This window comes from Bubalus kerabau, chromosome 5 (assembly GCF_029407905.1).
Source record: "Bubalus kerabau isolate K-KA32 ecotype Philippines breed swamp buffalo chromosome 5, PCC_UOA_SB_1v2, whole genome shotgun sequence".
In the NCBI taxonomy this organism is placed as follows: Eukaryota; Metazoa; Chordata; class Mammalia; order Artiodactyla; family Bovidae; genus Bubalus; species Bubalus kerabau.
In genome coordinates, this window is record NC_073628.1 from 76,611,701 (window position 1) to 76,683,789 (window position 72,089).

Sequence of the window (72,089 nt, forward strand, 5' to 3'; positions counted from 1 at the left end):
AAGACATTTCATTTGCAGTATGTTTTTATGTTTTCTGGAAGTTTGTTTTAAGACAAGGAATATATTTATTGATAGTTCAGTCTTTTCTCTGGTCTAACGAATGGCTTAAAGACAATGATGAGATTTGAGTCTGTGTGTGTGTGTGTTGAAGGAAACTCGGAATTTACTTTCTCTAGCTCCATTCTACCAAGTTTTCCCTGAATAAGCAACAAATTGGTGGTAGCTATTACCCCAAGTGGTTTCCAGATGTTAACCATGTGACTGAGCAGAAATGTTCTCTGACTAGAGAGGTAAGTGATGGGAATTGTTAGTATATGTGATGATTTTCATAACCATGAAGCACACTTTTTTGTCTATCAACTCCACCTGCATGATGTAAAAAACTTACATAAATGGGATACTTTTCGTGGAGAAGAGGAAGATTTAAATCTATATAGCATATGTGAATCTTTTTTAAAAACAGGAAATAAACTAACAGTGAAAGCTGGTTATTCCTTATCTTTTAAACTTTTTTAGATTTAAAATTTTATGTTTGTGCTCTATAGAAAGGGATATACATTCTTACAGTCTATGTTATGACAAGCCTTTTTGATGTCTTACATAGTCTAGTTAAAATTTGCTGCTAAATTGTTTTCAGCTAACGTTGAACACTGATGTGCTTTATATTTTTTTGTTAAGAAAAATAAATAATTCACACTTTTGCAAGTGGAAGGTATGTACTTTTTTCTGGCTTTCATGAAATTATATTATTATTAAAAGCAAGTGCCAGCTAACTTTATGGGTGGCATTTCTCACAGAGAAGGAAGACATGAATCAATATTTTTATTAGAGTCAACCCACTTGTGTTCATAAACAAAATATTATTAATGTTTTTCCATTTAGACTTCCATGCTAGTAAGAAGAATATACAAATTGTTAGAAGAAAGAAATAAACTACCCGGATAAACAGTTTTTCAAAGACCATCACTGTTGCAAATTGAAGCAAGAAGTTGTGATTTTTGCCAGTGAAAGTTCCAAAAGCTAGTGTTTAGTGTTTTTAAAAATGGAAATTATTAAGTAGATTGCTTATTTCTCTCTTGTGCTTTTCCTAATGACACAGCTGTAGTGAATGATATTTGTGAACATCCTTTGTCTATTACACATTCTATAATAATTGCGTAAATATAAAGTAATGGGGAGAATGGGAGAAAAACTTAAACAACAGTTCTATCTCCACATGTGCGGATGCGTGTGCACATGCCCACACACACACACACACACACAAATACACAACTGCAGCCTGCCTTCAAGTGAGAGAATCATTGCACAGGTTTTAGCACAGTGGCAACATTAAATGGAAGCTCTTTATTTTTTGACTTAAAAATTACAGCCATTTATTAAGTCAGAAGTCTAGGCACAGCATGGCTCAGCTAGCCCTTTGCTCTATGATTCAAAAATCAAGGTTTTCTCAAGGTTCTGAGGATAAACCTGCTTTGAAGCTCATTCAGGCTGTGGGGCAGAGTTCAGTTCCACGTGGTTTTAAGACTGAGTTTCCCAGTTTCTTGTCAGCTATTTTCACATTCTGGCGGCTGCCTGCATTCTCTGGCTTACAGTCCCCTGCCTCCAGCTTGAAAGCCAGCAACGGGGAGTCAAGTCATTCTTAAGGTTTGCATCATCCCTTCTGCATCATCCATCCACCGGGTCTTTTGCCTTCCTCGTCTGCTTTCGAAGGCTCCGGTGATCACACAGCAACCAGGCTAGACAAGATCTTTATTTTAAGTGGGAGACAGGAAAGTAAACGGTCGAACGTGCAAATGCGGGGTTTGTGGTGGCCGTGCGTATCAGAGGAGCAGGTAGGTGGGGGCATTTGGGCTCCATAAGGATCAGACAAAGGAAGAGAAGATAGATTTGAGATTTGAAGAATGAATGAGGAGGGGAGAGATATCCCTGGCTGAGAGATTAGAAGGCGAAAAGGGAAAGGGGCCCAGCGTGGGCACAGCACATCAGGAGAACTCTTGCTGTTCAATACGATGAAAAGAGTAGGACAGACTGGTTGTCTCCAGGAATAAACAGGGAAATAAATAGAGGGTGTTCCTGAAGAGTGTTTTGAAAACTTCTTTTGTAAAAGCAAACTTTATATTAGATGCAAAAGCACCTTTGAAAGAAAGAATTGTGAGGAATCTTTTTACTATCGAGGCACTGGGAAGAGAAAGATGGAAAAAACCCAATGTGTCTTCCAAAAGGTCAAAGAAATAGACACTCATTGAAATACAAATTATACCATATTTAATTTGTCTGATATATATAGACGTGAAGATGTATATCATGCTTTCTTAAAATGAAGCATTCCCATAAAAATGACCTCATTTCCTTGTTCTTGCTACGCTCAGATATGCAAGTATCATCTTCCAGAAAAAGAGTTTTCTAAATTGGGTAACTTGATCTCAAGAGTTTACAGGATAGTCCTTTGGATTGCAGAAAGAAGATATTAAAATTGTTTATATCTTATTTTTATCCCAAACTTTCAGATTTCTACTTTTATTTATGTTGCATATGCATATACTGAATTACTAAATAATATATTATATAACATACATAAATATAAGAGATATGCTAAAATCTTTTTAGTGATAGAGTACATATAATGAAAAAATTCTGGAGACAGTCTCTATAGAAGTTAACCATGTTTCTCCTACCAATGAAGCTGGATGATATGGTAGCTAGCGCAAGGTGGACAGTGCTAAGGTTTAGCTGAGGATTTAAGCAGAGGTTTCTCATAAGCCCTGCTTGTTGGGAACAGGATGGATATTGTCAACATTAATCTCATAATTAAACACAGAAGAGTATGGAGCACCTGAGGTCCACACTTTTCTAGAGAGTCGTTTGGTGGATTCAGAAAACCCCCAAAGTGCACTAGGGTGTGTTTGTCTCCCTTTCACTTGAGGTGGCCCATAACTTTAAGCTGAATCACAATCTCTTAAAGGAGACCATGACCATCCCCTCTCCAACATGACCATCAATTTAACAGCCTTGTCACAGGACAACGTCCTATCTTCACAGGCTGGTTGACCTGTACACTCCAATCACATATGCCACATTTTAAGCAACCACCATTCCTGGATTATGGCTCATTCTTTTCCTTGTCCTTATGACCTAGTTCTTCTTTTCACTCAGGTTCATATCTTAGGTTTGCTTTATTCCCACTACAGAATTTCTTGACAAGGCATTTTGTAATTTTTCAAAACATTCTGCTTTCCAAGTGAAGCTGACCGGTCTTAATATTGTGATCCTGGCTTTGGCCTTGTCTGGTTGTCCACATTTCTGGCTCTTCCTGGCTACCGCCAACATGACCAACGTCAGGTATATTTCTACTGGGTTGTAGAGTTTTACCCCTCCTTCATACTTTTTCTTCAAAATATAACTCAATTAAAAGTATAATTCAATTCCAACAAGTAATATTTAGGATTCCATTCTAGGCATCTCAGGAAGATGAGTAATATAGGTCTTGCAAGTAAAATGGGTCTTGCACCTAAGGAAATTATGGTTTAGTAGGTATAAGGGCTGAGAGGAAAAGTATTTAAATTTAGGTTTTGTACCTCAAACCAAATGCACCTTTCACCACACAACACTGACAATTTGGTCTAAATTAGTTGAAATTGTGTGTAGGTTTGTAGATTTTCAACACTGTTTAATAAAAATGTATCTTTTCACATATATTCTTATATTCTCTTAAACTCTGTGAAAGCAAATGAAACAAAATGCATACAAATGAAAATACGTAATGAGTGCCAAATTAACTTTCTGAATAATTACTGCCTTAAACTCCTGTTTCGTCCCTTGCATCTATTTACCTAAATAATGACAGTAGCACATAACACAAAATTTACCTTCTTAACCATTTTTAAGCGTACAGTTCAGAAGTGCTAAGTACAGTCACACTGCTGTGAGATAAATCTTCAGAGCTTTCTCATCTTTTAAATGTGAAATTCTATACACATTAAGGGTTCCCACGTGGCGCTACTGGTAAAGAAGCTGCCTGCCAATGCAGGAGACATAAGAACTGCAAGTTCCATCCCTGGGTTGGGAAGATCCCCTGGAGAAGGAAACGGCACCCCACACCAATAATCTTGCCTGGAGAATTCCATGGTCAGAGAAGCCTGGCAGGCTATGTCCATGGGGTCACAAAGAGTGGGACATGACCAAAGCGACTTAGCACAGCACAGCACGCTTAAACAGCAATGCTTCTTTTCTCACTTGCCCTGGCCCCTGGTAACCATCATTATAATCTCTGTTTCTATGAATTTGGCCACTCTAGGTACTTCATACGTGAAATCACAGAGTACGTGTCCCCTCGTACTGGCTTATTTCACTCACCGTAATGTCCTCAAGGTTCTCTCATGTTATAGCATGTAACAGGATTTCTTTCCTTTTTAAGGCTGAAAAATATTCTATTGTACTATATACATTACTTTGTCTTCACTCATCTCTTGATGGACATTTGGGCTGCTTCCATTTCTTGACCATTTTGAATGCTGCTGCTGCTGCTGCTAAGTCGCTTCAGTTGTGTCCAACTCTGTGTGACCCCATAGACGGCAGGCCACCAGGCTCCTCTGTCCAGGGAATTCTCCAGGCAAGAACACTGGAGTGGGTTGCCATTTCCTTCTCCAATGCATGAAAGAGAAAAGTGAAAGTGAAGTCGCTCAGTCGTGTCCAGCTCTTAGCGACCACATGGATTGCAGCCTACCAGGCTCCTCCGTCCATGGGATTTTCCAGGCAAGAGTACTGGAGTGGGGTGCCATTGCCTTCTCCATGACCATTTTGAATATTACTACTATAAACATAGGAGTACAACTATCTCTCCAAGACCCTGCTTTCAGTTATTTTTAATATATCTACTTGTATCCATTTTTAACTTATACAAAGAAAAATTTTCCCTTAAAGGCTCACATTTTGCCAGCGTTTTGTTAAAAAATTCTCTGAAAGTATAATTAGACAAAGGAATGGTATTTGCCTTTAGAATATGAATTGAAGAGGATTCTACAGTTTCTGTATATTCTAATAAAATATAGATATGACAATAGAAAATCCATTGTCATACTTTTACATAAATATTTTCCATTGATCAGTGATAGAGATAGATAACTAGAAGTTCACTTCAGAATAAATTACACTTACTTTATAAATTGCAAAGATGGATTGGTATGATCTGATTGTTTTTTTAAAAGATCCTTTAAACCCTTTTTCCTGGTTTTTAGAAACCATCAGGAAGAAAGTAGAGACTAAAGGTACTAAAATCAGCCATACAAGGAAGAAGGAAAATTATATTTGCTGATATTTCTGATATTACTAAACAAAAGTGTGTGCAGTATAATAAAGAGTTTCGAGCCATAATATTAAAAGAATAATTAAATTAATTTATAGAAGTGGCATGTGTCACAAATTTAAATTCCTTCATGATCGTAGAATCACAGAACTTGAGAGTTTACCAAGCCCTACTCCTTGATTTCATAGTTGGAAAAACTGGTCCAAAGAGACTAAATGGCCTGTATAATGTTATATAGCTTGTTACTCCTGAAGTTGGAATATCACTTCAATACTCTGCTCATTGCATGCTATTATGATTACATCTATATTTCATCTGTTCTTAAATGAATGTGGCAGGATATAAACATTCAGACTGTATTAATAGGGAAATTGCTCTTTTTATTTTCCTTTTTTTTTTTTTCTGAAAAAATGTACATGTATGGCATGCATCATCTTCCCCCCAGCCCATGGGACAGTCTGAAGACTGAGCCTTCCCTGCCCTCAAGGGAGTAGGATCTGGTTAGGTGTTGCTAATAACTCTTTCTCTGAAACTGAAGAGCCATCAGGATCTGTCATGCAAGAGTAAAGAATGGATGGGAGAGTCCACAGACATTATGAAGATCAATAGAGGGATTCCCAAGAGGAGTATAAGGACTTAGAGGAAGTTGACTAGGAGGTGTCTCCAGAAAGTAGCCTAGAAATATAGAAACTCATCACAGAAAGTGCTCAAAAGGGAGATGATCCCTTTCCTAAAGAAGAGTCATATGGCAATGCAGAGAACACCATTCCAGTGTCCAGTCACATAGACTGACACCTAGCCTATGGTTGAGGCAGAAACTTCCACTGTCCTCGCCCAAGGCCTAGACACTGCTTTGATGTGAATCACTCTGACTGTCAATAATACAGCAGGAGTGATAAGTGCTCATACTTCAGGACTGTATTTAGTCCACATTTGAGTAAGGCATGTATCATCCCCACCATGCTGCCTCAGCCTAGCAGACAATGCCCCTGCTGACCTCCTGGTCTGCAAAGACCCCATGTATGTATGCCATGTATATCTAGCAGGAATAGTGGGGTAAAGTAGGAGGACTCCTCACATCTGTATCCAGAAGCACTGAACTGAAAAAATTTAAGGTCCCTAGAATTGAGAAGATAACTATACTAAAGTTTATAATCTCATATAGCCATTCATTTCTAAAAAGTTCAATTTTATTGTTTAATAAGAATTCAGGACCTTTAAGTGTTTTCTAGTTTTTCTTTCATAAAACATAAGGAGAAAGTATAAAGGAATTTACTTTGCTAACTTACAAAATTTACAAAGTTACCTAATGCTGAGACATTCTGTCCACTATGTATCAGTTATATATGTGTGTGTGCCTGCATGTGTTTCTCTGTCCCTTGGAATAATGCAACAGATAAAAACCAATCAATGGAGAGGGTAAGATTTGATGCTCTAGAATGATGAAAGCAAATATAAAAACTGTCTTGTCTTCATGACTAAAGTGATTCCATTTAACTGTCATCATTTGAAACTACCAAATACACTACTCTAAATGGCTAATATTTCAATTTTTTTTAAACTAATAAATATGTTCTTAAGGATTTCTAAATATATAGCAGCAAACTAAATTCCAACACTACCATTTATATCTTTAGATCCAAATGGGGCTTAAAACCCTGCAAAAAGGGAGGGTTGGTTATTGGTTTTTTGTTTTTACTTTGTTTTTGCTTTTATTTACCTGTTCTTCTGAGTTTAAACAATGAAGTTACCAAAAGGGTATCAGCAAAAGACATATAGATTAGCTGAGAGGAAATGAGTAACAACAACAACAAAAAGAAGAGATACGCAAAGAGTAAAAGAGTGTATGAACAAAAATCTCCCAAGGATAACTCTTCCCCCAAATTCAAAAGGGCAAAAGATCCACCATAAAAAGAAGCAAACAACCATCCTGAAACTTAATTACATTTCAAAGTAATGGATGAAAAGACCATGAAAGTTACAAAACAAAGTTACATGAAAGGAACAAAACATTTTTTTTTCAATAGTTGCCTACCAGATGGCATTTTTAAATACAGTAATCTAAAACCTTCTGTTTGTTCTATAAATAAAGATGAAAGGAATAGCAACAATAGCTAAGCATTGAAATCACTGGAAACAAAGGGGTATTTTGATTAGGTCTGGAAAAATCTGGCTTATTCCAATAATGATCCTAAATCTGGGAAGGCTCAAGTTTTAGGTGAAACTCAGAATCCCAGCATTCAGGTACCTGCTTAAACTAATGCTCCTTCAAGATGAACTGATGCTCAGTCAAGGTATATGAGCAAATCAGGAATTAAAACCAGGACATTTGGGGATATCTGAAGAAATACAGGAACTCCTAATCGATTAAGACTCTGAAGAGCTATTGTTAAAATCCCAGAAGCACTTTTTTTTTTTTTTTCTAAAATATAATAGTTGGAACATACTCTAATTTTTGTGAACTCATGTATAAAATGTATGTAACAGTTAAAGTCCTGGACTTTGGAGTCAGGTCGGGAAGATCTTCTGGAGAAGGAAATGGCAACCCACTCCGGTATTCTCGCCTGGAGAATCCCATGGACAGAGGAGCCTGCTGGGCTACAGTCCATGGGGTCGCAAAGAGTTGGACACGACTGAGCGATTTCACTTATCTATCTAGAACCAATATATGAATCCAGGCTCTACAAATGACTAGCAGTATGACCTTGAGCCAAGTTCTTTAGCCCTCTGAGCCTCACTGGCCAAAACAGATAGTAATAGTACGCAGTTTTGTTACCAACCAGGTTTTGTGGGCTCCTTAATCAATAGGAACTGATAAGAGGCTGGACAAAAAATTCAGACAAGACTTTATTGGAGTCCCTGCTGCAGCAGAGGGGAGGAAGAACAAGCAACAGGTTTCCTTACTCCCTTGCTCACCTGGGGGTAGGGGGAGGGTCAGTGGTGGTGAACTAGCTCTTTATATATGGAGAGGGTAGGGGTGTGCCCAGGGGTTGGGCTGGAGGCGTGGCTTAACTGGTTTGCCTACTGCTTTGATAGTGCTATGTGCAGGAAGCATATGCAGTCCCCTGCTTTAGCTCCTAGCTCTTCATAAGTGGCAGTTGGTCTTTCGGTATCTTGTTTTCCATAATTTTCCCCAACTGCACATGCACACAGTTATTTTTAGTCCCTTATAGTTTCTTTGTATTAATATTTTGCTGCTGGAGGAGGTATCTATCCAGGTGCAAACACTGCAGCAAAGGGTCCCAGGCCCCAGGTTCCAGCTTGTCTCAGTTTTACAGGAATTTACTTATTGTCATAAGTGCTTCACACTTAGTAAGTCCCAATGAATTTCAGGAGTTTATTACTATTATTAGTAACAATAATCATCATAATTATGTTTCTGATTTTTCTTGTCATTTCAAAAGCATAGGGGTAGGGCACAGCAAAGTTTTTCAGGCAGTAAATGGAGTTCTAAGAGTAGAACTCAAAGCCTTACCTGGCATATATCCAGTGGTCTCTTCTATAACACCACCCTTTTCTCACCTGGCTCTTGAAAGTTATTCAGAATTCAAGTGGGGAAAGCAGTTCTAGAGACAGAAGCAATTTCTGAGAATTGGCTATCAGAGCTCTGTCTATCCCAGCCTGTCCTCCTTAATTACTTTGTTCTCAGTATTCTCTGCTGAAGATCTAGAGACTTGAGAAATGACTCAGCTTCTTTTTGATCTGCTTAACTAATGGCATTTACGGCCATTCCCATGGACAGCATTGGTATAACACTGTGATAGCTTAGAGCTTATCTTGGCATCTGATCCATGAAGACAAGCAGTTTAGTCAACTGAGAGTAACAAAATTACCTTGAGCAAATAAAAGTGGCAATTGCTTAAATATGGTGCAGTCTACAGTGAATGGAAGGCTAGTGTTTAAGGGCACTTAAAAGTTCTACAGTTTCTTGTTGAATTTTACAGGAGGCAGGAGCCACCTGCAGGGGCTGCATACGCGCCTACTCAGTCATGTTTGTGTGGGTCCTGGACCGTAGGCCGCCAGGATCCTCTGTCCATGGGATTTCCCAGGCAAGAATACTGGAGTGGGTTGCCATTTCCTACTTCAGGGGATCTTCCCGACACAGGGATTGAACCTATGTCTCTTGAGTCTCCTGCTTTGCAGGCAGATTCTTTACCCCTGGCACCTCCTGGGAAGCCCCTACTGGGGCTGTAGCCATCAGTATTAAAAGATCTCTACTGTTAGGCCTTGATATAGAAAGCTTTTAAGCTTTTTTTTTTTTTTTTTTTTTGGTATTTTAAAAACTGTAATAAAATCTACACAACAAAATATTTACCATTTTTAAGTGATAAGTTTCAGTGTCATTAGATACAATACATTCACCATGTAGTATAACCATCACCACTATTTCCAGAAATTTTTCATCATTCCAAACAAAAACTCTGTACCCATTAAACAATATCTTCTCATTCCCTGCTCCCCTGAGCCCTTGGTAACCACTACTCTACTGGTCTTGATGAATCTGGCTATTTCAGATACTCACATAGGGCTTCCCAGGTGGCCCAGTGGTAAATCATAACACCTATATGTCTCCAAATGAAAAAGCAACCTTGAATTTTAGGACTGCAGTTGAAAAATCCTACAGCAAATAAGTATATCCATTAGCCTTACCAAAGGAGTCACCTGTATGACACCAGTCTTAGCAAATCCAAACCCTCAGTACAGCCTAACTGGCCTCAGAATTCACCCAGAGGCAGGGCTGCGCAACCCCGCTGCGCAAGCGCGTCTCCAGGCGCGCCCCTTGCGCGCCTACGTGCGCGTGCCCGCAGGACGGCGTAGGGGCGGGGCCCGCGCAGCTCTGGTCCAGGCGGCAGTCATGGCGGCCCCGTCGGGCTCAGCACGCCTGCGACGCTGCATGGTTTCGCCGGCTGGGAGGCACAGCGCCTCGCTGATCTTTCTGCATGGCTCAGGTGGATTACAGTTTTCCGTCCAGGTTACTGCAGCATGGGGAATGCCCCCTTCTTCGGTTCCCCCAGTGTTGCCCTCGTGGAGGCACGCGTGACTTTGCCTCCTTGCTAACCCCCGCGGATGTGGACCCAGGGGCTGGTAACCTGTCCACAGCCGTATCCGCTTGTCTTCCTTTTTCTTGTCTTGCGGCCACTGCCCCGCGGTCCTCGCTTCTGGCCTTTGTGCCCCGTCATTTGGCCAGCCGTCTGTTCAGATTCTCCATTGCAGCCCTTGGCCACGCACATCCTTACCTGTCACCCCCGCCCCTTCCCTTCCCCCAAGTTTAAACAGAGCAAGTTAGATACGTTTTCTCCTAGAGACAGATACATTATCTAGTACTTTTCAGTCAGCTATTAGTGATTTGAGTTTTAGCCGCAGTGGATTAGTACTCCCTTCTGTGAGGCACTGTGCCACTGCTTAAATGCACCCCCCCCCCCCCCGCCCCCATTTCGCCTTCCCCTTCCTTCCTTCTCCTCTTTACCCCTCTTGTCATTCAGTCCCCAAAATAAAGCGGAGCCCCAGGGGCAGGTTCTCCTTCCACTGCCTGCCTTTCATAAAGGTACTCAAATTCTGTATAGCGTTTCTTACTCTCACCGGTAGTTACTCCTGTCTTCCCCGCTTCCCTTCTTTCTCTTTCTCAAGAGATTGAAACTCTTGTTTGAATTTTTGCATCCCTAGTGCGGCTTCGGGTAAGTTTTTGGGGAATGTTTTTTAAAGAAATGAAACGCAGCCTGTGTCCTCAGGGGGCCCCACCGAAAGGTAAAAACAATTCATTTAGTTTGACTCAGCAGTGGGAGAGCCCAAGATGGCATGATTTACTGCCAAGTGAATTTTAAGGGGGGAAAAAAAAATGGTTAGGCGTTATCAAAACTTTTGGAAGATGAAGAGCTTGTTAGGTTTGACAGAGGAATGGTCTTTGAGCCAAGACTTGTGTAGGCTTAAAGAGGACAGTGATTGGAGGTGGAGGGGATTGCAAAGGTACAGGATGGAAACCTGGAAATACTCTCATTTTAAAAATGAGTCTTGGTAGATTGAATAGTTTGTCCAAGGTTACTTGGCTATTACTATCAGTGGTGGTAGAATTGGAATTTGAACCCAGATCTCTGAGTCCAAAATCAGTGCTCTGGAGAAGTAAAGTGAAAAAATTGTGATCTAGTGTATATCATTTTGGAAATAGAGAAGAAAAGGGCCAAAGATATTTAAAGGAAAACACTTGGCTGATGAAATATACTTAGAAGATGAGAGGCCTAAGATGACAGCGATGCCTGTAACTCAGAGACTAATACTATGTGGGGCTGCAAGGGTGTTTATAAACACCCAGAAATTCCCCAGTGCTACAGTCCTTTTAACAAATAAATTATTTCACAATATCTTTAGGAAAAACTCTTGAGACTTTTCTTTGTTTCCACCTGGACCACTGTGCTTAATGTTACTTTCCTTACTCCTTTCAGGTTCAAATTACTGACCTTTTTAAATTTGTGACTGTAGGTATCTGAAACCCAGACTTATACCTGCAATTTTTTTTCCCCTTTGTTCTTTCAACAAAGAGTTTATCCAAAGAATCCTGCCACTTATGCAAGTATAATGCAATTCCTATGTATTTGGTGCTCCAAGTTACTGGGAATATGATTTTACATTAGACAATGATAAATGTGGTTGTGTTACAGTGTATGCTTGACTTCTGTTTGATACAAATGTGGCAAACCAGTTTTAACAATTTCTATACTCTTAGAATCAGGTGCTGGCTTTTTAAGGATTGGCCTTTGTGAATGGATGGATCCATGCTCTTTTGTAGCATTTAGTTTTGCTTTTCAAGGTAGAAAAGTATTTAGAGGCAGATTTTTTTTTTTAATCTTAAAAACTTGAGGTTCTCTTATAGGATATGACAACCATAGAACATCATGTGGGAATGTGTTATATATAGCCAACTTAATTTGAGCATTTCCAGTTACTACAATACCAATACCTTCTTTTAAGATGATGAAAGCATGATAACTTAATTAGCTTTATTCACTTCTCAGGTTAGATTAATTCACACTGTTATATGCTTCACCTAATTTAATGTCTGTAGGCCCAAACCCTATATGACTTGCTTTCTCCCCGTATAGTAAGTCTTAGTGAAGTGACTGAGTTGGCTCTTACTGAAGTCACCAGTAACCTCTGTGTTGCTAAATATAATGGGGATTTTTCAAGTCATCCTTTTATTTAAACTGTCAGCAGCATTCAGCTTTCTTCTTGAAACCCTCCTGGTTCTTTCTGCTGCTGTTTGCTCTTTGTGGCTTATTTTGCACGTTCATTTTCCTCTCCCTGGCCATTGATGTTGACTTCCTCAAAATTCAGTCCTCGCTCCTCTTCTGTTATTCCCTCTACATTTTTCTCCCCAGGCTAAATTCCATGCAAGCCCACAGATTCTATTTTTATCTCCATTCATGTGAAACAAATATGCGTCTTCATTTTAGATCTCCTTTGAGCTCTAGACCTGTTTATCCAATTGCCTAATAGTCATGCATGCATGAGTTCATTCACTGAAGAAATACCTATTATGTGGTCACTGTGCAAAGCACTGTTCCTGACTCTGGGCATACAACAATGAACAAAACAACAGAAACCCTTGCTCTCAAGGGCCTTTCATTCTACTGGAAGAAGTATTAATGGTAAACAATAGTACATTCTTCGGAAAGAAAGAAACCAAGATTAGGAGAATAAAATGTATGATGGGATTACAGTTTAAGTAAGGTGATCAGAGTAGATTTCACCGTATAGAAGATATTTTAGCTGCTAGACTTCAGTGAATCATGTGAATATTGGGTTAGACTGTACAGACAAGGGAAAGACCAGGAACAGTCAAGGAATGGCAGTAAGGCTAGGATGCCTAGAGTGATAGGAGCAGGAAAAGATACCTGAGGAGGATTCTGGCGGCAGATAGAGTGGGGCAGTGATCAGCAGATTTATGTAAAGGGTCAGGTAGTAACCATTTTAAGTTTTGTAGGTTGCACAAATTCTCCTTCACATATTTTTCTTTTTCTCTTCTGTTTTCTCCATTTTCTTTCTTTCTTTCTTTTTTTTAAAAATTCTTTAAAAAGCCTTAGCTCTCAGCCCTTAGGGACCTGGGTTTTGTCCTCCAGCTGGCTGTAGTTTGCTCAGCCCTTGGTACCTCATACTCGGCATCTACAGACCTGCTGCTTCCTGTGTTTCCTCTCTGGCCAAACACTTTTGCTGTCCCCCTCGAAACCTGTCACGATTGACCCCTCGTAACTAATCTGTTTCCAGTTTCTGTTAATTTCACCGACTTCCCTGGTGGCTCAGTGGTAAAATCCACCTGCCAGTGCAGGAGATGTTAATTCCATCTCCTTATTATGTCTAGTATCTATTTACTCCATAGTCTAAGCAACTGTCATCTGAACAGCAGCCACCTGACTGATCCTTCCACATGTCTGTCCTCCTTCAGGCCTGTCTTCACACAGCTTGCAGAATAAGGATTCCAGAATAATCCTTAGAAGTGTGCCTCCTTTCTGCAAAAAATTACCTTCTTGGCTTCTCCATGTTCTCACTGCTCTTCCTCTCATTTTCTGCCTTTCAGTTCTTCGATGCCATACTGCTCCTCCTTGTACAGGGTTTCAGCATCTGCCTTATGCTGTCTGAGCTGCTTTTCCTTCTGCACTTAACTCTTCACCATCCCATAGATCTCAGTTCCAACCATTCCACAACTATCTACTGGATGCCTAGTTTGTATCAGTCCTGTTCTAGGCATCAGATGAACAAATAACTCACAGGCTAAACACAAAATGAACCTTTCCTTGTGGAGCTTATAGTCTAGTGAAGTTATCTCTGAATCTTGTTGGGGGTAATTCTGAATATAAGAAATCCTTGAAGCACCAAGTGTTTTTCTTTTGCAGTGGTTACATTTTCAGCCACTTTCTTTCACATTTCTGTATATGGTTATTTGACTGATGTCTGTTTCTCACAATAAACTATACACTCTGTGAGCACAGGAACTCTTTTTTCCCCATCACCTTTCTGTCACTGCCCCTCTAGCAGTAAGCATAGTGTCTCACACATTAATAGGTATTCAGTAGATACTTTTTAAATTGCTGTCTTAATGAATTGATAGATTACAATCTAAGAGTTGTTAACTTGAGATTTTTCTCTTTAAGACTACACAAAATGAACCTATAGTTTAATTTTTTTATGGAAATACATGTATATCCATTCTTGCATGAGGCTTGGTTATTTTTCATCCATGGGATGTACGATCATTATTTTAGATTATGTAAACATATTATCAAAATTAAATTTTCATTTCTTCAAGTTCAAAAATAAAAGTATGCTGAATATGTCTTTTGAAGAAATTTATTGTTTTAATGAAGAAAATTGTTTTAGACTGTTCCAATTACAAAAGTTTATAAGCACTTTAGGAATTTACTATTTTTAAGAATAAAATAAGAAATGATAGTATTTAAAATCAGATATGTAATTTTTTTTTGAAAAATCAATTTAATTTATTTATTCCTATTATATCCTGTAAACAGACAGGGAAACTTAAAAACTCAAGCTTAAAGAGGGCTTTAAAGTGATCAATGGGTGGAGTCAGGAGTAAAATAATCAGAATTATTTCTAACTATTGATGCTTGGTCAGTTAGTCCACATTGATAAATTGGTTTCTGTACAGTTTATTTATGAAGAGTTTTTTTATTTCTTGTTCCAGCTTATGTGACCTGAAAGTTATAGACTGCTTTTAAATACACTGTTCTGTCAAAACACTGTGCTGGCAAAATGTTTTAACTTAATCTCGATTTTGTGATTCATCAGGTGATTCTGGACAAGGATTGAGAACGTGGATCAAGCAAGTTTTAAACCAAGATTTAACATTCCAGCACATAAAAGTTATCTATCCAACAGCTCCTCCCAGGTATGCAGTCATTTAAATCATTACTCAGTATAACTCTGTGGCATTATACACACACACACACACACACACACACACACACACACACAGAGCAGCTGGATGTTTTTTCAGCTTAATTCTGTATTTATAATATTTTAAATTGAGGTCCTCTTTTTCCAGAACAATTTTTTAATTCATTCTTTATCTGAAATTAAAATGTAATTGGTGTCCTATATTTTATCTACAATTCCACCTACTTGTTACCCCCAGGGTTTGACTCAATTAATTTGGGATGTGGCCACAACAGAAAGACTTTTTTATATTTTAAAAGCTTCATTCTAGTATGAGTTTTAGTACACAGCCAAAAGTGAGATGGGATAGTCTAGCCATCATGAAAGCCTCATCCAGGACATTTGTGAAAATGTAAGACATGCAGTCAATTCAGTGTAGATACATAGAGCAGGTACTGGGAGAAACTGAAAATTAGGGGGAATGGGAAGGTGGTGATGTTGAGACAGGAAACCTAAAAGAAGATTGTCCATGCAGTGATTTATTATGCAGTGTTTTATATGAGGCATTTTTAATTTAGCACACTGGCAGGATGTTTATGAAGTAGCATCAATTAGAAGGACTTTACAGAATTTGATATAGTTAAGGATACTGTTCTAGGAATCTGTAACTATGGATATTTATATCAGTACAGATATTTTCACTGTGTAATGACTTAACTGCTGACATGAGTTTTTTAAAAGTATGTTTTGTTGTGGTAAATGATGTAAGAACTGTAGTTCCTAAGAGTTTTCAGTTGTTCATTCTAGGACCTGACCAGTAATAGGATTAATCTAGAGTGAGCATGAGGTCAGTGACTTGCTGTCTGTAAAGCATCATGGACCACTTTTCACCAACAAGTCCCAAATTGAGGAAGCCTATAGTGCCACTAAGTTTGTAGTTTTTAGTTTGGATTCCACACCTTAGAAGGCTGTTTGACTGTATGTTATTAGAAGAATCTGACGTTTATAGTGTACTCTGCTGTTTCAAGGTCTCTGACTGATACTCCAAACAGTCTACTCTGTTTAGGCAGGGAGTTTGGGCACAAATTTATTGACCTTGCTTTTGTAGCATAATATGGCTTCATTTGGTAACACAAAGTAGCTGCTGCTTTACATCTATTGTAACACTTTTCTTGCGCTGCCCATAGAAAGTCCTGTGTCATCTCCTTTGTTTACTATCTTTTCAAATAGCATCAGGAGGCAGTGGTAGATGGATGCCTTTCTTAACTCTCTTTTTTAATGTAATTTGTACTTGGTGAAAGTTAATTTTAGTAAACTTTAAAACTGCAGCGAATTTTCATGCTTTGACATTTTCCTTCACACTTTCTGACATTGTCCAAATTTTATAGTATTTATTTACTCTCCTGTTTTGCCTTCCATCACCTGCAAACCTGTAAGTTTTTCTCTACTGTAGTATTTTGTTGACTAAGTTATTCTTACCAGAGTATGCTGAAAATATGATCTGGCTTTTTAAATCTTTCCATTGATGCCACCTAATTGGTATGTGGGGTTAAATGACCTGTTCACCACAGTTTTGTCCTAGAATGGATCTAGTCTCCCACCTTTGAAATGATGCTTCCTGTTATGTAACTTCACCCAAGCTAGATATTTATGGAAATGAGTAAGAATGAAATGTTGAAGCAGGTTTAGCTATGTTGGCTCTGGTTCGGAATGCCAAACATATTTCCACAGAGGTTAGAGCAGTTTACACTGTTACCAGCAAAGCTTGACAGTCCCATTCATTTCACATCCACATAAACAATTTCCACTGTCAGGCTTTTTAACTTTAGCCAGTCTAGTAGCTGTGTAGTAGTATCTTCTGCTTTTCATTTGTAGTTCTCTAATGCTAATGCTACTGAGTATTATTTCTTAATTTATTGAGCATTTGTATATCCTCAAAAGAAACATCCACTCATATTGTTTGCCCATGTTTTTGTTTGTCTTTTATTTATTAATTTATTAAAGGTTTTATTTTTTTTAAACACAGATTCAAACATCTTGTCCTTGTCTGGTTTGCGTTTTTACTCTCTTAAGACCAGAAGTCCTAGTATGTTTTTTACAAGTAAAATTTACAGTGAAATGCAAATGCCTTAAGCATATAGGTCGATCAGTTTTTATGAATATATGCTCTTGTTTAATTGCTTCAATTACAAGAACGTTTCCATCACCCCAGCAAGTTTTCTTGTGCCTCCTTCCAATCCATTCCTAGTGCGCATAGGTTACCATTGTTCCAATTTCTATCACTGTAGGATAGTTTTGCCAGTTGTTGAATTTCAACTAAATGGGATAATTTAACCTTCTGTGTCTGTCTTCTTTCACTCAGCATAGTGTTTATGTGCCTATCAGTAGTTCATTTAAAAATTTTTGAGTAGATGTTATGTGTGAATATACCATACATTTATTTATGCATTCTACTGTTGATAGACATTTGGATTATTTCCAGTTTTTAAAAACAATGATTATCATTGCTATAAGCTCTTTTGTGTAACATTTTGTGAACATATTTTAATGACTTCTTATCTAGAGTGTTCTGTTTCATTGGTCTGTTTATCTAGTTTTAATGCCAATGCAAAACTGTTTTGATTACTACAGCTTTATAGCAAATGTTGAAATCAAGTGATATAAGTTCATTTTCAGCATTCTTTCATTCTAGGTTCTTTGCATTTATATGTAAATTTTAGAATCCACTTACCAATTTTACAGAAAACCTGTTTGGATTTTTATTAGAATTGCATGTAATCCATAGCAGGTTTATTTACAGGAAATTAACATGGTATGTCACCATTTTAGATCTTTGTTCATTTCTATCAGCAGTGATATAGAATTTTCAGTAGAGAGATCTTTTGCTAAGTTTAGTCACAAATATTTCATGTTTTCTTATTGTATTGTAAATAGAATTTTTAGAAAGTTTAGACTTCTAATTTGATTGTTACAAGTACATAGAAACACCTTTTAAATTTTCTCTTATTAAAGTATAGTTGATTTACAGCGCTGTAACAGTCTCTGCTGTACAGCATGGTGACTCAGTTATATACATAAATACATTCTTTTTCTATAATTTTTTCCATTCTGGTTTATCACATGATACTGAATACAGTTCTGTGTACTCTACATAAGAAACACATTTTTGGATCTTACTCTTATATCTTGCTGCCTTCCTAAATTCACTTATTTCTAGTAGTTATCTAGTAGATTCTTTATGTTTTTTGTGTAAACGATAATACTGTCTGTAAATAAAGGCAGTGTTCCTTTTTCCTTCCCAATCTTCCTTTTACTTTATTGTCTTGCTTTATTGTGCTTATTTGAACGTCTGATAAAGTGTTTAATAGAATCAAGGAATGCCTTCTTGTATAATCTTAGAAGGGAAGAATTCAGTATTTCACCGTTAAGTATGATGTTGTTACAGGTTTTTTTCTGCACACCTTTTATTAAGGAAATTTATTTCTTTGCCTAATTAGCTGAGTTTTTTTTCTTAATTGGTTAAATCATTTTTCTGTATTTTTTGAGATAATCATGGTTTTTATCTTTCGTTATATTGGTGGACATTCAAATGTTAAACCAACCTTTCATTCCTGGCTTAAACCCCACTTGGTTATAATGTATTATTTGTTTTATTTATAGCTGAATTTGATTTGCTAGGATTTTGTTGAGAAATTTTAATCTGCATTCATGAGGGCTGTTGATCTGTAGTTTTCTCTTATAAAGTTTTTTTTAATTAGATTATACTGTCTCTTTTTATTTTATTTATTTTTTGGCCATGCCGTATAACTTGCAGGATCTTAGTTTCCCAACCAGAAATTGAACCCAGGCTCTCGACAGTGAAAGCACTGAGTCCTAACCGCTGGACAACCAGGGAATTCCCTGCTGCTGCTGCTGCTGCTAAGTCGCTTCAGTCGTGTCCGACTCTGTGCGACCCCATAGACGGCAGCCCACCAGGCTCCCCTGTCCCTGGGATTCTCCAGGCAAGAACACTGGAGTGAGTTGCCATTTCCTCCTCCAATGCATGAAAGTTTTCCCTAGATCCCTTAAAATGTGTTAGAAAATGTTACCTTCCGTTTTCTGAGTTTGTATTATTTTTTTCCTTCAGTGTTCAGTAAAATTCACTAGTGAAATTATTTGGACATGAAGTTTTCTTCTGTGAAGGTTTTGATAATAAATTCAGTTTCTTTCATATAATGAGAATATTCAGATTTTCTGTTTCTTTCTGTATCAGTTTTGATCGTTTGTGTTTCTCATAGAGTTTGTATCTTTTATCTAATTTACCAGATTTATTGATATAAAGTTGTTCATGATATTCTTTTCTAATGCCTTTAGGATTTGTGCTGATATTTTTTTATTTCATTACTAATATCAATAATTTATATCTTTTTTCTTGCTTTATCTCGTCGAAGCGTTATTAATTTTGTTAAATCTTTTCATAGAGACAGTTTTGGCTTGGTTATTTTGTGCTCTTTTTCTGTTATTTATATTTGCTTTTACATTTGTTGTTTTCTTCCATTTATATTAAAGCTCTAAATTTCTCACTAATCTCTGCCTTAGGTAATTCCCACTAATTTTCTCTTTTGTATTTTTAATATATTGAAATCTTTTCTAAGCTCTCATGAAAGCAAAAGTGTTACTTGCTCAATAGTGTCTGACTCTTTGCAACCCCATGGTCTGTAGCCCCTCAGGTTCCTCTGTCCATGGAACTCTCTAGGCAAGAATACTAGAGGGGGGTGCCATTTCCTTCTCTGGAAGAGTACTGGAGTCAGTTGCCATGCCCTCCTCCAGGGGGATCTTAAAGCACCCCAGCAACAGTTTTAGTGTGGTCATCCATCCGTGGGGTAGAAATTCAGAAAAGACACAGTGCTAATGTCTTGATTCTGTTCTGTGATAACTGGGGCTTCTGCTGGGAAAACTTGAAGTCTGGGCATGACTAAAATCATCTGAAGATTCACTCGTATCTGGCACTTAATACTCGATAATAGCTGGGATCTTCTTTGATCTTTTGGTCTTGTTACCATAACAACTACATGAGTTTTTACTATCTGATGTCTTGGACATCTGGCCGCATGGAAGCTGATGTCCAAGAGCAGATACACTAAGGAGAACCAGAAGGAAGCTGTATTGCCTTTGAAGACCTAGTCTTAGAAGTTGCATAGTGCTATTTCCTCTCTAGTCAGAGGACCACTCAGAGTCAAGGAGAGAGACATTGACTCTACCTCTTGATGGGAGTATCTGAGTCACATTGTAAGGAGAGCATGTGGAATGAAAGATACTTTTCTGGGCAGATATGGAAAACAAGAGTTCTGCAAGCTTCTTTAACCCATAAATTATTTAGAAATATCTTGTTAATGTCCCAATATTTGGGGTCTTTCTAGGTGTTTTATTGCTATTGATTCCTAATTTCGTTTCTGTTGCTGCCAGTATTCTGGCAGCAGTTTGATTCTTTTGATACTCACTGGCTTGTATTATGGTTGTGCATGTGGTCTCTCTTGGTGACTCTTATTGTGTATAGAGTTCTATAGATGTCAGTAGTTCAAGGTGATTATACTAAATTTTATACTTTTATTTTAAATTTTTATGTTTTCTTAGTGATTCCAAGTCATTTTATTACTTACCACAGAATAGGTGGTATTATGTCCAACTGTGATTTTACATTGTCCTCTTCCTCCCTGTCCTTCTGCCAGTTTTTCTCTCATGGTTTTTAAGCTGTTTGAGGTACATTCCCAGGCAGGTCTACTGTCTTCCTCATTAAAAGCTATCTTATATCTTTTATCTTATAAAATGCTCATTTTTAAATCTCTGGTAATTCCTTGAACTGTACTTTGTTTAATAATCATATAGGATTTATCAGCTTTTCTATGTTTACTGTTTGTATAGCATATCTTTTTTTAATTTTTTTTACTTTTAACATCTATGCCATTATTTTTAAGATGTATTTCTTATATATAACATACTTTGGACTTTGTTTTTTCCTTAGTCTAGCAGTTTCTGTCTTTTAAGTGATTTATTTACACCATTTGTATTTATTGTAAATATTGCTATGTTTGCATTTAAATTTATTGCTTTTTATTTCTCTTTTTCCCTTTTCCATCTTTTTTTGGATTTAAGAAAATTAATACTTTATTATTATTTATTGTTTGTTTTTTCTGATTGTTCTAAAGACTGTGTAGCATATATATCACATCTTTTACCTACTTAGAGTTAATTTTTTACCACTTTACACAAAATGTAGATGCCTTATAACCATATAGATTCCTTTATCTTCCCCTCCTTAATGTTATACATGCTGCTTGTTGTATGTGTTTTATCAACATACATTGAAAACTCTATCAAACAAGGTTGTAATTTTTGCTTCTAACAGTCATACATGCTTTAAAGAACTTAAGAGAACAGTAGTCTATTTTGCTTATACCCAGTTGTGGCCTATTACAGCAAATCAGTATGTTTAATTAAACTGTGACTTGTCACTTTGGCTATAAGGTACTCCTTTTCTCAGCCCTATTTAATAGATGTTTTTAATCAGCTGAGTTAGGGCGTATTCAGTAAAAGTCAGCATTTACCTGCTGTGTTAATTTAAATGGAAAATGTTGCTTCATTGTTTTATTATGTTAATTTAGACTATATTTAATTGAAGTGCTCAATAAAGATTTTTATTTCTGTGACATACTTTAGCTGTATTTGTAATTAGAGGTTCTGTTGGTTTGAGTTTACTAGTACAATTTCCATTTTAAAAATAATAATTTTTAATAAGCTATTAATAATTTATATGATACAGTTTCCTAGTGTTTTGAAAAATTCTAAAAGTAGTAAGATTCAGTCAGTAGTGCCTCTACTATTTTTCCACGTGAAGTGCATGTTTATATTTTTCAGTAAACTTATATTCTGAAACAAGGTTAGGCACTTTTGATTTAGGTTTAGTAGTAATAGGTTCATCTTTACTCCATCACTTAGGATTCATACCTGAAGCATGATATTAGGAGATCTGTCTCCTGATAACAGTGGATCTGTACTGCACGTACACTTCACTGGCAAGGAACTGTCCTAAAAGAATGCTATTTTGAAGAAGTAGTTTACTTCTTTGTAAGTATTTTAAGTATGTATTAGTATGTTATTAAGTATCTATTAGTATGTTATTGGGCTTCCCTCATAGCTCAGTTGGTAAAGAATCTGCCTGCAATGCAGGACACCTGGGTTCGATTCCTGGGTTGGGAAGATCCCCTGGAGAAGGAAATGGCAACCCATTCCAGTATTCTTGCCTGGAGAATCCCATGGACAGAGAGGAGCCTGGCAGGCCTCAGTCCATGGGATCGTAAGAGTTAGACACGTGTTCTAAGTATGTTATTCCTTAGAAATACATCCTTTTAAAAAAACAAAAGAAAAATTTGACCTTTTTCTAGAAATCACAGAGTGGATTTTTACAAGAATTAAAGTCAAAAGATATTCAGAGCAAAGCTAAATAATTTTAGGTATCCTTATTATTTCTGACAAAAATTATTCCCAAATCACAAATGCTTATTGACATGCATCATTCAACAAATACTTGTTCTTGGGACTGGGGGTAATCACTGTGGAAAAGGGCATTCCAGGGAGAGGAAATGTCAGGTGCTAAGTCCTTGGATCAGTAGCGAGGCGGTTCTGAAGAAAACCGAGGGGAGTGTGACTGGAACCTAGGGAATCCCGGGGGAGGAGCAGTGAAATGAGAGAGGAAGCCTGGAACCTAGTGACGGCATCTGAAAGGTTGTGAATGACCTTTTGATTTTATGACTTTCAGGGAACAAAACTTGGTGACAAGCTGAATGGCAGCTTCTTTTCTTTTCATAGACCTTGAACATTTATTCCTGCTTAATATTTTACCAGTGTGTAATGGTTTGATTGATTGATTGATTGAGAAGCCACACATTCTTTGCCAAATATACTTATTTATGGTAATAATGTCTCAGCTGTCTTATGCCAGCTAATGAAGTGATTTATTTGAGGAAGAAGGCGAATGAGTATAACATATGTGCCAGTTTGTTTAGCTGCTTTAAAAAAACAATCTTACTTTCATGCTTTACTGAAAGGCTATTCTACCATCTTAGGAGAATTATGCATTCTTGATTGTTTTCTTAACAAAAAGATCGAAATTATTCTTTGACTCATCACATTTTCCCTGTTATCTTCCTTTGGACAGAATTAGTTTTGTTAGAGAACTGAGAGAACAAAAAGCTGCTAAATTGGTAAAACTTACATTCTATGGAGCATCTATCTCTAATTAAGTAAGTCACTGTCAAAGACAAAAAGTTAAGTAAGTGTCATTTTTTTATATTAATGGCTGAGTTCCCAGAATGATTCATATTTTAGCCTATGATATCATCCTTTTTTAAGTGCTTAGACAGACAAGTAAACACTTAAGAGAAATAGAATAAAATGAAAAGGGAAGTAGAAATAAGTCACAAGAGTACCAGTCTAATTCAGGCTTTAGCCTGAGTGTTGTATATTGTTTTCATTCAGAAGATCATTGTGGTTTTAGTGGCAATTTCATTGGTTTGGGATTTAATTTTGTCTCACAGTGGCATTAATGCTGTATGGAAAGCACCTGCTTTCACTTTCTGAGTCCTGTTAAGAAAGTTAATCCTGAGAGGGGGTTCTGGGAGGAGGGGTGGATGGAATGCTTTCTCCCCTTCTGATTCCAATTTATCTCCCTGTCTTGAGCCAAGCAGCTTCTGAAGTCAGAAGGCCCACAGGAATGAGGGAGAATTTAGGCTCTGATGGAGTACCCATACAGAGCTTAGGCAGGATTTTATCTCACCCACTGACAGCCCAGGGGATGATGCAGGAGAAGCCTTAGGTAAGGCCCAGAGAGTGGCAGATCCTGGAAAGAGTGCAGTCTGCAAAAATCTTCATTCCTCCCAGATTCATGTCATAAAATGTTAATTCCCAAGCAATAATACAATATTAGTTTAAATCCCACAAAGGACTTTTAAGGGGGAGTATTTGAAATTATTTTAAAATTTACTAAATATTGAATTAATATTTCTTAGAGAAAGAAGATTAGATACTTAAGAATAGGCAGGACAAGTCTGAGAGACACATGGTGGTGATGGTTGGGAGAGGGGGACCACCTGACTCAACCTCAGAACTTACTCTAAAACCACTGTGATGTAGTCAGTGTGATCCTAACACAGGAGTAGATCAATAAATCAGTGGAACAAAATTGAGCCTTTGTCAACCAGGATTCTTCCAGTGAGATACAAAACAGAGAAAATGACTTGTCATTTTTTTTGATTTTTGCCAGGGATAGAACTAGTACTATTCTAGATGCTTTGGAGAGAAGTCCATTCATTATATGTAGTAAATGTATTAGGCATTATGGTTTAGTTCTCTTATAGAACCTACGGCGAGAGATACTAGATTCTTCAGAACTATAATATGGCAGAGGTAAATCCTCGTAAAGGTGAACTTCACCTTTATGAGAAAAGGTGTTTTTGTTTTTGTAGCAGTGCAGGCACAATTGGCACATAGGGGAGAAAATGAATTTCAACCCTTAGGTCACACCATGCAGAAAATAAATCCCAGAAAAATTCAAAGCTTAGATGTAAAAATGAAAGCAAAAATCGTAGAAGATAATCTTGGATTCTACATGTAATAATGTATGAATTGCGAATAAAATAAATTAGAATACCCCAAAGTTTAGTTTAAATTAGTTTAAGTTAAAATTATACCTCTCAGAGTACATCAAATGTAAAGTCTTGATTTGGCTTAAAAAAAGATACTTTATATACATATGTCAGTATGCAGAAATCTATTTGGAAAAAATACTTGAAATACAAATGAACAGTATTTAGGTGACTAATATACAGATACACTTTGAAACTAGTGAGAAAAAAATCAAAATTCCAATAGGAAAAAAATAGCCAGTGATATGAATAAGTAATTCCTTCACGTAGAGTTCTGAAAAGGCAGCACTAATCTTTAGTGGCTATGTTGGAAGTGAATGGGATTTGCTTGCAAGTGGACAGGATGGAATTTTCTGAAGTAAAGAAAATATTCTGTATCACTATGGAAATTCTTTGTCAAAAGTCTTTGAACTGTGTATTTAAAAGGTGTACATTTATATATGTAAATTATATCTCAGTAAAGTTGATTTTAAAGCTGTAGTTACTACCTTTCAGTGGTAATGTTTTAAAGTATGTTACTATCATAATTAGAGCTGTTGGGCCAAAAGATGTTCTCTGACTTTTCTTGTAGAAAGGTGAATTTTTATAGCCTTCATGGAAGCAACTCTGAAACCTCTATTAAGATAAAATGATCAGATTATACCTTTCAGTCCAGTAGGCCTATTCCACAAACTCTGTTCCATAGAATAAAAGTCTAAGTACATAAAAACATGTATGCAAATATGTTTAATGCAGAAGTGTCCTTAGTGGCTAAAACTTAGGTACCAAATAAATGCCCATTTGTAAGCAAATGGCCAATTAAATTATGGAGCATCTCAATTACAAGATACTATATAGTCTAGTCAAGGCTATGGTTTTTCCTGTGGTCATGTATGGATGTGAGAGTTGGACTGTGAGGAAGGCTGACCACCAAAGAATTGATGCCTTTGAACTGTGGTGTTGGAGAAGACTCTTGAGAGTCCCTTGGACTGCAAGGAGATCCAACCAGTCCATTCTGAAGGAGATCAGCCCTGGGATTTCTTTGGAAGGAATGATGCTAAAGCTGAAACTCCAGTACTTTGGCCACCTCATGCGAAGAGTTGACTTATTGGAAAGACTGATGCTGGGAGAGATTGGGAGCAGGAGGAGAAGGGGACGACAGAGGATGAGATGGCTGGATAGCATCACTGACTCGATAGACATGAGTGGGAGTTGGTGATGGACAGGGAGGCCTGGCGTGCTTCGATTCATGGGGTCGCAAAGAGTCGGACACAACTGAGCGACTGAACTGAACTGAACTGATACAGCTATTTAAAAAGATGGGTAAGAACTACATCACATGAAAGGGTTTCTATGAGGTATTGTTAAAGGAGAAAAGTATAATGCACATAAGAAAACCAAATAGGCTTATTTCATTTTTGAAAAGCATATGGTGCCATTAAAAAACAAATATAATGTAAAGAAACATCTTTTAATGTATGTGCAGGAAAAACACTGAGGGATATATTCGAGAAGGTTGACATCGTTTACCTAGAGTGAAGGGCAAGATATGTGAGGGGGTAGGAGAGGAGAAGAGGAATGGAGAGATAAGCAAAAACAAACAAAAAAAAAGTAAGACAGTCAACATCAAAACAGTCCGCATGTAGACAAAGTATCCCATATTTGCAACATTTCACATATGTGCATAAACTAGGCCTCTGTGGCTCAGTGGATGAAGAATCCACCTGCAGTGCCGGAGACGCAGGAGCTGCGGGTTTGATCCCTGGAAAGGAAATGGCAACCCACTCCTGTATTCTTGCCTGAAAAATCCCATGGACAGAAGAGCCTGGTGGGCTATAGTCCATAGGGCTGCAAAGAGTTGGACACCACTTAAGCAACTGAGCACAGCACAGCATAAACTAGGAGAGAATGTTAGGGTTTTATGTACTGGCATATAGATATTGGTAATATACATTCAAATTTTAGAAAGTGTGTTACAGAGTAAAGTTTATAACACAGTTATATTTTAGTAAATGAAAGAATCTCTTCAGATGAGTTCTTGTTAAATCTGAGTCGGAGCAACTTTCTTGTTTATAGACTTCTTTGGCTTTCTCTGAGAAAGTTTCCAGAATATTTCTCTTGACTTTTAGGTTCCTCGAGTGGATATCCATTTATTTTGGAGAGTTAAGACTAAAACAGAGCAACAGTTGTATAGTTCTCCTGTTTTCCTTCTACACGTTGATAGTATTAACTGGATGTTTCCCACAGTCAGATCTGCATAGACTGCAGAGTTCTTTTGCTACCATGGATGACAGAATGAAAATTGAGTAGCTCTAGCTCCTTGGGTTTGCAGGGATTCCACTTGGTTTTTCATTAAAGAATATGCAAGGAAGCACAATCAGATCTCAGCTGGTATCTTTTAGCCCTCCATTTTTTTGTTCTGGCTGTACATTTTATGCTTTTATTTCACTGACTCTGGAGGGTGAGAATATATAGCTGATTTGAGATGGGGCTAACCCTTATGGCAGAAAGTGAAGAGGAACTAAAAAGCCTCCTGATGAAAGTGAAAGAGGAGAGTGAAAAAGTTGGCTTAAAGCTCAACATTCAGAAAACTAAGATCATGGCATCTGGTCCCATCACTTCATGGGAAATAGATGAGGAAACAGTGGAAACAGTGTCAGACTTTATTTTTGGGGGCTCCAAAATCACTGCAGATGGTGACTACAGCCATGAAATTAAAAGATGCTTACTCCTTGGGAGGAAAGTTATGACCAACCTAGACAGTATATTCAAAAGCAGAGACATTACTTTGCCAACAAAGGTCCGTCTAGTCAAAGCTATGGTTTTTCCAGTGGTCATGTATGGATGTGAGAGTTGGACTGTGAAGAAAGTTGAGCACCGAAGAATTGATGCTTTTGAACTGTGGTGTTGGAGAAGACTCTTGAGAGTCCCTTGGACTGCAAGGAGATCCAACCAGTCCATCCTAAAGGAAATCAGTCCTGGGTGTTCATTGGAAGGACTGATGCTGAGGCTGAAACTCCAATACTTTGGCCACCTGATGTAAAGAGGTGACTCATTGGAAAAGACCCTGATGCTGGGAGGGATTGGGGGCAGGAGGAGAAGGAGACGACAGAGGATGAAATGGCTGGGTGGCATCACCGACTCAATGGACATGAGTTTGGGTAAACTCCGGGAGTTGGTGATGAACAGGGAGGCCTTGCGTGCTGCGATTCTTGGGGTCACAAAGAGTTGGACACGACTGAGCTACTGAACTGAACTGAACCGAAAGCAATAGAAGTGTTGATCTAGAAGAAACCCTGCATCTTTGGTCAGCATTGCTTTAGGTTTCTTTCAAATTGTAGTGTATACTTCTGTCACTGAATTTTCTGTGGCCTTTCTTAGCACATAAAACCCATTTTTCACTGTCTCATAAATAGAAAGCAAGATTTGCTAAGTGAAGAGCTGTATCTTTTGTTGAACTCTCCTGTTCCTCATCTTTGAGAAACCATTGGTTCTCCATGTGTGTCTCATGGAGACATATATATGTGGAGACATATATATATGGAGATATATATATATATATATATATATATCTCCCCATAAACCTTTCTGTTTTCTACAGGAGACTGGAAGAGTGTTTCAGTTCCCTTCATTTACCTTTACCAACATAGGACTTGTCACCAGACCCCTTAACCCCTTTGTAATTGATTAAAACAGAGTATTTGGAATACCTTGGGATACACACGCATGTACGTGCACACACATACGTACGCAGACACACACACACATGTATACTTAAAAGAATCCAAAGCAAGATTCACTAATACTGTGGTCATCCTACCTGATATTTAAATGTAAAGCGTCTTATAAGATCAATCTTGTTCAACAAGACACCCAGCTCAGGGAATCTTATCACATAGAGTGTTTTGTAAGTCCAACAAAGCACTCAATTTGAGAACCAAACTAAGTGTTGCAGACAGTGCTGGGATATCTGTATGAAGAGCACTTCCAATGAATATTTGTATCCCATTAAATTCTTTCATTTCAAGGTTCCTGAGAAGATTTAAAAATAAAATAGCTCCAGAAGACCCCTATTCTAAAGATAATCTGCCTGGATGTAATCAGATCAGATCAGATCAGATCAGTTGCTCAGTTGTGTCTGACTCTTTGTGACCCCATGAATCGCAGCACGCCAGGCCTCCCTGTCCATCACCAACTCCTGGAGTTCACTCAGACTTACGTCCATCGAGTCAGTGATGCCATCCAGCCATCTCATCCTCTGTCGTCCCCTTCTCCTCCTGCCCCCAATCCCTCCCAGCATCAGAGTCTTTTCCAATGAGTCAACTCTTCACATGAGGTGGCCAAAGTACTGGAGTTTCAGCTTTAGCATCATTCCTTCCAAAGAAATCCCAGGGCTGATCTCCTTCAGAATGGACTGGTTGGATCTCCTTGCAGTCCAAGGGACTCTCAAGTCTTCTCCAATACCACAGTTCATCAAGAAACCTTTAAATTATTAACTCAGCCTTCAAACTTCTGTGCTACAAGCTAACCATTGTTTAAAAGCATTTAGGTGAATCATATTTTCTGCTCTTGAGGCCTGACTTTTGGCATGGACAGCCATTATTTATTTAGCTGTGAATGCTTAAATATTGATCCTTACACTTTTAAAGTATATCAAGGCAGAAGTTTAAAGAAATAGTAGACCTGATTAATCATTTAAATTGAGTGGAAAAAATAGCATGCACACACAATATACCAAATATAATTATCCTTTTTTCACTGGGACTTTCTGGAGTGTATGAAACTCAAAAGATGGAGAAACTACGATGAACTGGCATTAATAAATGTTAATAGACCCAATGTAAGTATAGGAGAGTTAAGATACGCATGGGAATGTCTTTAATATGAATTCTTTAACTTCTAAAACATTAAAGAAATTGTAATTCAAAGCACTAATATTTTAGAAATTAAAAATGTTTTAATTTTTTTTTCTTTTTTGGTTTTAAACAGGCCATATACTCCTTTGAAAGGAGGAATCTCCAATGTATGGTTTGACAGACTTAAAATATCAAATGACTGCCCAGAGCACCTTGAATCAATTGATGTAATGTGTCAGGTGCTTACAGATTTGATTGATGATGAAGTAAAAACTGGCATCAAGAAGAACAGAATATTAGTAGGTAAGATTTTTAAATGTTGGCAATTTAAATATTTTGATTCACTTTTTAAATTTTATACTTTGAATTTTACTTGGAACATTATTTGGGAGCATTTTATATATCATATGAGACCTATTCATAGTTTCCCAGATAGTGCAGTGGTTAAACAGAATCTACCTGCCATTGCAGAAGATGCAAGAGATACGGGTTTCATTCCTGGGTCGGGAAGGTTCCCTGAAGGAGGAAATGGCAACCCACTCCAGTATTCTTGCCTAGGAAATTCCATGGACAGAGGAGCCTGGCGGGCTATAGTCGGTGGGCTTGCAAGAGTCAGCATGACTTAATGACTAAACCACCACATCATGTTGTAAATAAGTTTAGAATGCACTTTGAAATCCTGTATAGACAGGATCTGGGCAAATTAATAAACTGCCTTTGTGTTTATTGAAGTACTAAGCTATTATTTGAGTTAAGAAGCAATATGATATAATGGATGGAATCCATTCTTTTCTGTCTTGGCTTCAGTATTCACTTTTGTTAGTTAAAAGCAACTGGCCCTCTGGCCCAGTAACATCACCTTGCTGGGCCTTTGTTTCCTCATCGGTGTTTAACTGTTTCTGTGTTTAGCACCATGTCACAGAGATGGATATAGAACATTATAGGAGTACTGCAAAGAACCTAGTAAAGGGGTACCAGCTCAGTCTAGGGCATCATGAAACAATTACAAGATAGAACTCAAGATACATGAGTGTATAACAGCTTCTGTCATTCGATCATTTAGCAAACATTTTCTAAGTACTGTGTGTCAGGCATTAAGTCGAATGCTCAAAGAGACACAGGTAAATACAACAGGATCTGTGTGCCCCAGTTGCTTACAACCGAGAAGAGCCCATGAGGTGCTTGTAATAACTGTCCTGCCAACTAGCCTCGAAAAGTGCCCTAAAGCTACATAACTGGCCGCTCTTCAAAGGGAATAATCATGTATATTTATTTTTATTTCTCAGCACCCACTGCAATGCCTGGCACAGAACTGAACATTTATTATAATCAGTGGCATGATCTGATCAGTAAACTGATGATTTAAGTAATTGGAATTTAGATGAAGAAGTCATAAGTATTTGGAGCTATTAGGGAACAATTTAAGAAAAAAGTGTCAAAGATATATGAGATTTTAAGATGTGCAAATAAATAAAATTTTAACTATTGTAGTATGGATGTCTAGATACAGAGAGTGATATGAATGGTAAATAGAAGTAGAAAAAATAGTGCTTGTTGTTGTCTGACTGGATGTTAGATAATTTTAGCAGAAAGTTTGTTGTGTGACTGGAAAATGCCTGTTGATCTCATAGTGTGACTAACAGCTGGAAGAGCATGATGGCATAGAGACAAAAATAGTTCAAATCTGAAGCCCACCATTGCCTAGCAGGTTCATCACTTAATAACCTGCACTGATTTTCTGCCACCTCATCTGTAAAGTGGGAATAATGATACAGTATCTGTTTTACTGGGAGTCTGAGTGAGTGAATGAAGTTGCTCAGTGGTGTCTGACTCTTTGCGACCTATGGATGTAGCCTGCCAGGCTCCTCCATCCATGAGATTTCCAGGCAAGAATACTGGAGTGGGGTGCCATTTGCTTCTCCAGGAGATCTTCCCAACCCAGGAATCGAACCCAGGTCTCCCACATTGCAGGCAGACTCCTTACCGTCTGAGCCACCAGGGAAGTCCCTTACCGGAAGATGATGTCTGTCAAATACTTGGCTCATTTTACAATCTCAATAAATTCTGAGTCCCCTTTTATCCTTTATTCTATAGATAATTGAGGAGCAATGGCTTAAGTATGTCTTTGAGTCGTATAGTTAATTAAAACTGTGCTTTAGGAAAATTAATCCACAGAAGGGGTAAGGGAGGAGATAGGAAGAACCAGTTCCTGAATTTATGTTTATAGGATAGTAAGATACTGAAGTAATGCGATGACAGTGTGAATAAGTAGAAAATACACTTAGTACTCTTAATGTGGGTGTGTTAAAGAATGTATCCCATTGAATTGTAACTATTGATACTTATCTGCTTGTCCTTTCCCCCATCCCTATTCCTTGCCCTTCCCCATATCCATCAGTTATTTCGTCTTACTCATTTTTGAAGAGAGACTATGTATGGATTGTTATAGGGTCAGAGAGTTGATAAGAATTTTGAATCTAGGTTTACTTCATTTTAAAGCCCATGATTCTTCTGTTTAACTGAACATTTGTATGAATATTTATAAAACTCTTAATACATGCTGTCAAATTCCTTTCACGAAAACACTGTACCTGTTGATGCTTCTCCCACCTCTATTAGAATATCCGTCTTATTATAACCTTGCTGAATGATACTGTCTTGAAAAATCTTTGCTAAAAATAAGTAAAAAGTGGCAATTAATTTACACTTGATTTATTTTCCTTTTAATTCTGTTTGTTATGTTCTGACATGAGACAGCTGTTTTTAGTTATCTGGTTTTTCCAAATAACTTCTCAGATTAAGAAGTTATTCTTCTAGAATTTGAGTAAATATTCAAATAGATTTTCTACTGACTTTTCCATAATGTTTTTTAAATTTGTAATTCTTTGATTCATCTAGAATTTATTTTAGTTTCTTTCTACTATATCATGAAAGGTTTTAATTATTTTCTGAAGTTCCAAGAAAACTTTGTTAAGGATGGGGAACACATGTATACCTGTGGCGGATTCATTTTGATATTTGGCAAAACTAATACAGTTATGTAAAGTTTAAAAATAAAATAAAATTAAAAAAAAAAAAGATGATCTTATTTATTAAGCAGTTAGTAATATGACCGATATTTTATCATAGCTCCATTGAATTTTTAACAACAAATTTCATTTTAGAAGAGTTATAAACTACTAAAGTATAAAATTTGAAATTTATTACAAAATATATATGTAATAGGAAATTTATATGCACTTATATGAATATAAAATAATTGAGAAAGAGAAAAAATTTTTTAGAATTTGTGAGGTGAGTCTATCAAGCGCTATAAAGCCTCTCCATAGCCTGAGATATGAAAGAGACAGAGAAGTGTGGATCCAAGGTTGTTGGTCTTTGTTACCTGTACTGTTAGTTATTTAACCATTCAATGAAAATAAATCTTTGAGGCATTTCTATAGAGTTAAACATGTGTGTCAAAATATATGTAATTCTTAACCTTCTTTATTAAAACAAAACACCTGTTATACTGCCTCCTTTTCCTATGCTGGATTCTTCACATGGGTTGGCTGTTGATGCTTAGAGAAATGGCATTCTAGTCCTATCAGGTTTTCTCTTGTAGTTATTATTATTTTTCTTTTTGTCTTATTGATCTGACTGAACTCTCAATTCATTTCAAAATGTGGTACATTAGGCAATATCGTTATGTATTTGAATGTTTGTACATGCATTTCCCAAGTTATAAATATCATAATTGCAAACACACTAATGCAGCTGACAGCAGTTTAACATGGTTAAGAACTTGGGCTGTGCACTCAAATTGCAAGTTTCTAATCCTAGATCCAGTGCCTGTTTTTGTGGTTATGTGAGTGTCCTTAATCTCTGGGCTTGGGTGATCATAATAGTACTTACAGAGTTGTGATAATTCAGTCAATCAGTTCCTGTGAAGTACTTAGAAACATGCCTGGGGTGTGGTGACGGTGCTGTGGTTGGCCCCTCTCTCCCACCTGCCCTGCTGTCTCCCGCAGCCGGAAGGCTGTGCTGGCCCGCTGCTGCCCCTGGGGGACTCGCAGGGAGCGCCGTGTCCCTTCCCTACCAGCTGTTTTCTTTTTCCCTAATGGTATACATGCTGATTTTCATTGCTCATAGACTGTTTAAGATTTAAATGCTATTTTTAACATTTTATCTAGGAGGTATTCAATGAGAAGTCAAAGAAAAGTGCATTTGAGATGCTGAGTCATTTTTATTAAAACAATGCATTTGAGACATAGGAAACACATATATGAACAACACAGTGAGGTTAGGTTATTTTTTTTAATGAATTCTAAGAGAAAAAACTTGAAAATTAAAGGATTAAAGAGGAAAACATGGAGATAATAAGTACAAAATTATTGCCCTTATTAATTTTGTTTAGTATGTGATAAAACTTCAGATTTAATATCATACACTGTGTCCTCATGGAACCCTTGTCTCTGAGGTTGTGGTTTTAACCAGTATAGTTTTGTAAACAAAACTGTTCTCTATATTTGAATAAGTGGCAGCCCATTCTTTTTTTCTGGTTTTATTTTGATTAGTGATATTTTATTATATTAAATTTAGTTTAAAAACAATGTTTTTATGGTATATGATATGCCCCTTTTCCAGTAGTTTACACAGCTTAGTCAGGTCAAAAATGATGCTTCTCATACTAAATTTAATTTCCAAATTATTCATAGAACTTTTAAGTGCTGGAGAACCAAAAAAAAAAGAATCAAAAACTTTACATTATAATGAGGGAGATAACAAAAGTAAAGTGCTTTATACAATCCAAGTATTACTGTAAAAGTATTTACAAGGTATATAGTGTGAACAGTGAGGCATGAACACAAAAACTTTGAGGGGGGAGCTGAGAACTGCTTCTTAGAAGAGAGAATTTCCAACCGAGTTTTAAAGAATGAATGAGAATATGGCTGGTAAACAAGAAGGGAAACACCTTCATGAAGGAAAACAAGGAACACGTTAGAATGTCTCAGGAACTACTAGTCTGGTGTACACTTCAACTGCTAGGATTATTGAGTTGCATACAGAGAATGACTCAGTGGGATGAGCATTTGAAGAGGAACACACTGACAGCAGTGTGGAGGCTGAAGGCCAGGGGGAAAGGCCGCAGGTCCAGGAGGATGAGAGACCAACACCGTGTTTCAAGACTTTGCAAACACAAGGCTGTAAGGTTACACTGGAGGACCCTGCACTCAACTGCAGGGTTAGCTGAGAAAAGAAATTCTTTGTTTGCTTATTTTCGTCAGTGGGAATATATTTCTTTCTTAATGGAAAGAATAAACTCTGGTTCGATAGGAGGATCTGGGCCAGATCTTTAAATGTGTTCCTTGGAGACAACTCATGAATCCTCACCCTGCACATTAAGAATATCAGATACAAGAAACTGTATTTTTATATATTTGTACCACACATAATTCTTCAGAGTGTGTGGTAAAAATTAGGGGAAACACAAGCAGTAATTAGTGACTTTTAAATTACTTTCTGAATTTGGCATCATAGTTGTTCCTGGATTCAGGAAACCTGGATTCAGATCCTACATTCTGAGAAAATTATTAAAATACAGTTCAACACTAAAAAGTATTTAAATTATACACATTTTCATGTAGTATCTTTCTTGATCCTTCTAATAGGTAAGATATAAAATGATTACTCACCCTTCAGATAAGAAGAAAGTAAAATTCAAAGAAAGTAAAATTCCTGGCTAAAATGGAGTTGGGACTAGAACCCAGATCTATTGACTTAGTCAGAAACTTTGTCCCATAATGAGATTCCTTTTTTAGCCACTAGGTGGTGATAATTTGTTGTTAAGAGAAAATTGACATAATTTAGGTTTAAATTTAATCTAGGATGTATAGAATCTGACAAATGATAATGACCAGATTATAAGAATTTTTATAATATGAGCGTATTAGCAGAATGAAGCATGGATAATCATATGCTTCTGGAATTACACCTAAATATTTTACGTGGATGCTGTAAAAGCCCATCATGAGGAAAGTAGTTAAGGCAATAATGGTTAGTTAATACAATTGAATGTTATGTAACTGATATATACTGTATATACACATTTAGAAGGCACTTGGTATATTTAGTATGTGCTCAATGAATAAAAAAAATAATTATAGAATTTCATAACTGTTTAAAGACATTCAAATCAGTATTATAAGAAAGTAAGGTATAAAATTTACATATAGAGTGAGTTTAACTGCTAAAATAAAATTTTAAAACATGTCAGAATTATATATGAGTAATGATATTTTGGGTAACCCATTTTCTTTATTTTGGTATGATGGAAATACTTTATTCAGTGGACATATATTAGCATATTAATTTAAAAAAAGATTTAAAATTAAAATGAAGGGATGGTTGCAGTTACCAAGATGAAACCTAGCTCTACAATTTCCAGGCTCACTTTCCTGACATTATATATGTTTCTCCTGATGATCTTAGAGGTAAAACTGGAAAGTGATAGCATCTTTCTACCTTCTTTCAACATATATATGTCTTGAATGACTTCCCTGGTGGCTCAGACGGTAAAGCATCTGCCTACAATGTGGGAGACCCAGGTTCAATCCCTGGGTTGGAAGATCTAGAGAAGGAAATGGCAACCCACTCCAGTATTCTTGCCTGGAAAATCCTTACTTGTGTTTCTTCAACAACAATCATCAGAACTTTTAAGACTTGGGATTGCTGTTTTAATAGCTTTCCACAGAAGATGATAAATATTCTATTTATCCTATAAACTTTATATAAGAGAAAATATACAAATATGATTGGCATAATTTATATGTTCCCAAATTTTTGAAACTTTATCACAGTTCAGTCTGAAGAATAATTACATATAAATCAAATGGGAAAATTGTTGAAATTTGAATGTAGGGTGGATTTTATTGCATTTTAAAAATGCTGGTCAACTGATAATAAACTTGAATTGTAAGTTCCCCATCCCCTTGCCCCCAACTTTGTTTTCAGATAGGTTAGCTTGGTTTTCCCAGTGTAGTTTTTATATATTGTTACTGTTTTATTTCATTTAAAGAGTTCATAAAAGCTAGGTTTATTATTTTTTAACATGTTTTATTCAGCCTGTTAATCTTAAATGTATGTTGAAATGTTAACTCTTGACATTTTAATACTTTGCCAGCAACTATAAATATACATTATAAGTACTACCTACAATGAGTTTACTATTTTGTATTTACTCATTGAACAGTATATTTTATATTGCATTTTAGACACTTAGATGGAAAATGAATTCAAATAACTAGTCCTTTGTGTTAAATTTTCTTCTATCAGAAGAAAAAAATGCACAAAGTCCCTTTTCACACTGGTGTCCACAATGTTAAAGGTGACTGTATTGTCAGAGATCACTGGTGAGGAATTGCAGACTACCTCACAAGATTATAAATGGATAAGGGACTTAGATTGAATCTTAAAATAATACATTTTCAGTGAGTACATTTTTCTTCATTATAAATTATGAGAATTGAACTTGAGGTTAAATGTCTTTGGATGCCTTTGTTGATAATGACATTTCATATGTGAGAAAGTGTTTTCTTTTTAGTTTTTGTTATTGCTGTTAGATTGGACCCATCAAGGAACTCTGAAATCACATAAAGTGATTAGTTAATAAAAATGAAGTGATGGGCTGGGTGCATTTAAGGTGTAAAATTTTCTCAGTAGGTGTTCTTTTATAATAATTTTTAAATATATTTTTGCTTACCAACCTATTTTGTCTTTGTATGACTTTTTTAAGATCTTTACCACTTTAGATTTAAATATCAAATTTAATTATCTTAGGTACATTATTTTCTTAATGAAACAGTTTCATTTTTGCTCAATTTATGAATTTTGAAGCTTTTTTTCTAATCATTGGTATGCAGCTTAGGTTATCTAGAACGTCATTGTCCAATAGCATAGCCCCTAGCCATATGTGAGTATTTAAACTCCAAATTTAACTAGGTAAAATTAAATTAACATTTAGTTCCTCAGTCACACTAGTCACATTCAATATTTTGCTTAGGTACATTTGGCAAAAGTATTATTTACGCTCTTGAATTTCTCCAAAAATAAAAACTGTGTTCCTGCAGGCTTGCTGTCTATAACATGCGATTTCTTTTAAATCATGAGATGTCTTTTTAATTCTCAGTCAAGCTAGGGAATATCACACTACATCTCTAAGTTGGGCCACTCTCTCTGCTGTGTCATGTCATGTCCCCATCTCCACATTTTGTGATGTATCTCTTTTCTCCTCGTACAGAAGGATCCATGTATTTTAATTTGTATTATCTCCAGTGACTAGTGTCACTCCATTGACAGTGATTGGCTCATAAAAGACAATAAAATGTTGTTAAGTGAATAAGTTTTTTCCAAGCTTTTTTAAAAGTACATATAAGTATATATGTTTTAATTGTACCATCACAAGTTAGTTCCCAAAATAATATGATAATACAAAGATATTTTAACTAGCTCACCAAATTTTTGATCATCCTTCCTAATTCAAAGATCACTAAGCATCTGTTATATGAAAAACTCTAGCTTATAGTTTGGCAACTAAGACAAAAAAGTCCATGTTATTAGTTGTAGTGTGAGTACTCCTATAAGTATAAACAAAATATAAGTACACATTAGACGTTTAAGTGAATAACACTTGTGTTATGACTCATATATTTTGAATTATGATAAATATTTTTACTTGATGACCAAGATTTATTTCTTTGTGCAATTCTAGTTCCTTTTATAACAAATTATTTTACTAGTGATGATGTAGATGGAATAGTGTTATTTACTCATGACAGGTCTTTTTCGGTAAGATCTAAAGTAGACTAAATTTTTCTTGTGCATTGTATCTCTTTTAGGTCTCCAGATATTTATGGAAGATTGGCATAGCTATATCTTGTGCCAAATTAGCATTATTATGATTTTACTGATAAGTGAATTTTTGCTTCTTGTAGGAGGATTTTCTATGGGAGGGTGCATGGCAATGCATTTAGCATATAGAAATCATCAAGATGTGGCAGGAGTATTTGCTCTGTCTAGTTTTCTGAATAAAGCATCTGCTGTTTACCAGGTAAGTTTCAGATTTTAAAAGCAAAACAGAAGAAAAAAAATAAGACATTCACACATTGAAACTAAAATGACATTGATAATTACACAGTAACGGTTGCTTCACAGAGCATTCCTGGGAATTCATGGGCAAATGAGCTATATTGATTAATCCCAGCTGGTCATTCTCGTTTAGGAAATGCCTTGTACAAAGAATATTGTTAATCAAAGTCTCAAAGGGGAAAGGATAAAAAATATGTATATAATATATATGCATCCTGTATACATGTTAAAAACGTAGATGATTATAGCTGGGTTTGCTAATTATGACTTAATCAAACCAAAGGATAAGTTACATGGCTGACACATGTTTTGCAGCATTATTACTAATTTATGAATGGAATATAATAGTGATACAGCCTCATTACCAGGAGTAGAACCAGCAGGTACAGAAACGAGAACAAGAATGCCAATTTTCCCTTGTGTTCCTCCCTCTCTCCACTCTATGTGAAAAGGGTTGTCTTCCCAAGACACAAGGTTTCTTCAGGAAATGCTTTGACTGTTTTTGAAACAGCCCTCTTCGGAGTAAGTGCAGGTCCCACACAACTGCAGTTCCTGTCGTGCTATCAACCAGCTAAGCTCCTGAGCTTAGTCCATCAGTATATACCTCGGACATCACCGCCGCTACTGCTTTTTCCCCTGAAGCTTTGGTTAAATTGACATTTTTCTGCCCTCCCTGACTTCCAAGAATATATACTGTTCTTAAATGAATTTCTTAAACTTCTCCATGTTTATATCCTCTTCTCTAGGCTCTTCAGAAAAGTGACGGTGTTCTTCCTGAATTATTTCAGTGTCATGGTACTGCAGATGAGTTAGTTCTTCATTCTTGGGGTGAAGAGACAAATTCCATGTTAAAATCTCTAGGAGTGAGCACAAAGTTTCATAGTTTCCCAGGTGTTTACCATGAGTTAAGCAAAGCGGAACTAGAGAAACTAAAGTCATGGATTCTTACAAAGCTACCGGACTAAATTAAGATTGATGTGTTAATATACAAGTAATGTCTTTATGAAAAGTGTTTTTTACTGTCTAGTTCTGATTTGATGAATAATTATTAAAATATTAAGAAATATCAAGTTTACTGACTTCCTTGTTTTTGACATACTGAGCACCATAGATAGTAGTGTGATCTTATTAATGGTCAACATTAATTTAGTCAAACATCTGTGTATTATTTGTCAAATTCTTTGTAAATATTTGTAGGCCTTGTAAGTAATTGAATATTGAAATTTTACAATAATTAAACTAGCTTAACAGCAATGAGAAATCATGAAAAGATTTTAGCATGATATTTTCATTATCGTTTTCTTTAAATTGCCTTTTTAAAAATATGTTTATGTATGTATTCACATTAATTTTATTTTTGAAAGAATAACATTAGTGCGAGTGTGCTCAGTCGATCAGTTGTGTCCAGCTCTTTGTCATGCTTATGGGATTCTCCAGGCAAGAATACTGAAGCGAGTTGCCATTTTCTTCCTCCAGGGGATCTTCCCAACCCAGGGATTGAACCCATAGCTCCTGCATTGGCAGGCAGATTTTTTTACCACTGAGCCAACAGGGAAGCCCAAATAACATTGTACCCCATGTTTACAAAGTGGTTTCCCATTATCTCACCTGATCATCACTAGAGCTTGATGAAATAAACAGAACCAGTTGTTACTGGTATTTGATAATAGTGATAGAAGGAATACAGACTTTCCCAAAGCCTCAGGAGTGAAGACTAAAATCCAGGCTGTCTGGTCCCAGCAGAGCTCCCGTTCTATGAACCCAGACTGCTGCTCTGCTCCAATCCTAGGGTTCCAGTTGCTCTCCAGATCCTAGTCAGTCCTCAGTATGGCCAGTCTTTTTTTAAAAATTTTGTCCATTCTAGTGGGTGTATAGTATAACACTTTGTGTTTCTAATTTGCTTTTTCTTAAAGCAATTTTTATATGCTCATTTGCAATCTATATAAATTCTTTGACAATATCTTTGTTCAAATATTTCATGTGTGTTTTATTAGGCTGTTTTTCTTATTGCATTGTAAGAGCTGTTTATATATGCTGGGTAAAAAGCCTTTGTTAGATAGATGTTTTACCAATATTTTCTTAATCCATGGCTTGCCTTATTTTCTTTAGAGTGTAATTCAAAGAGCAGAAGTTTTTAATTTAATGAAGTCCAGTTTATTCATTTTTTTAAATTTATACTCTGCTTTTGAAGTCATATTTAAGCAATCTTAAGAAAGCCAAGGTTATTAAAATTTTCTCATATTTTCTTCAACTAAAACACTCCTTTAGTGCTAATCTTCCAAGTTTTATATTAGAAGCATCCCACAATTTTTATATTTTATCTTTTCACTTTCATTCAGTTCAAATCTTTCTAAATTCCCTTTTGATTTCTTCTTTAACCTTTGGGTTGTTCAAAATTGTGTTATTTTGTTTCAATATACTGGGAATTTTCTAAAGATCTTTGCTGTTCATTTCTAATGTATGGTTAAGAAAGTATTCTTTTTTTTTTTTTTTTAAAAAAGAAAGTATTCTTTATATGAATTGAAACCTTTTAAACTTATTGTGACTTTAAAAAATGTTTTGTGTACCCCTGAAAACCGCACATGCTGCTCATATTAGGTGGCATGTGCTATACATATCAGTCAGGTCAAGTTGGTTGATATTTTTGTTCAAATATACTGTATCCTTACCTATTTTCTGCCTCTTTATTTTATAAATTATTGAGAGAGGAGGATTGAAAGTTCCAACTGTAACTGAATTTGTTTCACTTGGCAGTTGCTTCAGGTTTTGCTTTATGTTTTTTGAGACTGTGTTATTAAATGCATAAACGTGAGACGATTATGTTCCTCTGATGAATTGGCCTCTTTTTCTTTATGAAATGATAGTCTTTATCCCTGATAGATTTTTTTGAGGGAGAGGGGGCTCTGAAATATTCATTGTGTGATATTGTTATAGCCCCTCTCGCTTCCTTTAGACCCTAGCTGATACTGGATTGTGAGGTTGTACACACTGACTAGTGGGAACTCAGACTTTTCCCAGCCCTCTCTGCGCCCCAGTGATTGTTCCTTTTAGGTGGCTCTTACTTTTCCTACACATATCTGATGGTGAACACTCTGCTAAAGATTTGAGAGGGCCTTCTGCAGAGCCCTGGCAGTCTTGGAACTCTCTAATACTCTGTCCTGTAACTCTAAGCCTCTCTATCTTCTGGACTCCCTCAGCTCCCTCTGAGTCTCCTCTCCACACTGTGGCCTAAAAAACTCTTCACATTAATCTGGGCACTTAATCCTTCCTAAAAGATGACTGTTCTGTAGTACCAGTGCCCAGTATCTGAAAATACAAATGTGGCCCCGCTTCTTAGTTGTTTCAGGTCAAAAACTAAACCTGGTCCCTCTTACTCCATCTTGGCTATCTTAGTTATAAGCAGAAGTCCCTTATTCTCCTTATATTTGAAGCTATAAACTGTAAATTTGAAGAGGGAGGGATCGAGGAAGAAACGGAAGGAGAGAGGAAGACTGAGACTTAGAAGTCCAAAATTCCCTCAGAGAAGACTCTGCAGTGTTTTAATTATCTTAAGCCTTTAATGAACTTCAACTTCTTGAAATTTTAAATGGTCTGCCTTGAATATACATGGTATCACTCATGTTCTCATGTTGAAAGCCCTTATGGCTGCAGTTTGCCCTAAGAGTAACATATGTACCTGTCATAGATAAGGGTGTCAGGCTTATATATGTTGAGTATATACATACCAAATACAGTGTAAAAGAAAGGAATGTAGGTTTTTTTTTTGGTGAATGTTTGTCCTAGAACTTAATTATGTGCATGTGTACTAAGTCGCTTCAGTTGTGTTGACTCTTTGCAACCCTATGAACTATAGCCCGCCAGGTTCCTCTGTCCAAGGGATTCTCCAGGCAAGAATACTGGAGTGGGTTGCTGTGCCCTCCTCCAGAGGATCTTCCCAACTCAGGTATTGAACCCACGTATCTTTACGTCTCCTGTGTTGGCAGGCGGGTTCTTTACCTCCTGTACCACCTGGGAAACCCTTAATAATTATATATTCTGGAATAAATCTCAGCCTCTGCCACAGTATACTCCTTTGTAAAAGTGTTTGAGGATCAAGTTTTATAGCGTATGTAAAAACCTTTAAAAAAGTTACAGAAAGAAGGTATTGCTAGACTTGTTTTACCAGAGGCAGAGGGATGTGTGCATGTAATGGTTATAAATCTGTCTTCACAGTTTGATCTACACGTAGAAGATATATCTAAATATTTTATATAGATAGTCTTCCATCCAATTCTATTCCCCTACCCGTTAGGCTGATAGGATATTCAGCCTTAGTTATCTTTTACTGTTTTACCTCATTCCAAATTATGCCAGTCTGGGGCCCCTTGCATAGAGCAGTATCTTCAGGAGAGTCCCTCCAATGTCCAGTGCTCACCCACCTTGAGATAACTATTACCCATATGGTGGTCTCTTAAAGCCAAGTGGTCTCTTAAAACCACTCAGCCATTTTCTCCTGTTCTGTTGCTTCACCCACATAAACATTCCCTAAGGCAAGAGAGTTGAAATAGTCTTGATACTTTCTTACCTGGGAGAGGAAGAATGGCAGCAAGAGGAAAGCATAGATCAGTATCACAGTAAATTATATGTGTTTATCTGTTGGAGAGATTGGAATTCTGCAAAAGAGGAGAGAGAAAGCTAGTATGTAAGTGAAGGAAGACATTCACTTTTTACTCTCTATTTCTAATGTTTGAATTTTTATAATGGGCTTTATTGGTTTTTCAATGCTTAAAGTGAAGTGAAATGTTTATTAATGGCATTTTTTCTCAACTAAAGACTGAACAGGAAGGCTCGCCATCAGTGGTTAGAAAGTTAAATATTTTCTTTATAGGAAGTTAATTACTTCAGTTAAAATATGGCAAAATGTACTAAGAACAAAATATGAAGCATGAAGCATACCAGCAATTTGGCTGTTGACAGTTTATGGTACTTTGATATGTAAAATAAAATATCCAGATATTACTCAGCCAGAATTTGCCTAAACCATAAGTCTTTATCATATAAAAGGAATTTCTTGATACACAATAAGAGAACAGAATTACCAAAACCATCCAACCATTTCAAGAAAACTCAGTTTATATAATACACAAAGACAGCTGCTTCACAAAACTTTGTATATAATTTTAACATGAGAAAACTAGAATTATATTTACAGAGAACAAATGTACTGTTATGTATATTTTGATTCTACTTCATAATTTACCCGTTAGAAATAGTTCCTATGGGTGTACACGTGTATAGTCTTCTGAAGGGAAGTGTAGCCTCAGCATATTCCTACACTGAGGATGAGATGCACACCCCCACATGTGTTATCTGTGTCATTTTTGTTAAATTCTGCCACTTAGCTGCAACCAGATCAGCTCAGTGAGTTTCATACAGCATTGCATTAAGACTACTGTGAACAGGATTCCAAATACCAGGATGAAGTCAACCTGCAGCACTGCTCTCAGCTGTGCATCCCAGGGCTGTGGTCCAATCCAGCCAGACAAATCATGTGACCTAGTAAGGATGTGCCTCAGGAGGCCAGCTGTCCTTACAGTTCTGCATTAACCCTCCTACTCAGACTGAAGCATTCACCCAGGCATTCCAGGAGCAATTGCACAGACTCCACCTTGGCCTGTGAGGCCACAATCTCGGACAGTGTATCCTCCACAACAACTACAGCCATGAATTTAAGTGGACCTGAACACTTCCAGGAAAGAAATAGTATCATTGATCGTTTTAGCTCAAGATAAGCACAAATTTCATACCAGTTTTTCAAAGTGGATGGTTTCCATTTTAAGATCACTTCCCTTAGGCTGTATGTAAATAACAAATTCGTTATCATCTCTCTAGTAAGCTCGCCCAAATAATCACGGTAGCTTCATCTTGGAGCAAGCTCCAATCATCCTAGACCTGCATGAGCTATTTGTGGTATTTCCTAACACACTTGAAAGCCTATTATGCCAGGTGAAAGTCACTCTGTTTTCTAGCAATACAAGTTAATACCTACATTACAATTGTTAGGCCTTTCAAATGGGACCTCCATCAGCCAAGGGCACAGATAACAGTGTCTCCAGCATGACCTTCTGGCCAGCTGAGAAGCCTGAGTTCTCAGTTCAGTTTAACAATTGAGTTTAGTCCTTGTTTTTGCAGAAAATGCCCCGAAGGAAGTCGCCCGGCCTGTGCCCTTTATCCACACCACCGGGTGTGTGGCATTTGTCCATACCACAAATGAAAAAGGGACAGTTAAGAGAAGGGGTGTAGGAGAGAGAACTCGAAGCCTGGGGTATGCTGACAGGTGTTTTTTGTTAGGGAAGGATTTCTTCAGGAGCTGGGGGCCATCCTTTGCTGTTTTCACAGACTTAGTAAGGTTAAGAAGTTGTTCAGTCACTGAGTCATGTCCAGCTCTTTGTGACCCCATGGACTGCAGCATGCCAGTCCCCTCTCTCCTTCACTGTCTCCCAGAGTTTGCTCAGATTCATGACCATTGAGTCGGTGATGCTATCTAATCATCTAATCCTCTGCTGCCCCTTTCTCCTTTTGCCTTCAGTCTTATCCAGTATCAGGGTCTTTTTCAATGAATTGGCTCTTTGCATCAGGTACCCAAAGTATTGGAGTTTCAACATCAGTCCTTCCAGTGAATATTCAGGGTTGATTTCCTTTAGGATTGACTGGTAAAGAAGACTGGTAAGCAAGTCTTGACTCTTCTGTGAGGTTCAAGAAGGTGGCAGGAGATAGACAGGTGGCAGGCCCAGCAGTTAGTTAAATTTGAGATGCTTGTAACAGTTTGGGAAACCTCACCAGGGTGTTTTTAAGCTTGAGGAAGGCTCCAGGGGCAGTTCTGAAAGACAACAATCAATGTCCCTCTCATTCCCATAAGTTCCTGGAGTTAAACTTGCTCTTTCCTGTTGCTTTCTCTCCATTTATTCATAAGATATATCCTGTTCCAGCAGCTGTAACTTCATCTTTTCGCTAGCTGACCATTACTTGCACCCAGACCTTTCATCCAGGCAGGTTGGGTAGAAGCAGGACAAAGGTATTTTTATAAAACCTACGGAGACCCATCATGCCCCCTCTTTGGCTCCCCACTACAGAGGGACTCAGCAAACACTGTGCTCAGCCAATTAGTCATATTTATCTAAGATCATGTCATCGAAATAAACCCTTATTTGTAAACCAGAGTAATTTGAATTCCCTGTCTGCTTTTACATGCCGCCTCCAGAAGGTTTACCAACCAGACTTACCTGATTGCCAGTAGGGAACAGAGGAAGCATCACACTCAGTGGTCAAGAAGAACTTCAGAATCTCAAAAGAGCTTTATATAATCTCCCAACACTTTTGTTCTGACCCTTTATTCTTTACCCAGGAAACAGCTGAGAGGAGATGGTCCCTTTTTGAGGACAACTGTGTTCCTTGACCAGACTGCCTTACCAAGGTGTGTGGACCAGAAGAAAAGGAAGGAGGCAGAGCCAGACATCTTTTGAGTCAATTTTTGACAAGAAAGAATCCCTGAATTCTCAACAATACCAAATCCCAGTGAACTGCAGGGAGTGTTCAAAGCCTGCCGAATACCTGACTACCAGCCCATTGTTGAATTGTTTTGCAACAAAAGGCACCCCAGTTGCCAGACTGAAAGTCGTCCAGAAATATAAGCCAAAATAAAACAGATTAGTTTCATGACCCACTGAAACGGTAACACATAGGCTAAACAAGTATTAGTAAGCAGTGAGGCACCACAGATAACCCCAAGAAGAGGTCAAAGGTCAGCTGTAATCAATGTGTCAGGACCAAGTTTGGGCGATGCCCCAGCCATGTGGTTGCCTCTGCTGTCAGACAACTAGGTCAGCTTTAGTCAGGACTCAGAAGTTTGGCGTGCAAGGGTAGCCTGTGGATCAAAAACATAAGTTCTTTTACTTTGTGTCCAACATAATGGTTAATGTGTCACCTGTCTAGTCTAATGATGGTTCAAGTAAGCAACGCTGACAGTCTGGCAGTGCAGGCTCAACCAGGAGCTTGATTCCAGTCAGTTTCAGCAGCAAATGGGTCCCCCTACATGCATGACTCAGACAGTTCAATCAGCAGGCACTATTTGTTTCCTAGGTTAGCAGTGCCAAAGGGGTTTGTCTTGAATCTTCCAGTCTGTGGTTTTTCCAAGTGACAGTCCAAATAATCAGGCCATGGCCACAACCCAAGAATCAGTAAAAATATAATGAGATTTATCAAGTGTCATATTTGCCAAAGCTATAATAATGACCTTGAGTTTCTTGAGCAGAATGACCCTGTCCACTTTGAATTCTGAATACGCTGGCCCTGAGCCTGACCGTTTGCAGCTGCCCAGTGGACATCACCACATGTCAGCTTAGCCAAACCATCAGTGAAGCAGGCCCAGACATTATGGGGAACCTCTGTGAATCAAGGGTGCCGTTGAGCCAGCAACTTTGCTACAGGTGGGGAGTGGAATAGCTGCCATTTTTTCATGTAGTGCCAAGATGCTTCTGGGGCCAGGCTGGCTGCATGTTCGAAGGTACCATTTCCATTACTGGATCCTTTTCACTTTGTTAGTCACTGAGTCTGCCGATCTATCCCAAAATGGAAATACCAGGACAGAGAATCACAGTTCCTCCAGGGGTCAGGCACTCAGTTTCAATAAGAGCTCAATAGTAAGCTGACAGTTGCTTTCAGAAGAGAGAAAACTGGTAGTTGTGTCTAGGAGGCAATGAATCTCAACCCTAAAGGGCACCTCCAAGTGGAGGCCACCTCCCTTTGCTGGAAGCTCCTGTTAGCAGCATCATCAGTCACAGAGACTTGTAGCTCAAAGGGATCATTGAAAATGTAGGGCCCTAGAAGTATCAGCACCTCTCTACATGCAGCTCTTCCCAAACAGGAAGAACCCCTTTTGGATCTTATTGGCATTTACAATATAAGCATGTAAAACATAATTACCAGTTACACATTCAGCAGTGGAAGCCAGATAATAATACATTGAATACATTCAATAATACATTGAATCAACACAGAGGACTCCACTCTGTGGGTCATATTAACTTCCCTTTGTTACTGTGAACTCTGTCCAAACCCCAGCAGTTGAATTTGGCCATACACTCACTAATGGGACCCAGTTGGATGGTAACGTAGTTGCCAGTATCCACTAGAGCCACAAAAGTTTGAATTGCTTCTCTTCCAGACATTCCCTAACCTATTTGATAGATTGTGACTTCTCATCCCTTTTGGGAACACAGCAATGTTACCTAGCCCCTAACCGTCTTGCTCCTTAAACCAGCTGAGTGAAAGGAGACAAGAGGGTCACAGGGGTGTGATGAGGGAGACTGACTCCACGCAGTAGCAGTCAAGAAGTCACGTTTCAGTTTTGGGAGGCGTGCAATAATTTATTTAGATTGTTGGAGTCTGTTTCTCGGTCTTTAGGGGATCAACCTCATCAGCATTGTCAACCAAGTGTAAGACAATAGAAGCCTGAATAGCAGTCAATGACCTATCTGTGGTTTCCAATGGGAAATTGTCTCCGAGAAATTTTCCCAGCGGGCCAAAGCTCCCTGAAAGCAGGCAAGGCCCACTGCAAAAAAGTAAAACAAAGCTCCAAGGCCTTTTACTCCTTTCTTCAAATGGATCTAAGTTTGGCATAAGAGACTGCAAGAGGGTCTGAGCCATAAGCCAGCCCAGCTGTTCTCTTCCTCCCTAGGGAGCATCCATGCAGGCTCCTCCCCATCTACCAGATGAACCAGAGAACATTCTAAAGACTTGCCTGAAATCTCCTCAAAGGAACTGTGAATTTCACTCCATTTATATTCAAGGCAGGTACTTGTCTCTGTAACTGTTATCTGAAAGAGAAAAGATCCTTCTGCTCGTACAGAATGAATGTTAGTATCAGTTATTCTAAAGGGGTGGGCCCACGACTGTGATTGACCAAGGTCCTTCCACTGGAGGAGAATTATCGATGAACAGGGTACCAATTGGATAGTTGTCTGGATCCCATTCGTTAGCCCACAACAGCCTCCCTGATTGTAACTGAACCCAAGTGTGTATACCCGATGCACAGTGAGGCCAAACTAAACGAAAACTCAAGAGTCTGGAGCAGAGAAAGGTTTATTGCAGAGCCATACAAGGAGACAGGTGGTTCGTGGCCAAAGAACTCCAAACTCTTTGAAGGGTTTCAGCAAAACACTTTTAAAGGCAAGGTGAGGGAGGGGTGTGGTTAGTTGTGGCAAACTTCTTGGTGTAGGAATCCTCTGTTCTTGCAGCTGCCCATGTAGGTCAGGTCAGTATGTTCCTATAAATCTCCAACAAGACAACTGTTACTCTCTGCTCTGCAACTTTTTTATCTCTGTAAACAGGTCAGAGCCCTGAGAATAGACTATTCTCTACAGTTCGGGGTATAGGCAACAGTGGTGCTGAGCCAGCATGACTCGGCGCAGGAAGAGGACTAGATCCAATATGGAGTCAGGTCTGTTCCTCTCTATTATATAATTTCTCCTTGTTCAGAGCAACTAAACTGGAAGACCATTTGACCATACAATTTGTTCAGTGTGTTTGCTGCCATTTCCCTTGGACTTCCCTCAGATTCTGCTCACCACCCTGCAAAGCTTCGTTCTTTCCTTTCTAGAAAATGAGTGACATTTGATTTGAAATATTGGGTGCATATTTTACTAAAATGTAAAATATTTTAAAGTACACTTTCTTTGTGCTTATATACATTACCTTTGTGATATGATTTCGACCTTTTAGTCCTGGATTGGTTGCAAAAGCCATATGTGATTTTTATATTGGGAATAGAATTAATGGGTCTATGATGAATAGTGGACATCCTGTTTTGAAGAAATCATATTTTGGGCAAAATGCCCATAAGAGACATGTTTTTGCCAATAGTTTAGTTCAGAGCCTCTGGGATCTTTCATTCCTTTTTTTTAAGAAATGATGAGAAAGTTTGATGCTTTTTTATTCTATTTTGAATTCACTTTAGAGCTGATTTCAAAACAGCTTGTTATTTCAGTTTTTGTTATTATAAAAAATTCATACTTATTTGTTTGTTTTATTTTGGCATTTCACCTCCTACTCTTAAGGCCATAGTATTATTTTAACTAAAAATTCACTCTGTTTTCATTTTCTGTTTCTTTCTTCCCACTTCGATTTTTTTCTAGTCAGTTGATGGTTTGTCCAATAGAAATTATAGAAACATTTGACATATTAGTTACTTGACATATTAATTTTGGCCACTTCTGGTATGCTTTCTTTTGCCAATGAAATTATTTAAAAATTGGGTGCGGGTGTTTCTGAGCAACAGAAGTCTTTCCCTTGGGCATTAAGTATTAAGCCATTTTCTCTATGGCTTTCTCTATCATATAGCAAGAGAGAAGTTTTAAAACCTAAGTTCACAGCATGCAATTGGTAGAAACAAATAAATGGTTCTCTTTAAAAATTTCACTTCAACAGCAATAAATCTCTAGTTAAATTTCAAACCAGAATTTTTAAATGGCAAATGAAAAAATATACTGATTTCAAATAGTAGCTAAAATTCTTTTTTTTTTTTTTAACATTTCTTAATTATTCTGTAAAACATCAAGTGAGTTTTAAGGCAGCCACTTAACATTGTCTTGGTTCTGCCATAGACTCAAAGAGTTTTTACTGTACTGGAGGGAATTCAGAGATGATGGTTTTACACATACTGAAACTGAGATCCAGAGACAGTCAGTGATGTACACATAGTCCTGAATAAGCAGGACCGAAACTTTCATTATGCCACATTATATCCAGAAGGTATAGCTAAATATTCACATAAATTTCAAACATTTTAGGTTCAGAGTCATTTCCCTTCCTTTGTAGACATTTCCTATTCAGGCTCCTTTTGGCCCCATTTCTACCATTTTGCTAAATGAATGTAGTGGTCTCTGCCTCAGTGTAATAGCAGACCCAGCCTTATTTTTAAGTACTGGCACAGATTTAAGACTTGGTAATGACTTCTATCTTTACATCAGAGCCATTTCTATCAGAGTTCTAATTTCTGAATCCCATAACTGACTCCAGTCTTCATCTTATTTGATATCTTCATAGAACGTGACACTTTGATTAACCCCTGATTTTGGTGACTCAAGTCTTCCAGCCTGAAGACTGTATTCTCTCTCTGGGTGATCTTCTACTTTTATGGCTTTGAAAAGCTGGCTCCATAGCTACAGCTCTGGTCCCAGGCTCTAATTGTCACTCCACATCTGTGTTTTACACTTCCTGCTGGAGTTTCCCACCTGGTTGTCAGACAGCCAAGATACATCTTGTATTTTCAAAACATTGCAAAATTTTCACACTTTCCAAATGCGATTTGAATTAAAAAAAAAAAAAATCTCTCCAAGTTTCTGTTCCCTCACCTGTAAATGGATTTGTTAGATTATATGTAAAGAGCCCAGCACAGCAAGTGGAAAATAATTACTTTATTGTCCACTCCAGATCCTACTTCTGTTGTGATCTGCTTTCTATGACCTTCCTTCTGCATAATAATATCTTTGTGTCATCCCTACCCTTCCCCCTCTCTCATCTTTTCATCAAGTCAGTTAACAAAGCCTTCTGATGTTATATCAATGAGAGATGTTTCCGTTTTGGCCTCTAAACCAACCTCATCACCTCTGCCTTAGTTCTGGTGATCAGTCTGCCTCTGGTCTCTTTTGCCTGTTCATTCTCCAGCATGCCATCAGAGTTAATGACCACCTCTTCTACCTAACAACCCCGCTGTTTGGGCAGGCTTCCCACTGTCTTTAGAGAAAAATTAAAGTTTTTTTTTTTTATCTAAGCAGTAAATACCTTTACAACATCAGATCAGATCAGTCGTTCAATCGTGTCCGACTCTTTGCGACCCCATGAATCACAGCACACCAGGCCTCCCTGTCCATCACCAACTCCCGGAGTTCACTCAGACTCACGACCATCGAGTCAGTGATGCCATCCAGCCATCTCATCCTCTGTCGTCCCCTTCTCCTCCTGCCCCCAATCCCTCCCAGCATCAGAGTCTTTTCCAATGAGTCAACTCTTCGCATGAGGTGGCCAAAGTACTGGAGTTTCAGCTTTAGCATCATTCCTTCCAAAGAAATCCCAGGGCTGATCTCCTTCAGAATGGACTGGTTGGATCGCCTTGCAGTCCAAGGGACTCTCAAGAGTCTTCTCCAACACCACAGTTCAAAGGCATCAATTCTTCGGCGCTCAGCCTTCTTCACAGTCCAACTCTCACATCCATACATGACCACAGGAAAAACCATAGCCTTGACTAGACGGACCTTTGTTGGCAAAGTAATGTCTCTGCTTTTGAATATGCTATCTAGGTTGGTCGTAACTTTCCTTCCAAGGAGTAAGCGTCTTTTAATTTCATGGCTGCAATCACCATCTGCAGTGATTTTGGAGCCCAGAAAAATAAAGTCTGACACTGTTTCCACTGTTTCCCCATTTATTTCCCATGAAGTGGTGGGACCAGATGCCATGATCTTCGTTTTCTGAATGTTGAGCTTTAAGCCAACTTTTTCACTCTCCACTTTCACTTTTATCAAGAGGCTTTTGAGTTCCTCTTCACTTTCTGCCATAAGGGTGGTGTCATCTGCATATCTGAGGTTATTGATATTTCTCCCGGCAATCTTGATTCCAGCTTGTGTTTCTTCCACTCCAGCGTTTCTCATGATGTACTCTGCATATAAGTTAAATAAACAGGGTATAGCAAGAAGAGATTAGAAAGCCTTCTTCAGCGATCAATGCAAAGAAATAGAGGAAAACAACAGAATGGGAAAGACTAGGGATCTCTTCAAGAAAATCAGAGATACCAAGGGAACATTTCATGCAAAGATGGGCTCGATAAAGGACAGAAATGCTATGGACCTAACAGAAGCAGAAGATATTAAGAAGAGATGGCAAGAATACACAGAAGAACTGTACAAAAAAGATCTTCATGACCCAGATAATCACAAGTCAAGTGGGCCTTAGAAAGCATCACTATGAACAAAGGTAGTGGAGGTGATGGAATTCCAGTTGAGCTATTCCAAATCCTGAAAGATGATGCTGTGAAAGTGCTGCACTCAATATGCCAGCACATTTGGAAAACTCAGCAGTGGCCACAGGACTGGAAAAGGTCAGTTTTCATTCCAATCCCAAGGAAAGGCAATGCCAAAGAATGTTCAAACTACCGCACAATTGCACTCATCTCACACGCTAGTAAAGTAATGCTCAAAATTCTCCAAGCCAGGCTTCAGCAATATGTGAACTGTGAACTTCCTGATGTTCAAGCTGGTTTTAGAAAAGGCAGAGGAACCAGAGATCAAATTGCCATCATCCACTAGATCATGGAAAAAGCAAGAGAGTTCCAGAAAAACATCTATTTCTGCTTTATTGACTATGCCGAAGCCTTTGACTGTGTGGATCACAGTAAACTGTGGAAAATTCTTCAAGAGATAGGAATACCAGACCACCTGATCTGCCTCTTAAGAAATCTGTATGCAGGTCAGGAAGCAACAATTAGAACTGGACATGGAACAACAGACTGGTTCCAAATAGGAAAAGGAGTTCATCAAGGCTGTATATTGTCACCCTGTTCATTTAACTTTACAATATAGTACCTAGCTACTATTTCAGTGTTATCTCCTGCCCTTCCTTTCTCCCAAGTCACAGGGCATGTGAATACACACAGACACAGACACACACTCACACATGATATTTCTGCCACACCAAAATTCCTTAAACACACCAAACATTTTCACAACTTTGGTTCAGTTCAGTTGCTCAGTTGTGTTCTACTCTTTGTGACCCCGTGGACTGCAGCATGCCAGGCCTCCCTGTCCGTCACCAATACCCGGAGTTTACTCAAACTCAGGTGCATTGAGTCGGTGACGCCATCCAACCATCTCATCTTGTCTTTCCCTTCTCCTCCCGCCTTCAATCTTTCCCAGCATCAGGGTCTTTTCAAATAAGTCAGTTCTTCACATCAGGTGGCCAGAGTATTGGAGCTTCGGCTTCAGCATCAGTCCTTCCAGTGAATATTCAGGACTGATTTTCTTTAGGATGGACTGGTTGGATCTCCTTGCAGTCCAAAGGACTTTTAAGAGTCTTCTCCAACACCACAGTTCAACTTTACCTTTACCTATTACCTTTAGCACAGCTTTACCTTTAGCATACTCTTACCTCCACTTGGAGTACTCTCTCCTCCTCCTTCAACTGACAGACTCTTAACACTTAAGACACAGATTCTGAGTGGCCCAATCCTTGCCCACTTGTCTTTGACAGAAGAATGTGTTGTGTTCTCCATATTTCTGTATTTATTTGTTGTATGTTGGTCCCACCAACTGTGAATTTTGAACTCAAAGGCAAGGGGTATTTTTTTTTTCTTCTTCTTCAGTACTTCCCTGGTGGCTCAGACAGTAAGGAATCTGCCTACAATGCAGTAGACCTAAGTTCAATCCCTAGGTCAGGAAGAGCCCTTGGAGAAGGAAATGGCAACCCATTCCAGTATTCTTGCCTGGGAAATCCCATGGACAAAGGAGCCTGGAGGGCTGCAGTCCATGGGGTCACAATGAGTCAGACACAACCGAGTGACTTTCACACCTAGTAAAGTGACTGGCAATAGAAAAAGAACAGACAACAGAAAAGCAATATAAATGGCTGATAACATAATTACCATTTCCTGCTGGCTTCTTTAACTGTTAGATTCCTTTGGATGTCCTTTTCCATTTATTTATAAGAACTTAGTGGGAATTCCCTGGCAGTCCTATGGTTAAGACTCCCTACTCTCACTGCCGAGAACCTAGGTTTGATTCCTCATCCAGAACTAAGACCTCATAAGGTGCACAGCGTAGCCAAAAAGACTAAGGATTCAGGGATATGGTCCTTTCTTTAACGTTAGTTTCTCATGAGGTTAGATTTAATGTTTAGGAAGACAACATTTTACAGTCAAAATGTTGGTAAATATATACTACTTGCATTCTCCTCTCCACCCCACCCCAGCAGACATGGACCATTAGGCGAGGCATTTTTCCCTGAGAAGCCAGGTAGCTTCTTCCCCCTTCTGGACACAGCACTCTGAGGAGCCACTATATCCTGAATCATGTTGGCAGCTGATATGGAGCTGATATGGAGTTAAAAAATACAGGGTGAACTGAATACAGATTGAACTGAAATCCTGGTCCAGCTTCGTGGCTAACAACTCCGAAATGCATGTGATATATTTTGTGTGGTGTCTTGCATGACATAGATATTCAATAGGTATCCTTCTTTTAGTGACTATTCATTACCAAACTATTTCCCCTTCATTTTATCTATTCAAGCATCAAGTAGGCAATTTCCAAACTACTTTGGATGGTTGATATAAGAAAAAAAAAAAACACATAAGGAATTGAGTTAACTAGGAAAAACATTTAAGTAATAAATAAGGAAGAGTTTTGTTCAGTTAAAATTTTGTATACAAAGAAGTAGTTAACTTGGGAAACTAATTTAGTGTCTTCTGATTGAGTTATAACAATTAGGAAGGTAGGACAGATCAGCGTATATTAAATTTATATAAAAAACAGTTGCAAGTACCATGCAAATAACTTTTTTCCTGAACTATTTGAGAGTAAGCTGCCAACAAGATGCCCCATCATTTCCAATACTTTGGTGTATATTTTCTATAAACAAGAACATTCTGCAGATCCATAATAATCAAGAATTTCATATAACCATAATAATTGAGAAGTTCAAAATAATACATTACTTCTATTTAATTCTCATTAGATTAGATACCCATTCAAGTTTCATCAAGTGTTCAATTATATCCTTTATAGTGAAAAAAAAAAAAAAATCCACACCAGATAACTCATTACATTTAGTCACTATGTCGGTTTAATTGTCTTTGTCCTGGAGCAGTTCCTATGACTTCCTTGACTTCTGTCACTTTGATACTCTTGAAGCTTTTGGTTGGTCTTGGTCTTCAGCCCTGTTCCTGGCTGGTTTAGTTGCCAAGTCTGACTCTGGCTACCCCATGGACTGTAGCCCGCCAGTCTCTTCTGTCCATGGGATTTCATAGAACAGAGTGGGTTGCCATAGGCCAGTTATTCTTGTAAATTGAGTTATTCTGATGTTTCCTCACAATTACATTTGGGCTAATTACTCTTATGCAGAAATATACAGTTTTCAATGTTTACTCCTCATTGTATCTTATCAAATGGCTCATGGCTTCAATATAGCCCATATTTAGATATGTTTATTTTGATCATTTTATCAGTAGGGTGACTTAAGTATTATTCACTATAAGGTTCAGTTCAGTTCAGTTCAGTCACTCAGTCATGTCTGACTCTTTGTGACCCCATGAATCGCAGCACGCCAGGCCTCCCTGTCCATCACCAACTCCCAGAGTTCACTCAAACTCACGCCCATCGAGTCAGTGATGCCATCCAGCCATCTCATCCTCTGTCGTCCCCTTCTCCTCCTGCCCCCAGTCCCTCCCAGCACCAGAGTCTTTTCCAATGAGTCAACTCTTCGCATGAGGTGGCCAAAGTACTGGAGTTTCAGCTTTCGCATCAGTCCTTCCAAAGAACACCCAGGACTGATCTCCTTTAGAATGGACTGGTTGGATCTCCTTGCAGTCCAAGGGACTCTCAAGAGTCTTCTCCAACACCACAGTTCAAAAGCATCCATTCTTTGGCACTCAGCTTTCTTCACAGTCCAACACTTTTGTACATTTTGCAATTAATAAGTATTTTGTGGAAGAGGTAATATGAAACCATGACAAGGTATTATTCTTCATCAAAGTTTTAATTTGTTTATTTGCTTATATCAAAATCAAATCATGGCTTCCTATATTATTCAGTGGGTTGTAATATGATGCTGTCATTTCCTTTGGATATTGAAAATTTTCCCAGAATTGGCCAGTGAGTGCCTTTTTGAGTTGGCTTCAATGTTCTTTTCACAAGTGCCTTTCCTTCTTTGAACATTGTGTTATTTTACAGCTCACAAAAGACGTATCAGGCACATCCTGTATTTTTCGTGCCCAAGCCACCAAATCAATTATTTCTCCAAAGACTCCTGGTTCTGATTTAGTGTAACATAAAATCCAGAAATCAAGAAGATCTGAACACTGAGTAGACTCATTCTTTAGAATATTTGTTTTCAGGACCTAGTGGAAAGAACTGGGGATGAATTTATGTATATACATACACACATTAATAACTGTATTTAGGTATATGTATATATACTTATGTATGAGAGTCCCTTGGATTGCAAGGAGATCCAACCAGTCCATTCTGAAGGAGATCAGCCCTGGGATTTCTTAGGAAGGAATGATGCTAAAGCTAAAACTCCAGTACTTTGGCCACCTCATGCGAAGAGTTGACTCATTGGAAAAGACTCTGATGCTGGGAGAGACTGGGGGCAGGAGGAGAAGGGGACGACAGAGGATGAGATGGCTGGATGGCATCACTGACTCGATGGACGTGAGTCTCAGTGAACTCCGGGAGTTGGTGATGGACAGGGAGGCCTGGCGTGCTGCGATTCATGGGGTTGCAAAGAGTCGGACATGACTGAGCAACTGACCTGATCTGATCTGATATTCTACATTATCTATATATACATATAAGTATTGTACAATATATTAGTACATACATTTGCATATATTTACATTATATAAATACATATATTACATATATGCATATATGGGATGAGTTCATACATGTAGCTCTAATTCCAATAAAAGTGATTATTCTACTCCTGAGTTGTTTTAGAGCCAAATTTTACCATCTCCCAATTGTGAATTTTATAGAAATTTTGAAAGCTGAGAGCTTGACATTGGTCATGGTTGGAGTCTTTACACCATGGAAGCTGTCAAACACTCCCCTCTATGTGTCTGATCTGTAATTTGCAACTGAAACACCCATCTTGCTTCTGAACACCAGACCAAAATTTCCTTGCCAGATATCTATCTGCTCATTGACTTCATCTTGTGAGCATCAACTCCAGGGTTAGAAGTCTAATCATTCTTTCCCCCCAGTTCTGCTTCTACTCCCGATGTTCACCTTATAGCTAAGAAGATAGCTTTATCCCAGCCCCATAAACAAGAAACAATAAAATCATTTTCATTCACTTCTCAATCTAAACCTTCTTAAATCGAGTCCTCAAGTTCTGTGGAGTCCATCTCTGAAACATTTCTTATATGTCCCTCTTTATTAACCCCTGTCACCATGAGGACAGCCTTATTTTTGGTCTTTGCTTTTTTTCTTTCATGGTCAACTGAATTCATAAACTTGTTACCTTGAATGAGAGATAATGTATGATAATGGAATACCTTTTGACTTTTTTCTGAAATGTGTTAAAGTTCAGAATTATCAGTACAGAGTGACTTTGGCTGCAGAAAGCCTGATCAACTGTGACTCAAACAGTTAAAACAGTTATAAATCTCACAAAGAAAAGCTGGGAAAGTGCTCGCTGGTTTGGTATAGCTGTCCAATGCTGTCATTAAGGATCTGGCCTTCTCTATTTGTTCACTCTGTCATGCCTAGCATGTTGGCCTTTTTCCTGACCCTTGTCACCCTATAGTCACAAAATGACTGCCAAAGAACAAGATAGTTTATCCTCACACCACAGCAATATGTGCAAGAAGAAAGAGAAGGAACAGAACAAGAAAGACTTCATCACTTGTTTACAATCAACGTAATCTCTCCCGGAAATCTCCCAACAGTCTCCTCCTTCCATAGGAGTTTTCAGAACTATGCTACGTGGCCCCAGGTCCCTTAGAAATAAAGTCATACTTAGTCAAAGTTCTCTGAATTTGTTAACAATATATATACTTTTAATCAGAAGTTTACAGCAACTCTTTCTGTTGGGTAAATATGTAGAGAAAACCACATCTGTTCTTTCTAAACTTGTTGACACCCTTATGCAGGGGTCCAATTCCACCAAGATGACAAAATATGTATTTATTAGTTCAAAGAGCATTCAATGGATATTATTGTAAATGCTAGGATATGGTGGTTAACATTACAGACAAAAATTCCTGCCCTGAAGGAGCTTGCATTCTAGTGACTAATCTGTGCTTCATTAGAGGAAATCTGAACCCAGATGATATTAGATCAGAAGATTTCTCAGAATTTCCTTTTCTTACTTCCTATCACTCAGCTTTACTCTTTCAAAACCAGGAGTAAGCTCTGACCTAAATTTGTATATTTGACCCTGACCTAAATTATATTTTTCCTGGCTAATATTTCTTAGTTTGTGAAGTGAATTTGGGCTTCTTCCTACTTTTAAGTACTAACATTTGCAATGCTATTTTTGCATCTTTTTCTTCCTTTTGGTCATTTAGGGTGTTGAGAATTGTGTAGTCTTGCACTTTGAACAGCCACCCTTCCTTAAATTTAGTATGTCCCACTGGGGATGAAACTTATACTTTAAATGGAAACTTTTGCTATACTATATGGCTTTGGAAAATCACCACAGGAATGTTTTTTGATTGTGTAGGACTTGGCAATGAAAATAATTGGTTAAAGAAGGACATTAAAAAATAATCCTTGGATTTTGACACCTTGGAGAAGAAAAGAGGGAATGTTATTATATCACTCTTTCTCTCTGATATGCTTTTCTTCCAAAAGAACAGTGTATATTTAACTAAATAATAACTTACTGCTTGATGTCTATTTTAAGAGGACATTTTATCAGTTTAGATGCTTTGGAACAGCATGTAATAGAAAACACTGACCCTGTCTTTGTTCATTTGGGCTGTTATAACAAAACATCACAGGCTGGGTGGCTTATAAAGAACAGAAATTTATTTCTCATGGTTCTAAAGCCCAGAAGTCCAAGATCAAGGGGCCATCCTGGTTGCCTTTTGGTGGAGGTCCTCTTCTGGGTTGTGATGACTTTTCACTATGTCCTCATGACAGAAAGGTCAAGGGAGCTCTCTAGGGCCTTTTATAAGGTCATCATTCCCATTCATGAAGGTTCCTCCCTCATGACCTAATCACCCCCAAAGGCCCGGCCTCTTAATAGCATCACATAGGGCATTAAGAGTTTGTTTTCGGCTGGGGGTGGGGTTAGTGCAAACATTTATCTGATGTATATAGACTTTTTAGAAAAGATGATTTAAAATTTTCTTTCACTGGTTGTGTGGAGTCTTAGTTGCAGCACACGGGATCTTTGCTAAGTCTTTCATTAAGGTGCAAGAACTCTTAAGTTGCAGTGCTCTGGCTTAGTTGCCCTGCAGCATGTGGGATTTTAGTTCCCCATCCAGGGGTTGAACACAAGTTCCCTGCATTTCAAGGTGGATTCTTAACCACTGGACCGCCAGGGAAGCCCCCAAACAGACTTATAAACTGAGTAAATAAATACATGTGTTATCTCCCATAATAAGAAGTCCAGAGGTTTGCAGTGGCTCCTCCACCACACAGCTACGCTGCTAGGGACTCAGGCTCATTCCAACCCATGGCCCTAGCACCCTAAAAGGGCTGACTGTGCTCTCGGGCCAACTCCACTCTGACTGAGGGATGGCCTCAGAAGTGCCAGGAATTCCATTCAGATGCAACATCATCAAGTGAAAGAAGAAAAACCATCTTTTTTTCTTGAGTGAGAAACCTTCCTAAAGGTCCTCCCCTCTCCCCACACCGGAAGGCTCTCTTTTCATGTGTTACTGACTAGATTTGGGTCACGTCCCCATTTCTAAACCAGTTGCTGGCAAGAGAAGAGAAGTGGGGTTGTCAGGATTTGCTTAAATCAAGGTCCATTTCATAGAGCTGTGGATAGGAACACTTTCTCATGATACGCTGTATGGAAAGCAGATATCTAAACTCAGTTGGATTCTGCTAGGAAAGAAGAAGCTGGAAGGAGAGGAAATGGATGCTGAAGAAGCAACCACTAAATAACTGCCAAGTAGGTTCTTAAGGGCTTCCCTGGTGGCTCAGCAGTAAAGAATCCACCTGCATTGAAGCAGCTGCAGGAAACGTGTGTTCTGTCCCTGGATCAGGAAGATCCCATGAAGGAGGGCATGGCAATCTACTCCAGTATTCTTGCCTAGAGAATCTCATGGACAGAGAAGCCTGGCGGGCTACAGTTTATGGGGCCACAAAGAGTTGAACTTGACTGAACATGCACCCACAGGTAGATTTTTGCTATTTGCCCAGCTTAGCAATGTCAATCCATTGGTCAAAATAAAATTAGTTTAGCTAGGATTTTATTGTCCTGACTAGATGTTTTCAATAGTGTCTAAAAGCAACATACGAGTGAAATATGTATGAAGTTAATCTCATATCATTAAAAAATCTTAGGTGCAATTGTAATTAAAGTTTAGCAGACAACCTCTAATCCCCACATGTAATACTCTGCCTCCATCTGTGTCTCTTTTCACCTTATTCTATTACATCTGTTGATTTTTAATGCCTGAAGTGTTATCTAAATGTTCAGCTGACATCCACATTTGTTCAGTTTAAATCCCCCCTAATTGGTGCAAAGAAGCTTTCTAGAGTGCTGGTGGGAAGTTGTTTTCACTCAGGCAGCTCTAGAGGAAATGCTTAATTCTGTGGGCAAGCTGTGCCAAGGCAAGTCTCGGTCCAATCTTCATGGCAGAGTCATAGAATCCCACTTGGCCACCCACCCAAACAGACATTGTTCTGATTCAGATGTCACTTTAGAGGTTCTTTAAAAAAATTTACTTGTCAAAATTTACTTATATAAATCCCTGAAAATGGCTCATAAAACTACTAACAATGACAGCTAACTTGTAGAAAGGCATTTTAAAAGAAATATAATTCTACTTTTAAATTAGCCCCTCTTGCCAGTATATTGAAATGCTTGGAATTTTAAGTAAATCATCCTTAAGTTCCCTTAACAATTTTGTACAGATGGAGGGCCACGTGGGTGAATATCTTGCATGCATGGGGATGAGATCCAGATGACAAGAATGTAGAAAGGGTTGTTTAATACATTTTAGGGGAGAACACTGAAAACATCAAACAGTGTGATTATAAGCAATGGAAATAACTGTCCTAATGCTATCTGGAACAATGCAAGAATATGAAGCTATCAAAACCTGTGGCATCTTCATTCAGTCTTTCCCTGATCTAAAAATATTTGTGTTTTCTTTCAAGAAGAGGTTAAGCTTGAATATATAAGTATATTCAGACAAACATGTATGTTAATACACATAAAATTTTATGCAATGCGTTACATATATTACATACATCATATACATGTATGTATATATATGCTTGTATGTATTCATATGTATGTAGGGTTTTTTAGAGGATGTATGGCACTGGTAATTGGTGGAAAATGTTCATTATCAAACTTCGTTTTCTTATTTTCTTAACGCCACCAAAGTGAGAAAATATAAAATTAAAAAGGATCTTCATTTTTAAAACAGATGGGAAAAACACTCTCTGGGGAAGTACAGCCAGACTGATGTTTTGTCTGCATCAACTTCTCTGCAGACTATCTGGCATTCCTTGACAAGCTTGGCACACTCCCCTTACTTGTTGAACATCAATATCTATGGGCAACTGCATATATATTCTCATAAGGGTAAAGGCTATGTCAAACAATCACCAATAAATATGTGTATGTAATTATTTCTATGTGCTGTATACCAGCTGCCTTATTTTCACTAAATACTAAGCTGTCTCAGAAATGCAGATTCTTTTGATGCCCCATGCATAGAGAATACTTAGTATAGACTTTTCATGGCACTGTAGAATTCGTCCATATACATAATTGAAATTCTATATGTCTCTACCACAGTTAGTTTCATAAAACTGGCTGTCAGCTTTCAGGAGATAAGTTTTCTCCTGAAATTCTAAATCTTCATTTCTTCTGTGATGATACCTTTTTATTCAGAAATGAAGCTTTCCCTTTTAGATATATCACCTAAAATCTGTGTGAGGTTTTTAAGGAAATATTTATTACATTGATTTGGAATAGAGTGGTATTTTTTACTTCAGATGAGTTAGCTCTTCACTAACTTAAAAGGAATGCCCAAGCTCAGATAGCCTGATTACAATTCATTTACACATACAGACACACTTAAAAAAAAAAGTATAGCATGAAGTTGAACTTTTATCTTATGTCATATACAAAAATTAACTCAAAATGGATCAAAGAGCTGAACTATAAAATTCTTAGATGGAAACATGGAGGAAGGCTTCATGACATTTCATGTGGCAGTGATTTTTTGAATATGACACCAAAGGCAGAGGGAAAAATTTAGAAAACTGGACTGTATCAAAATTAAAATCTGTACACTAAAGGACACAATCAACAGACTGAAAATGCAATGTATAGAATGGGAGAAATTATTTGCAAATTATATATCTGATAAGGGGTTAATATTCAGATTATATATAAAGAGCAACAACTTAACAACAATAATAAAAAGATTTAATAATGGATAAAGGACTTACTTAAGTAGACATTTCTCCAGGGAAGATATAGAAATGTCCGACACAAGCATATGAAAGATGCTCAATGTTGCCAGTCATTAGGAAAATGCAAATCAAAATCAAAATGAGAGATCACCTCACACCCATTAGAATGGCTACTATCACAGACACACACACACAAGGGAGGCAAGTGTTGGGAAGGCTGTGAAGAAACTGGAAGCTTTGTGTACTCTTGGTGTAAATGTAAAATGGTGCAGCTGCTATGGAAAACAGTATGACAGTTCCTCTGAAAATTAAAAATAGAACTGCTTTATGGTCCAGCAATTTCCCTTCTGGGTATATGGCCAAGAGAACTGAAAGCAGAGTCTCAAAGAGGTATTTGTGTATTCATGTTCATAGCAGCATTATTCACAATAGCAAAAAAGGTGAAGCAATCAGTTGTCCACTGATGGATGAATAAAATATGGTATGTATATGTACAATGGAATATTATTCAGCATTGGATAGGAAGGAAATTCTAACACATGCTATAACGTTAATGACCCTTGAAGACATTATACTAAGGAAACATCAGTCACAAAGCAGTGAATACTGTAGGATTCCTCTTAAGTGAAGGATCTAGGGCAGCCAAACTCCTAGAAACAGAAAACAGGATGGTGGCTTAACCAAGAACGAGAGAGAGGGGATGGAGGAGCTATTGTTTAAAGGACATATATTTTCACTTTTGCAAGATGAAGAGGTTTGGGGAATAGGTTTCACAACAATGTGAATATAGTTAACTCTGAAGTAATGAAGTCGCTCAGTCGTGTCCGACTCTTTGCGACCCCATGGATTGTAGTCTAACAGGCTCCTCAATTCATGGGATTTTCCAGGCAAGAATACTGGAGTGGGTTGCCATTTCCTTCTCCAGGGGATCTTCCCAGCCTGGGGATTGAACCCCGGTCTCCCGCACTGTAGGCAGACGCTTTACCATCTGAGCCACCAGAGGAAGTCCAGTAGTTACCTCTACTGAACTATAAAATGGCACCCCACTCCAGTGTTCTTGCCTGGAGAATCCCAGAGACACAGGAGCCTGGTGGGCTGCCATCTATGGGGTCGCACAGAGTCGGACGTGACTGAAGCGACTTAGTAGCAGCAGCAGCAACTGAACTATAAAAATAGTTAAGATGGTAGTCATTCTGTTATTTTATCATCATCTAAAAAAAAATACACAGAATAACAAAACGCAATCAGATATAACAATGCAAAATGCTTTCCAAGCCAGTGATAACCTCTGCCTATAATCACTGCCATATAGAAAGGGGACAAGCTGTGCTACACATTTTGAAGACAAGATACGACATATTTGTGGGGAAAGACTGTCGCACCTAAGGTTAGTCAAACTAGAGTTTAACCATGTTAAGTATTATGTTGGGCCAAGATCGTTAAGTGTTCTGGTCCTGAGTTCTCTTATATGTATATGACAAATATAACAAGCTTTATATGATTTTTTGAAGATCAGTTGATATATGTGTGTTTGTTCCAGTCTGGAACAAAGAAAATACTAATATATTGTTGTTTTACTATCATTATCCCTGTTCTTCAAATAGAAATGCTTTTGCTTCAAGTCAAAATTATTTTGAACTTTGGAAAATAGCTAACATGCCAGAGCTTATATTTAATAGATAGAATTTTAAGCCTAAGTTATTAAACTGATAAATTACTAATGAGTCTCAAATGGTCTAAAGTATTAGATAACTTCTTTAAATAAATTCTTTCTCTATAATCAAATCAATAAGACTTGTAGAATTCAAAGTGTAAAGAGTTTCACATTTAGTTATGCACAAAGAATTAACTAAAGATTATTGGAAATGTTATGTTTAAAACTAAAGCGTATTTTAAATTATAAAAATGATAATGATAATCTACACATTGAACAAGAAAAAAAAGTTGCTCCCATGTAGGCAAATGTTCATAACTCCATGGGTTTTCTTTCCTCACTACTGCTGTAAAACAACTGGGAACAGTAGTCATCCTCTTCCTGTAGAATTCTCACTAATTTTTGGAATATCTTTCATTTAGTTCTTTTATAAAACATAGTATTTAATTACTGCTGATGTGGTATTTTTATCACTTAGAAATATTTATTGGTCCTACACAGTGGAGTCCCTAAGACAAGTTATATCTGCAAACAGATAATGGGTAATGTACATGCATCCTCTAGGTTGGAAGTAGGATAAGGGTTATATCTTTCCTTTAAATGTCAAAGATTGCTCATTTCTTTATCCTTCTAACTGATGAAAATAAGAATGTGAAAAAGATCAAAATCACTCAAAATGATTTAAAAGCCATACTTTTTAAAAATATAACTTTTTCCACACTGGCTTTCTATGTAGTTCTTATTTCATATGAGATCTCTCCTCTGTGTACATCATAATTCACTTTGACCAAGATGCCTTAAGCAAAAAAAAAAAAAAAAGATTAATTTAATTAACATGTTATTTGGCTTTGAATGCTGAACATATGGTTTTAGATGGCTGACAAGAAGACAAGACACTTTACAGAGGTTGAAACAGCCACACCTTTAAATCACAGAGTAGCTGGCGTACTTGCTCACGGCCACATCTGTAAGCAAAAAGGTAAACATCTGAAACATAAAGGTGACATTCTTGAAACAGAAAACTTCTTTCACGGAGAACATACACTTTCTAAGGTTAATACTGAGGCATCTTTGATTACTACCAGACCATGTTGCAGGAGAAAGTGAGGTTGTCAAGCCAAGCCTTTGTTTACAGAGCATAATCTAATTACCTAAGGATCAGGGTGGGAAAATAGGCCAGAAACTGACTTGACATCAATGCTCTTTTAGTATTTCAGACAATCTCTTTTACATTCAGCCTTGAAGTGTGTGACTTGACCAAAAATGTTTTTGCAGAGTAGCACAGAAATCAAGCTTGCCCCTTCTACGAAGTATATGTACACATACAGAGTGTATTCAAAAATAAAATTGCTACTTCCTACATGGTTTTCTAAGACATATTCATTATGTATGTGAGTCTCTGAATTCTAGCATAGTCTTGGCATCAGGAAGACTTCTCAAAGCCAGTCTGAAGATTAAGTACATCGTGCTTGTTTTATATGAATTGTATACAAATTGCCATCATTTCATAAAGTTCTTGTCTACCTTGGGCACATTTGTGTAGGGAGCCAAGAGAATAGGTTGACATTGTGAAGTTCCATTTTCAGGGAAAAGACCAAGGACATGGCTTTAAGATTTGGCATATGTTCAGAGTTCCAACAATATTGTTTTCATTATAGTTAGCTTAAATAAGTATTAGTGGTCTTTCTATCAAAGAAATTAGTCCTCATGTGAATGGCCTATAAATAAAATTGTTATACAGTGGAATAATAGGAGCATGTAATAAAATGTGATTTCCAGCCAAACAAACATATGGACATTAAAAATTAAAAAAAAGAAAATGTGCACGATATGAGTCCCATGTGGGATGATTGAAGTCATCCACTAACATGTCTGGATTCCATCCATTTAGGAGCATAAGATCCTTTCAGGCAGGGGACGGCCTTACTGTCTGGGGGTGTTACAAGTGAGAAGATGCGGTTTCCTGTGGGGAACAAAAAGGGTGGAACCAAGTTTTAAGCAGTTTCCACAATTTTGTTTAACACATTTTATTGGATAATGGCATATTAAGATTCATGGAATAGACAGTATTAGCAATTAGAGCATTCAGTTATCTCAAAGTAATGGTGCCTCTATTATGCATGAAGTTATCATACAAAAACCTTCATGGTTTTAGTTGTCGGCATCAGACTTCATGTTAATTTCATACATTCACTTATAGTTTCATTCATTCATCTAAAACCTATATCAACCACCCATCAGTAAAAGTCTGCTAATAAACAAAAATGTATCACTTTATGTATCTCTATTAAAACAGGCCATTCTTTCATATAATCCTAGTAAAGATCCTTTTTTCTGTACCCAGAGCATCTCTAATCTTCTGTGAAAGTGTAAAGTACTAAAATAATGAACTTTATTTCAGTCAAATAATCCATTTGAACTTTTTATGAATTTTCAGGTCAGTTAAATGCCAGTTGAATGTAAGAGAAAAAAATTTTAAATTTTAACACCTTACGACTGTATGGGTTCAGAGAAAATGCCAAGAAGAAACTAAAGCTGTTAACTAAGTACTTTGATAATCAAGGAAATTAAAGGCTAGAACAACATAAAAAGTCAGATCAGCACAAACGAATATGCACACTTGTTGAAAATCCCCTACTACATACTGAGGTTGAGAAATCTTTGAGTAAACTATTGCACTAACTCAGTCATCAGCAGAATAAAATATGGATTCCATATACTTCAAATTTCATTGTTTAAATGTTTTCTACTTTCTTTTCAGTACAACAGAAAATGATCTCTTTTTTTCAGGTAACATTATTCGCTGGATCATATTGACCAAACTGGGCTTCCCTGGTGGCTCAGACAGTAAAGAGTCCACCTGCAAAGCAGGAGACCAGGGTTCAATCCCTGGGTTGGGAAGATCCCCCCTGGAGAAGGAAATGGCAATCCACTCCAGTATTCTTGCCTGGAGAATTCCACAGACAGAGGAGCCTGGCAGGCTACAGTCCATGGGGTCGCAAAGAGTCAGACATGACTAAGCGACTAAAATTTTCATTTTTCACTTTCACATTGACTAAACAATGGCCCTTAACAAAGGTTCAGAACCTCTGTGTGGGAGGATTAAAGTGGTATGGAGAAGTTTCCAATGGTTAACAAAGATTTTGTCAACACATTTTATTGGGTAATATGATATTAAGCTTCATGACAGAGGCAGTATTAGTAATGACAACATGTGGCATTATGTCAGAGCAGCAATGATGCCTTCATTTTGAATAAAGAGTTATATCAGTTATCTTACTGCTGGGTCCAGTTTGATCATACTTTCTACTATTCTTATCTCTGTTTTCTCTCTTCTGTCTGGTTTTCATCTGTTCTTTTCTTCAGTTTTCAGTTTAGACTTCTCTTTCTCCAGGAAGCTTTCTGGGAGCATCAAGGCTGAGTTGGACCTCCCCTGGTTTTTCTCATGACTCCCAATATTATGGCTCTTGTGTTTCCCCTATATTGTAACTCCTTGTATAATAGTCTGCCCACCTGCTTGGCCACTCCCTTCCCAGTGTATGCTCTACTAGGGCAGAACTGTCTTATTTACCACCTTATCCTCAGCATCTGTGCTTCCCTTGTGGCTTGGTGGTAAAGAATCTCCCTGAGAGGCAAGAAATGGCCACCCACTGTAGTACTGTTGCCTGGAGAATTCCATGGACAGAGGAGCCTGGTGTGCTACAGTCCACAAGGTTGCAAAGAGTCGGATACCACTGAGCAACTACGTATGTGTGCGTGCCCCAGCATCTAGCAGAGTCCCTGGCAAATACCAATTGTCCAACATATATGTATTGAATAAATGAAATAATGAGTGAATGAAAAATCAATGAATAAATAGATGAATAATAATTTGAAGACCTGGCTTGTGAACTTGCCATTAACCGTATGGTTTTGGGCAGAGCACTCACATCTCTGTCTTAGTTTCCACAAGGTCAGAATGAGAGATGTAGGTGGGGGCAAGATGACTTCTAAAAACTTTATGGATCTCAGTGTATATGGTTCTATGATGAACCCTTCATAATAATCATTTCGTCAGAGTACCATTTCATTTGCCTGAGGAAAACCCAAAAATACTTCATAAGCCATGCTAAGGAAGAATTGCTTCCATGAACAAATTGTAACTAATAACCTAAATACAGAGCGTTTGTTTAGCCTTTGAGAAAGTCTTGAATTGTCGCACACTTTGTACATACCATCTGTTGTATAGTGTTCAGACTATCATAGAAAATCAAATGGGAGACCATAAAGTAAAATAAGGCCTTATTTTACCTATATCAGCACAAAGAACAATATAAACCTTATATTCTTTAAATTTTTCATTTAGCCATTTAAACAATAAGCTTAATATAAAATAAGACAAAGTATGAAAATAAACATATAATCTTGTTACCACTATTTAGATAAATGTTTTGACCATTTTCTATATGAATTCAACCAGAAACTAACCAGAGAAGAGAAAGAAGAGAAGAATATGGTAGACGTTATCTTGGGTAGAGTGAATGACCTGGAGAAGATGTTCAAATCTCTGTAGATGATATACTGACAAGGATTGTCCCAGAAAATCTGTACATCAAGACAAATTTCTTTAATGATCGTTTTTATTTTTCTGTCTTAACTTCTATGACCTTGGCCCAGCCAAAGACACTGTCAGATAACAGTAGCTAGGAGAAGGAAATGGCAACCTACTCCAGTGTTCTTGCCTGGAGAATCCCAGGGACGGGAGCCTGGTGGGCTGCCGTCTATGGGGTCGCACAGAGTCGGACATGACTGAAGCGACTTAGCAGCAGCAGCAGCAGCACTCATTCAGAGTTTGCTATATGTAGGCACTGTAATAGTTTCACAGGTTAGGAGTTAACAGATTAGGTAAAAATGTTTACAGATTAAGTAATTAGAAAATAAATGGGAGTACTGAGATTTGAAATGGGCTATATGAATGAAGACCAAGCACGTTGTTACTATGTGTTGTCTCTGCAACCTGCTTGGTCTGCTGATATTTCCAGCATAGAACCTACTTCCTGGCACATAGTAAGTGCTCAGTTAATGTTTGCTGAATTAATGTAAAAGATTGAATAGATAGGCTTCCAGAAGTAGCTGGGGAGATCAGAAATGTGAAGCTAACTTGGGGAGTCGGTCACGATGGCAGTGGAATTCCCTTTATTAAAGGAGCATTAGGGCTTCCCTGGAGGTCCAATGGTTAAGACTCTGTGCTTTAAACCAGGGGGCATGGGTGTGATCCATGGTCAGGGAAGTTCCACATGCCCTGAGGTGTGTCAAAAAGAAAAAAAGAAAGAAAGAAAAGAAAAGCACTATTTTGGGATACAGAGAAAGAATTTTGTCACAGAAATATATGTGTGATTCACAATATGTGGTGGGTGTGTGTTTACTTGTGTTAGCATATATAATACTTTTAAAATGATAAGGTCTAAACTTAAAAGTGAGATTTAGGTATTATATTCCAATTTATAGCCATACTATAATGTGACAGAATACAAACTCCTGACAAGGAAGGATTGTAATGGAAATCTTGGCAGTTCCTCAAGCATGCCTCTAGAATGCATCATAATATGTTAACTCTTCATATTTAGGCCTGGAATGAAGTTAAGTTACAGCATTTTCTCTACAGGCATTTAATCCAGTCTTTATAATTGAGTCTGTTTATTTGCTCACTTTGAATTGACCACTGGAATTTTCCCTACTTGTCAGACACTGATCGATGGATTTGAAAATAACCCATTAACGGGGACAGAAAAAGGACCACAACATTTCCACTATTATTAGATATTTGTCAAACAATGACTCCAAATGGGAAAAGACAATTGATGTAGTCTGAAATATGGAGGTCCTAGTTAAAAAACATATAGAAAAATAAAAACTAGATTCTGTAGCATACAGCACTGACAGCTGTATGTGTGGTTTTCGTGATGCAGTTGTGAAAGAATCACTGCTGGAAGACATTTACACACACATGTATATCTTATAACGTCTTTCTGGACCTGAACATCAGCAACGTGAGTAAATGAATGAATTGTACTTTGGAAATAGACTAAAAAATAGAACTTCATTTCATTCATTCATTCATTTCAACTCAGATGTTTAGAGAGAGCGCATCTTCAATATCACAGTACAGTTGCAGAATTACAGGGTAAAAGTGAAGTGAAGTGGCTCAGTCATGTCCAACCCTTTGCAACCCCATGGACTGTAGCCTACCATGCTTCTCCGTCCATGGGATTTTCCAGGCAAGACTACTGGAGTGGGTCACCATTTCCTTCTCCAAGGGATCTTCCCGACCCAGGGATCGAACCTGGGTCTCCCGCATTGTAGGCAGATGCTTTATCGTCTGAGCCACAGGGTAAAAAGGGTAAAAAGGACAGATCAAGTTACAACTCAGAAGCATTTGAAGACACCCGGTAGAGAAAATCAGCATCTCAGGGTATTTTAGACTGCTCAACTTCTGGAGTCGTGAAGGAACTTCAGCCATTCAGAGCCACAGTTGTTGAAGGAATCACAGCTCTACTGATGCATGGAGTAGAGAATGACAAATTTGGGGAGGATGGTTTTCAAATTTTGATGACTGGGTACTCACATTTTACTGCATTTTAACTCAGAACGAGGGAATTTTTACCTTAATTATTCACTGAATTTGACAATGATTTTAATTAAATTGGAGGCATCTCTATGGTGAATCATTACTTATAACTGGAGTTTCTGGATTGTGCCTTTGTTCTGGTAAGCTGTGTAGAGCTACCTGCGTCAGTGTGAAACCGGAAAAAGAATAAGGAGAGAATTTGGGTCCTAGGATAGAACCAGGCTTAGAGCTGATTTGATTAGTATAAAGTTTGACCCATTTCAGCACCTTATCATGACAGAATCTAAACTGCACACTCTGAACTGAGGTGGATAAACAAAAGAGGAATTAGGGCTTGATGAGGTTAGAAACTGAACTACCATGAGGGACTCTCCTCTGTGTGTGCACAGCAGGGAGTTCCAGGCAGCTGGGGGTGAGGGCGAGCAGCAAGCCATATCCCTGGTTTATTTTAGGTTTAATGGGTAAGAAGGGAAGCTGCTGAAGAATGTTAATAGAACACTGTTTTTCGCCCTGCATCCTTATTCTTTAGGCTCCCCAGGTAGTGCAGTGGTAAAGAATCAACCTGCTGTTGCAGGAGATGCAAGAAACTAGAGCTTGATCCCTGGGTCGGGAAGATCCTGGAGGAGGGAAAGGCAACCCAC

The 72,089-nt window shown here is 37.8% G+C and overlaps 1 protein-coding gene and 1 long non-coding RNA gene across 4 annotated transcripts; one reads left to right on the top strand and one right to left on the bottom strand.

Annotated features, from left to right (window-relative positions):
- Positions 1–1,385: 1,385 nt before the first annotated feature.
- On the bottom strand, positions 1,386–10,054 carry LOC129652856 (uncharacterized). The gene is made up of 3 exons (XR_008714816.1): positions 9,953–10,054; positions 8,778–8,868; positions 1,386–1,747 (listed from the first exon to the last, which is right to left on the bottom strand). It is a non-coding gene; the product is annotated as an uncharacterized LOC129652856 (long non-coding RNA).
- On the top strand, positions 10,045–49,792 carry LYPLAL1 (lysophospholipase like 1). 3 transcript variants are annotated; one of them, XM_055581916.1, is made up of 6 exons: positions 10,045–10,251; positions 15,098–15,197; positions 18,999–19,199; positions 29,833–30,002; positions 38,672–38,787; positions 46,210–49,792. In XM_055581916.1, the coding sequence occupies exons 1-6, from the start codon at positions 10,158–10,160 to the stop codon at positions 46,258–46,260; spliced, it is 732 nt and encodes a 243-aa protein (XP_055437891.1). In that variant the 5' UTR covers positions 10,045–10,157; the 3' UTR covers positions 46,261–49,792. The 3 variants fall into 3 exon arrangements, with proteins under 3 accessions (XP_055437891.1, XP_055437890.1, XP_055437892.1); XM_055581915.1 differs by lacking the exon at positions 46,210–49,792 and adding an exon at positions 39,572–41,654 and having other exon boundaries at positions 10,069–10,251; XM_055581917.1 differs by lacking the exons at positions 18,999–19,199; positions 46,210–49,792 and adding an exon at positions 39,572–41,654 and having other exon boundaries at positions 10,077–10,251.
- Positions 49,793–72,089: the final 22,297 nt, after the last annotated feature.

Coding starts and splice junctions, on each gene's coding strand:
- LYPLAL1 (XM_055581915.1), top strand. CDS start 10,158: ATGGCGGCCCCGTCGGGCTCAGCACGCCTGCGACGCTGCATGGTTTCG. Junction 15,198..18,998: donor TATCCAACAGCTCCTCCCAG/GTATGCAGTCAT, acceptor TATAACTTGCAG/GATCTTAGTTTCCCAACCAG. Junction 19,200..29,832: donor CTCCAGGCAAGAACACTGGA/GTGAGTTGCCAT, acceptor GGTTTTAAACAG/GCCATATACTCCTTTGAAAG.